Genomic DNA, 72089 nt, shown 5'->3' on the forward strand with positions numbered 1-72089 from the left:
CGATGCTTCTTGAATCTCCCAACACCCCCGGAGTAATCTCGACGAAGGCCTCTTTCGATTCTTGATGGCGGCGGCTTCTTGAAACTCTTTCCTTGCACCGGAGTGATCTCGATGGTGCGCTTTAACACGTCTCCCTCAGAGTGATCTTGACGGGAGAGACGTGGGCTCTACCCACGGAGTGATCTCGATGTGGGGTGGGGCTAGCCAAACCCCCTACACTACTCTCTACGATAGGGGGGAGACGAATTGTGAATAAACTTTTCAACAATGACTGCAAGGTGTTCCTTGGGCATGCCATCCCCTTATATAGTGAGGATGGGTGCCAAGTGAACGTGGGAGAGGACGAACCGTTGCGAGACGCGGTTCGACCTCTCCTTAAAAATTCAAAATACAAACATAAAAAGTAAAAATGACGAGGACGGGGCCCAACAACATTGGCCAGTCCACGAATCCAAAAATACAAACACACATGAAAATGAGCATAAGTAAAAAGATAAAAATTCTTACGCGGGGTACTTAAACCCCTGGTGGCGAGCGTCGGCGCGAGCTGCTCGACGTGGCTGACGACGTCCCGTCGCATCATCCTCGAGATGGTTCTTCATCATCGTGGCGTCATCCTCGAGATGGTCCTCCATCATCCTCCCGGGGTGGGAGGAGCTCGACTCCGGCGAGCAAAGCTCAGCAAGGTCTTCAAGTGGAGGCCGCAGGTCCGGTCGGAGTGGGCGAAGGTCATCCTCGGAGGTCCACGTGTCGTCAGATGATGGTCGCCCCTGCCAATAAACTAAGAAAGAACGGCCAACTCGCTCCCCCTCAGCGTGAATTACCTCCTGTAGTACCGTTTCTATCGCGTCGTGCCGTACAAGGAGGGGAAACGGAGATGGAGTGGGTTTGCTCTCACTTTCATTACTACTAAGGCTCAATTGGCTGTGAGGCTCGATGACGGGTGGCGAAGGCTGGTATCGGGATAAGTCACTGATGTGAAACGTCAAACTAATCCTCCAATGTGGTGGGATGCTCACGACATAGGCATTGTCGTTGATCCGTTGGGCAATCGGGAAAGGCCCGGCGCTACGAGCATGGAGCTTCGTAGTGACCCCAGGAGAGAACCTCTCGGGCCTCAATCTGACCAGGACCAGTTCTCCCTCACAGAACGACATGGACCTATGACCCTTACCCGCTGACGCCTTATACTGCTCATTCATGGATGCGATGTAAAAAAAAACAAATGGATGCAATGATGCATGTTCTACTACTTAATGCATGTACGAAGAACGAAATCCAATCTGTTAGTATGATTACCTACATGAATGATATCTAGTGTCCATGAAGTAATTGACCATAATCTAGTTTCAAACAATGCCAAACTAGTACGGTTCACCATTGGGCAAACAGTGAACCCGATCCATGAGAGGTAAACATCCTAGTATGTGGGGGTATAGACCCACGGTGGACTGTAGTACGTTCCTTGGAACGTAATATAAATCCAGTGCAATTTTAAAAATACTAGAAATCGTGTTGAGGGGTGAGTTGTTTGGACTCGTGTGAAGAAGAGCCCCAGCTTGGTCGAGGGAGCATTGCCGCGACCGTCAAGAACCCGACACCAGCCAGGTTCTTGATCCCCCCCCCCTGCCCATCTTCCACCACATCCACCCCCCCCTTTCTCCTTCATCCAGCCCATCTCGCCCACATTTCCTTGGACGCCACCCCTTCACCCTCGCTTCTTGATCTTCTAACCCCATTTCTTGATCTTTCCCGCCGATTCTTAAACGCCACCCATTCTCATCCTCCATTTTTCATAAAATTCTTGATCGCCCAACCGCTTCCCGTACCCTTTCTTGATCGCCCTTTCCCCTTCCCCTGCCCTTCTTGATCGCCCTTTCCCCTTCCCTACCCTTCTTGATCGCCCAACCACCCCTTCTTGCCTTTCTTGATCGCCCTTCCCCTACCCATGCCTTTCTTGATAGCCCACCCTCCTTTCCCCTTCGTTTCTTGAATCCCAACCGCCTCCTCTTGCCTTTCTTGATCACCCACCCTCCTTTCCCCATCGTTTCTTGATTCCCACCGCCTCCTCTTGCCTTTCTTGATCATCACCCTTCCTTTCCTCTTGATTTCTTGAATTCTTGATTTCTTGATTTCATGATTTCTTGATCTCACCATATCTCCTTGATTCCCCTTCGTTCTCCCCTTCGCCCTCATCTTTCTTGATTTTTTGACTCCCACCCTCTACGCCATAACCGATTTCTTGGTTTTCTGCCCCACCCACATGACTATTCCCTAGATACTTGGTTTGCTGTCTTGCCTGCCCACACGGCTGCGTCGTACGCCAGCCAAGCGCGCGCCTTGTGTGTCCTCTGCTCCGACTCTTGCTACACGCCACCCGTGGACTCAGCTCTCTGCTGATAGTTACGACCGCACCGTCCACACTCAGTTTCATCCTCGTCAACGACACTCGCCCGCACAATCCGACACTAAGCATCCGCTCAACGACTTGGACGCCTTGGACTAAGCGATACAAAGTTCAGTCTCGTCTCCCCTCCATAAACTCCAGTATTATTATCTTCGACAGTCTCATCTTCCCCTATCGCGTCCGCTACAACGATATTCTCGAACATCATCGGATAGGACTAGCCACCCTGTCGAGCATAGGGATTCTTGTGGTAGACGGACTGTCATCCGACTTGGACGCCGAACGCTCTAGGGCTGTTAGATGCCCTCACTTAGTAGACGTCTAGTAGGTCCAGCGGGTCATTGGGAGTTTGATCTTAAGATCACTCCTCTCTCGTTGATCGGTATGGCCGACGTCGCTATCCGCCAAGTTCTTATCTGCTCATTCGTATTTTCTCATCATTCGGCTTACATCCCATACATTCGCATCATAATCCTGTGACGTGAAACGCGCAAATCGATCCCGGCCGTCGTCGTTTCACATCAGGCATGTAGTGAGAGATTGAATTGCAAATCAAAAGAAGTTAGATAATTTTTTTTGGTTATTTATATTTTTATGGATTTTTGTGCTAGTTTATAAAGAGAAATCAACAAAATGAAGGAAAACCAAACACTATTTGAAACAAATAAAATAAAATTTTATGTTTTTTCCAAAACTTAATAATGATCATTTTACAAAAAAAATTGTATTTGTTAGAAAAATAGCTAAATTTTATGGACAAATAGAACCTCGGGCTACCATTCTTTGTGTGAAATTTGGGGGTGGTGGGGCCATAGTGGGTGGCCAAATTGGGCAGAAATGGGTAGTGGAAAAAAAAGCTGTAAGTTTTACTCTAAGATGATTTATTTCAGATATTTAGTTCATTGAAATTATTATATTCTAAGATATTTAGTCAAATGATTGTTTAAATAAATGTAAAGATTTTAAATTAAAGATTTAGGAGATCATATAAACCTTGTTGTCACATCCCCCAAGGGCTAAGCGGTGCACTTTCTTCAAAGCATCGTGCTCACCCTTGAACCCTATCTCTCACACTCTCGTAGAACAAGAATGTATATCAGAGGTCTGCTTTAGTAGGCTTCCAACATGAGATACATGGAGAGGGGAGAAACGATTAAATAGAGACACCCAAATTCTCCAGCCAGTACATTAAATTCTAATGATTTGGAGGGCTAGGATTACATGATTTCTATCCCAGATTAATGTTCCCTCTTTTCCAGATTTTAAAATAGGTCCCAAGTTTTTAAAAATAAAATTGTGCATTAGTTCCCAAGTTTTTGCCTTTAGCTCACCCCATTCTTAACGAGGTTTCAATGGGCTTTTGGATTGGATTTCTTGTGTATCAGGCCTCTTCCTATTATTTAGGAGATGGCTTGGTTTTCCTCATTCCTGAATTTAAAATAAATTCCCTAAAATTTGTGAAACAATCCACTTGGCTCTAAGGAGTCTGTGAGTGAATATACCCCCCCGGAGGGGTACTCTTGTAATTCATTCTCTCTTTCTCTCTCTCTCTCTAGGGTTTCCTCTCCTCTATATAAGGGAGGCAACCCTCTCTTGAACTCATACCATTATATTATATTCTTCCACATGGTATCAGAGCAAGGTTTGTCCTTGACCTAGGTGGTGATCCACCACCATTCGCAATTCTCCGGTGGCCGCCGCCCTCTATTTGCGAGAGGCACCGTGACGAGCATCCTTCATCCTCTTCGATCGGCGACGAGATCGCCGCTATCTTCTCCTCGACACCCTATTCTGGACGCCGAGATCGATTCCTCCTCCACGACGCCGCCTTCTCCTCGACCGACGCCGCCAGCGACGCCCGACCGGCGCCGCCTTCTCCTCGACCGGCGCCGCCTGCGACCGGCGCTATCCGATGCCGATCGATCTTATCAACCGGCGCCACCAGCGACGCCCGACCGGCGCCGCCTTCTCCTCGACCGGCGCTATCCGACGCCGATCGGTCTCCTCGACCGGCGCCGCCAGCGCCGCCTTCTCCTCGACCGGCGCTATCCGACGCCGATCGGTCTCCTCGACGGCTTTACGGGTCAGCGCCCCAGTGTCCGCACTTCCCGTTCCCGCTCCTTTGTCGACTGAATCCACTGCCCTCTCCTCTGAGACCCGACCTCGCAGTCGTGAATCGGATGGCGGTGGTCCTAGTCTAGACAAGGTACGCAGTCAGTATCCCCCCTGCACGCATTGCCAGAAGTATGGCCATCCCTCGGAAAAATGCTGGAAGAAGTTTGGTAAACCCCGCTAGGTTGCCAACTCCGCCATGACGGACTCCTCGGCTTCGAGCGTCCTCACTATATCCAGGGAGGAATATGCCCGCCTCATTGCCCCTCGGGCTCCGACGGATTTGTCCAGTTCCGCGGGATCTCATGCTTCCCACATTGCTTCGACTTCGACCTCAGGTACTGCTCTTCTTTCCTCCTCTCCGGGTTCCTGGATCATCGACTCGGGAGCCTCTGCACACATGTCAGGTACCTCCTCTCTCCTCTCCCGCATATTTAGCCTCCCTCATCCTGAGACTGTCACCATTGCGGACGGTCGTTGATGGAGGACCATCTCGAGGACGACGCCACGATGACGAAGAACCATCTCGAGGATGACGCGACGGGATGTCGTCACCCACGCCGAGCAGCTCGCGCCGACGCTCGCGACCCGGGGTTTAAGTACCCCGCGTAAGAACTTTTATCTTTTTACTTATGCTCATTTTCATGTGTTTGTATTTTTGGATTCGTGGACTGGGCCAATGTTGTTGGGCCCCGTCCTCGTCATTTTTACTTTTTATGTTTGTATTTTGAATTTGTAAGGGAGGCCAAACCACGTCTCGCGACGGTTCATCCTCTCCCACGTTCACTTGGCACCCATCCTCACTATATAAGGGGATGGCATGCCCAAGGAACACCTTGGAGTCATTGTTGAAAAGTTTATTCACAATGCCTCCCTATCGTGAGAGTAGTGTAGGGGTTTGGCTAGCCCCACCCCACGCTGAGATCACTCCGTAGAGCCCACGCCTCCCCGTCGAGATCACTCCGAGGAGATGTGTTAAAGCGCGCTGTCGAGATCACTCCGGTGCGAGGAAAGAGTTTCAAGAAGCCGCCATCAAGAATTGAAAGAGGCCTTCGAGATTACTCCGGGGTCTTGGGAGATTCAAGAAGCGCCGCGACACGCCATCAACCGGGAAATCTGCTCCGAGGAGCACACCAGATCCGTCAAGAACTCCTCTTTCTTGGAGGGTTCTTGGTTGTTACAGTTCAAGAAAGCCATTTCTTGGTACCTTTTTCCACCCTTCCACCATTTCTTGATCGCCACCCCTTTCCCCATCGTTTCTTGATTCCCAACCGCCTGCCTTGCCTTTCTTGATCGCCCACCTCCTTTCCCCATCGTTTCTTGATTCCCAACCGCCTCTTGCCTTTCTTGATCGCCCTTTCCCCATCGCTTGATTCCCAACCGCCTCGTCTTGCCTTTCTTGATCGCCCACCCTCCTTTCCCCATCGCTTGATTCCCAACCGCCTCGTCTTGCCTTTCTTGATCGCCCACCCCTTTCCCCATCGTTTCTTGATTCCCAACCGCCTGCCTTGCCTTTCTTGATCGCCTACCCTCCTTTCTCCCATCGTTTCTTGATTCCCAACCGCCTGCCTTGCCTTTCTTGATCTCCCACCCTCCTTTCCCCATCGTTTCTTGATCCCCAACCGCATCCTCTTGTCTTTCTTGATCGCCCACTTTCTTTCCCTTGATTTCTTGATTTCTTGATTGCTTGAATTCTTGATTTCATGATTTCTTGATTTCTTGATCTCACAATATCTCCTTGATTCCCTTCTCGTTTCTCCTTCGCCTCATCTTTCTTGATTTCTTGATTCCCACCCTCTACGCCATAACGATTACTTGGTTTTCTGCCCGACCCCACGACTATTCCTACGATACTTGGTTCGTTGTCTTGCCCGCACGACTCACGCCGTGCGCGCCAGCCAGCGCGCGCCTTGTGCGCCTCTGCTCCGACTCTTGCTACACGCCACCCGTGGACTCAGCTCTACTGGTAGTTACGACCGCACCGTCCGCACCCGATTTTGTCTCGCCAACGACACTCGCCCGCACGACCCGACACTAAGCATCCGCTCGACGACTTGGACGCCTTGGACTAAGCGATACAAAGGTCAGTCGTCTCCTCTATAAACTCCAGTATTATTATCTTCGACAGTCGTTTTCCCTATCGCGTCGCTACCGTGATATTCTCGAACATCATCGGATAGACTAGCCACCTTGTCGAGCATAGGATTCTTGTGGTAGACGGACTGTCATCCGACTTGGACGCCGAACGCCCAGGGCTGTTAGATGCCCTCTTAGTAGACGCCTAGTAGGTCCAGCGGGTCATTGGGAGTTTGATCTTAGGTTCACTCGTCTCTCATTGATCGGCACGGCCGACGCCGCTATCCGTCAAGTCCTTATCTGCTCATTCGTATTTTCTCATCATTCGGCACATCCCATACATTCGCATCATAACCTATGACGTGAACGCCGCCGATCGATCCCGGCCGTCATCGTATCACATCATATTGGTATCAGAGCCGGTCGTGTTAGCTTTCGTTTAACACGGTCAGTAGCATATCACTAAAGAAATTTTATTGGATTGTGCACGTCATTATTTTGAAAATCATTTACATCATATTGTTCACATCCTATTGGTTCATCGGCATTTTACACGTCATAACATTTCATCCATCACGCGCATACCCTAGGCATTTTTAGGCCATGAATGGTTGACCATAGGATGGTTCATACACGATCACCTCAAGCATCCGAATACGGAGATCTTCTACCGCCATCCCTACTTGTAGGGCACCGTAGACGAGGCCTATGACGAGCCCTTGGCTCGAGATGTTTCCGACGACCGGAAAAGCTCCATGCAGGAGCATTCTGCCTCGGAGTACCGACCTCGAGGCCCCGAGGTCCCACCTCCGATACCAACGAGCTGACGAATGGGAGTATGACCGTGATGACCGCCGACGATCCCCTCCCCGGGGGGATCACCGCGACGACCGACGAGGATCCCCGCCACGGGAGTACGACCGCAAAGACAGGCGGAGATCGCCACCACGGGAGGATAGGCCTGCACCCCGCTACTATGACGACCGTTCCTATCGTCCGGATAGGAACTACTATCCACCCGAGACTAGAGGTTCTTGGCGTCACGACTACCTAGAGGACGGGGTGCTCAACCCCAACCGCATACCGGTGCGAGATGCATCGCACTATTCTTCCCGCCCGGGTAGCCCACGGTCACCACCTGTCGCACGTCGATCGGACGTCACCACTTATGGCGACAGTTCCGTTTACCGGCCACACTATCGGGCTGCACCCACTCATGCCCGGGACCCATACGACGAGGCCCCGGCACCACTTCGAGTGGCGCCGAGATACACAGTGGATTATGAGCGCCCCACCAGTTGGGATTATACCCCCGACAATTTGTCTCGACCAAGGAGGCCCACGGCATATTCCCCTCACCGGGTGCGTGCTTATCCAGCACACTCCCCGTTGCCACCGAGACGACCTCATCCCAACGGATATGATGGCGCATCGCCATCGATCGTCATTGAGCCAGCAGCAGAGGAGCAGCAGGACGTCACCGACCCAGCACACGAGGAGCCGTCACTACCCAGCTCGCCACCGAGACGGATCCAGCCACCACGACGAGCCGCCGCAGCAACACGGGATCCCGGATTCCGTTATACGGCATGACGCCACACCACCACCGGGCACACCGACACCTTCGGTTACTTTATTCTATAGCTTTCGCCTTATCGTGTTGTCGTGTAGCTGGGAAGGGCCCATATGAGGAACTCTTCCCCCCCCCCTTTTTTACTATGTTGGGCCTGACAAGACTGCTTTCCTTATTTCCTTTCCTTTTTGTTTTTGTTTTGTTGTTTTTGGACTTAAGGAAGGGCCCATCTTCACCCATATATAAGGGGAAGAGGTGGGCGCTTCCCCTTACGCTAAACCTAATTTGAAGAATCGTACGTTGAAAGAAAAGCGTCAGGTCGTGGGGAGAAGAGGAGAAGAAAGAAGAAGAAGAAGAAGAAGAAGAGGAGAAGAAAGAAGAAGAAGAAGAAGAAGAAGAGGAAGAGGAAGAAGGAGAAGAAGAGGGGAAGAGAGAACGCCGCCGCGCCGCCCTCCTGTCGCCGGGCCTCGCCGTACCGCCGTCGCCTTAGATCAGGACCTCCGCGGCGCCGTCCCCCAACGCCAGGACCAACTGCCGCCGCTGCCGCTGCCGCCGACCTCGCCATCGCCCGCCGCAGACACCCTATGCCCAGGCCGCGGCAGCCGCCTCTCGCCCGGATCGTTGCTTGCCGCCTCAACGCCGAGGCCGCCAGACCGCCGCTCCGCACCTGGATCATCGCGCCGCTGCTTCCCAGCCAGAGCCGCCGCCGCTTCGAGCGCCACACTCCGCCGCCCGCTGGCTTAGCCACGGCCGCCCGAGAGCCCTGCAAGTGGTGCCCGCCACGCCTTGCGGGATCGACCAGGCCTCGCCGTGGCTGCTACGCTACACCCGCGCCACGCGCGCGCCAGACGGTCCCTAGCAGCGCCACTAGCTGCGCCGCTGGTGTGCCGTGCGCGACACCGCAGCGGCGCAACAGCGCGCCCGGTGCATCGTGGCGCCATCTGCTGCGCCGCTGCCGCGTGCTCACCGTGTCTTATGCGCCGCGTGCCACCGTCCTCGCGACGCGTTCGCCGCTCTGTGATCCGCGCGACGTTGGGCTCCGTTCTGCTCACACCGACACCGCCGCCTCCGCACCAGTCACCCTCCGCGCGCCCGACAACTCCCTCCTCCGGAACCAGTTGATGCGAAGATCCGTCGCCGCCAGCGGCGAAGGTACTCTGCTTCCTCGCTTCTTACGCCCTTATTTCCTTCAGTATTCTTTCGTATTGCCTCCACCGCTCGGGTTAGATAGGTGAGTGGGACAGGTTGAGCGAACGATTTAAAACCAAACGAAGGCGTCTTACCCGTCCGCGAGTCGGGACACCCGGCGACGTGTGAGCAACCCAGTGGGGACTATCCCACATTCGACGGCGTACGCGCCATCGACCCCCTCTCAGACGACTTGGAAGACCGGTTCGGCCCCACTTGGCGACTCCGTCCCTGCCCCGGGTTGGCATACCATCGCTTGTCGGCGCATTGCACATACCAGATTAGGGCCATCATTATCGGTATCGTCATACATACATTCCTGTTTCCCGCATACCCCTCGGTTGACGTCGCGGACGTGAACCGACTAGTTAGTATCCGACACTGAGTTCCTACCCTCGGTGACGGTCGGACGCCGTTCAGACGACGTCCGTTATCAGGATACCCAGAGGAGCGGCCACCCTATCAACCGGCACCTCACCGAGATGTTTACTACGAGGATCGATCGGACCAATACAGCCAACCTGAAAGCTATAGATGTCAATCCCGAGATAGTCTTCCGTACTATCACGATGCGAGTTATCCACTCCGAGAGGAGGTACTCTCTCGTGTAGGTTATCATGGGGATGTACATCCTCATTACTACCATGGACGACCCCGGGATCCTGAGGCGCCTCCACCTTGCTACCACCTACGAGAAGACTGGGAGCACTACTACGGAGAACGGCGAAAAACTCCCACCCCTCGAAATGAGTATCCTGCACACTATTACTACGACGACCGTTCCTATCCACCGGATAGGAACTACTGCCCGCATGAGAACCAGAGTTCTCGGCATCATGATGACCGGGGGCATCCTCACGAGATGGCCAACAACCCTAATCAGATACCGGTACCGAACTCTCCACAGTATCACCGCACTACTCGTCGCCCGGAGGCAGCCACATATGGTGGTAGTTCTGCCCACCCGCAGTATTACGGGTCGACGCACGTACCCGCACTTGGCCAATACCAGGAGCCTCTAGCACCATCTCGAGCGCCACCAAGGAGGCCGAACCCCTAACCACCTCATATACCACAGTCATCCTACTTACCGTTTGCGCCCTCATTGAGTTGTGCGGCACACGAGCCCCTTGCACACCATTCAAGACAACCGACCAAGCTGGCATCATGTGATTCATACATGTCACCTGCTCACTATGGACAGCCCCCTCCACTAGTGTCAAGTGCAAAAGAATCTGGGGAACCACTTAGCTCACAACATGTTAGGCAAACCAAGTGTGCCCATCATCAGCATGATGACATTGATAGGAGATGTCGAGACAATGCACCCACTAGAAAGATACATCTAGTGACTCCATTCATTACCTTAGCCCAACACATGATGCACCTTCACGGTTATCCCGTCGATATGTCATCCGACCGTCGAACATCACAATATAATGAAAGGAGACTCATTCTAGAGGTACTATCGGGAGCCCACCGACCCGCCCCGTTGCCAGATCCACCACCGCCTTCACCATTCCTTCGTCCTTTCGCTATCCCGCAGCCTCTGGGGCTCTTCTTCACATGCGTCCAAACAACTCACCCCTCAACGCGATTTCTAGTATTTTTAAATTTGCACTGGATTTATATTACATTCCAAGGAATGTACTGCAGTCCACCGTGGGTCTATACCCCCCACATACTAGGATGTTTACCTCGCATGGATCGAGTTCACTGTTTGCCCAATGGTGAACCGTACTAGTTTGGCATTGTTTGAAACTAAACTATGGTCAATTACTTCATGGACACTAGATATCATTCATGTAGGTAATCATACTAACTGTTTGGATTCCGTTCTTCGTACGTACATTAAGTAGTAGAACATGCATCATTGCATCCATTTGTTTTTTTTACATTGCATCCATGAATGAGCAGTATAAGGCATCAGCGGGTAAGGGTCGTAGGTCCATGTTGTTCTCTGAGGGAGAACTGGTCCTGGTCAGATTGAGGCCCGAGAGGTTCTCTCCTGGGGTCGCTAAGAAGCTCCATGCTCGTAGCGCCGGGCCTTTCCCGATTGCCCAACAAATCAACGACAACGCCTATGTCGTGAGCATCCCGCCAAATTGGGGGATTAGTTCGACGTTTAACGTCAGTGACTTATCCCGATACCAGCCTTCGCCACCCATCATCGAGCCTCACAGCCAATTGAGCCTTAATAGTAGTGAAAGTGAGAGCAAACCCACTCCTTCTCCGTATCCCCTCCTTGTACGGCAAGATGCGATAGAAACGATACTACAGGAGGTAATTCACGCTGAGGGGGAGCGAGTTGGCCGTTCTTTCCTAGTCCATTGGTAGGGGCGACCATCATCCGATGACACGTGGATCTCCTAGGACGACCTTCGCCGACTTCGACCGTACCTGCTGCCTCCACTTGAGGACCTTGCTGAGCTTTGCTCGCCGGAGTCGAGCTCCTCCCACCTCGGGAGGATGATGGAGGACCATCTCGAGGACGACGCCACGATGACGAAGAACCATCTCGAGGATGACACGACGGGATGTCGTCAGCCACACCGAGCAGCTCGCGCCGACGCTCGCGACCCGGGGTTTAAGTACCCCACGTAAGAACTTTTATCTTTTTACATATGCTCATTTTCATGTGTGTTTGTATTTTTGGATTCGTGGACTGGGCCAATGTTGTTGGGCCCCGTCCTCGTCATTTTTACTTTTTATGTTTGTATTTTGAATTTGTAAGGGAGGCCGAACCACGTCTCGCGACGGTTCATCCTCTCCCACGTTCACTTGGCACCCATCCTCACTATATAAGGGGATGGCATGCCCAAGGAACACCTTGGAGTCATTTTTGAAAAGTTTATTCACACCGCCTCCCCTATCGAGAGAGTAGTGTAGGGGTTTGGCTAGCCCCACCCCACGTTGAGATCTCTCCGTGGGTAGAGCCCACGTCTCCCCGTCGAGATCACTCCGAGGGAGATGTGTTAAAGCGCGCTGTCGAGATCACTCTGGTGCGAGGAAAGAGTTTCAAGAAGCCGCCGCCATCAAGAATCGAAAGAGGCCTTCACGAGATTACTCCGGGTCTTGGGAGATTCAAGAAGCGTCGCCGACACGCCATCAACCGGGAAATCTGCTCGTCGAGGAGCACACCAGATCCGTCAAGAACTCCTCTTTCTTGGAGGGTTCTTGGTTGTTACAGTTCAAGAAAGCCATTTCTTGGTACCTTTTTCCACCCTTCCACCATTTCTTGATCGCCCACCCCCTTTCCCCATCGCTTGATTCCCAACCACCTCGTCTTGCCTTTCTTGATCGCCCAGCCTCCTTTCCCCATCGTTTCTTGATTCCCAACCGCCTCGCCTTGCCTTTCTTGATCGCCCTTTCCCCATCGTTTCTTGATTCCCAACCGCCTGCCTTGCCTTTCTTGATCGCCCACCCCCCTTTCCCCATCGTTTCTTGATTCCCAACCGCATCGTCTTGCCTTTCTTGATCGCCCACCCTCTTTCCCCATCGTTTCTTGATTCCCAACCGCCTGCCTTGCCTTTCTTGATTGCCTACCCTCCTTTCTCCCATCGCTTGATTCCCAACCGCCTCGTCTTGCCTTTCTTGATCGCCCACCCTCCTTTCCCCATCGTTTCTTGATCCCCAACCGCATCCTCTTGTCTTTCTTGATCGCCCACTTTCTTTCCCCTTGATTTCTTGATTTCTTGATTTCTTGAATTCTTGATTTCATGATTTCTTGATTTGTTGATCTCACCATATCTCCTTGATTCCCCTTCGTTCTCCCCTTCGCCCTCATCTTTCTTGATTTCTTGATTCCTACCCTCTACGCCATAACCGATTACTTGGTTTTCTGCCCCACCCCCACGACTATTCCCACGATACTTGGTTCGTTGTCTTGCCCGCCCACACGACTACGCCGTGCGCCAGCCAAGCGCGCGCCTTGTGCGCCCTCTGCTCCGACTCTTGCTACACGCCACCCGTGGACTCAGCTCTCTGCTGGTAGTTACGACCGCACCGTCCGCACCCGGTTTTGTCCTCGCCAACGACACTCGTCCGCACGACCCGACACTAAGCATCCGCTCGACGACTTGGATGCCTTGGACTAAGCGATACAAAGGTCAGTCTCGTCTCCCCTCTATAAACTCCAGTACTATTATCTTCGACAGTCTCGTCTTCCCCTATCGCGTCCGCTACCGTGATATTCTCGAACATCATCGGATAGGACTAGCCACCTTGTCGAGCATAGGGATTCTTGTGGTAGACGGACTGTCATCCGACTTGGACGCCGAACGCTCCAGGGCTGTTAGATGCCCCTCACTTAGTAGACGTCTAGTAGGTCCAGCGGGTCATTGGGAGTTTGATCTTAGGTTCACTCGTCTCTCATTGATCGGTACGGCCGACGTCGCTATCCGTCAAGTCCTTATCTGCTCATTCGTATTTTCTCATCATTCGGCTTACATCCCATACATTCGCATCATAACCCTGTGACGTGAAACGCGCCGATCGATCCCGGCCGTCGTCGTATCACATCAGTCGTTCTTGTCCCGTTCAGGGCAAAGGACTTTCTCTCCCGACCCCCTCACTTCCCTTATCCGATGTCCTTTATGTCCCTAATTTTCCTGTTAATCTCCTCTCCATCAGTGCCATCACCAAATCTCTCTTCTGCTCGTTGTCTTTCTTTCCTTATCACTGTACTTTTCAGGACCTGCAGACGGGAAAGAGGATTGGTTTGGGACGTGAGACCAGCCGGGGTATCTACGAGCTCGTTCCCGATATTCCTTCTCCTGGCTTTCGCTGTCTTCTTTCTCAGTCAGACTCTTCTCTCCAATGGCATCGTCGTTTGGGCCATCCTGGTATTACCAAACTTTGACAGGCCCTTCCCTGGCTCAGTCTATCTTCCTTTGAGTGTGAGTCTTGTCAGTTAGGCAAGCATTTCCGTTCCACTTACTCTCGTCTTGATTCTATTCCTAGTACAAAGGCTTATGATCTCGTACATTGTGATGTTTGGGGACCGTCTCGTGTCTCCTCTATTTCTAACTTCCGCTATTACATCGTATTTGTCGATGACTTCTATCGTCTTTCGTGGGTTTACCTACTCTGTGACCGCACTGACGTTCTATCCTCGGTTCGTCAGTTCCTCCAAGAGATCTCTACTCAATATTCTTCCACCCCTAAAATTCTTCGCACGGACAATGCCTTGGAGTTTGTTCAGTCCGCTCTCCAAGATATTTGCTCCTCGCTTGGTATTATCCACCAGACCACGTGCCCCTACACCTCTCAGCAGAACGGTGTCGCCGAGCGGAAACACCGTCATCTTCTGGATATGACCCGTACTCTACTCATTGAGATGGGCGTTCCACACTACCTCTGGTCGGATGCCCTCCTTACCTCCGCTTACCTTCTTAACCGCTTACCCTCCTCCCCTCTAGGTGGTGATGTTCCTCTTCATCGTCTTCACCCCGATCGCGAGCTATTTATATTGCCTCCTCGGACGTTTGGGTGTGTGGCGTTTGTCCATGACCATACACCCAACTTGTCCAAATTGGCTCCTCGATCTATTAAAGGAGTCTTCGTCGGCTACTCACGCACTCAGAAAGGCTATCGTGTATACCTTCCTGATCAGTGCCGATATCTTGTCTCAGCCGACGTCACCTTTTTTGAGTCCACTCGCTATTTCACCACCCCTGCCCCTCCGACCACTTCTCCACCTACCGTGTCTACTCTAACACCACAGTCTACCGCTCCTCCCTCTGCTCCTCCTCCAGTTGAGCCTACTCCTACACATCTCTTGGAGTTCCCACGTGAGACACCCTCCTCCTCCTCCACTACACCTCCTCGCTTGGGATCTCCAGCTCAGTCGGTACTTACCCCGGAGCCGGACTCCGTCGAGCCACCAGGCGGGTCCTCGCCCATGTCCGCAGGTTCCGCGCCTCTTGCATCGGCCACGGATGATCTCCATTTACCCGTCGCCCTACGGAAAGGTACTCGCTCCTGTACCCTTCATCCTATTTCTCACTATGTCCATTATGACCATCTTCACCCCACCTATCGTGCCTTCTCCCTATCCCTCACCTCCGAGTCGATACCACGATCCCATGTCGAGGCCCTGCGCATTCCCCACTGGAAGGCAGCTATGGACCAGGAGTATGCCGCCCTCACCGAGCGTCGCACATGGATTCTTGTTCCTCGTCTGCGAGATACGAATATCGTCACATGTAGATGGATATTCACGGTGAAGTATAAGCTAGATGGCCTAGTCGATCGGTACAAGGCTCGTCTGGTGGCACGCGGCTTCACCCAGACATACGACATCGACTACAAGGAGACCTTCTCTCTTGTGGTACGTCTGAACTTTATTCGAGTTCTTCTCTCCATTGCGGTGAATCATGGGTGGCCGCTACATTAGTTGGATGTTTCCAACGCCTTTCTTTATGGGGAGCTCACCGAGCAGGTTTTCATGGAGCAACCGCTCGGATATTCCACTCCCGGCTCGACTGGCAAGGTATGTCATCTTTAGCGAGCTCTATACAGCCTCAAACAAAGTCCACGCGCCTAGATCGCCAAGTTCAGCGAACTTGTACGTGTCGTGGGCCTCACCCCATGCACGGTGGACCCTACGGTATTTCGTCGACATGGATCCACTGGCACGGTTATACTTGCGGTATATGTGGATGACATCCTACTTACGGGCAGTGATCAGCCGGGCATTGTTCAGGTAAAAGGTTATCTCCACCAGCATCTTACCATTCGGGACTTGGGTACGCCCAAATATTTTCTCGGCATTGAGTTCGCTCATCAGCCGGGTAAGTTGATCTTGAATCAACAAAAGTATGTCCTGGATATGCTAGAGGAAGCCGGGTTATTGGGGTGCAAACCTCGCAGCTCACCTATTGATAGTAAACCTTGCTTCTGGGATTCTACTTCTCCACTCCTTACTGACGTTGAGCCTTATCGATGCTTGGTGGGGAAACTTATCTACCTGACGGTCACACGTCCTGACATTGCCTACCTAGTGGCACTCCTCAGTCAGTTCATTCATGCTCCTCAGGACATACATTGGCACGCCGCATTACGCGTACTTGCCTATTTGAAGCATGCCCCTGGCCGGGGGCTACTCTACCAGCGCCATGGACATCTCCGCGTGGAGGCGTACTCGGATGCTGGTTATGCTGGGGATCGCAGTGATCGGAAGTCCACTTCCGGGTTCTGCACCTTTGTTGGTGGTAACCTCGTTACGTGGCGGAGTCAGAAACAGCGGGTGGTCTCCCTCTCGAGTGCGCAATCTGAGTACCGTGCCATGACGCAAGCCTCTTCGGAGCTACTGTGGATCCGCTTTCTCCTTCGCGAGCTTGATTTTCCTGTGCAGGAGGCTATGCCAATGTACTGTGACAATCAAGCCGCTATCTTCATCGCCAACAATCCCACCTTTCATGAGCGGACGAAGCACATTGAGATTGACTGTCATGCGATTCGTGATCGCGTGCTCGCCGGTCTCATCACTACTCCACACGTGGGCTCGTCGGAGCAGTTGGCGGACATTTTCACTAAAGGACCGAGTACCACGGCATATGACGTCATCTCTCGCAAGCTGGGCACGTTTGATATCTACGCTCCAGCTTGAGGGGGAGTGTGAGTGAATATACCCCCCCGGAGGGGTACTCTTGTAATTCACTCTCTCTCTCTAGGGTTTCCTCTCCTCTATATAAGGGAGGCAACCCCTCTCTTGAACTCATACCATTATATTATATTCTTCCACAGAGTCAAGTGAGGCTAGTCTCAAAAATGAATAAATACATTACATTAGGACTTATGAAAGTAAATCATAAATTTATGTTTATAAATAAATCGTAAATAATGAAAATGTAAGTTTGAGAATAAATGGTTAGAAGTGTACATCCATATTTTATTGATATTATTTGAAGTTATCATTAGATAAAATTGTTTTGAATTTACCAAATGTCTTCCTCCATGGTCTGCACCTGTTTCACTGTAGGTTGATGGCTCTTCAACGATCATCAGACAATTGTCATCTGTTTTTGTTGTTGCTCATTGAGAATCTCAATTTGTAGGTTTTGTTTTTTGTGAGTAATTGGGATTAGTGACTCAGAATTATATTTTCACCATACTAACTTATGATATTTAGCTAGTGATGAGTACGGATCATCTTCACACATAATGATGATTAATGATTTAGTTTTCTTACTATGTTGATAAACGATACGAGAATATAGCAAGGTAGATATTGAAATCTGGTAAAAGGTTGTAATCATTATGATTCAAACTTGTAATCAGCAAAGAGGAAGTAACAATATTATTTAGGGATGTGTTACAAGAATAAGGTAGAGCAAGTGACAAATACGATATTGATTGAGTGCGCAAACAAGGTTGGAGTGAAACGTTAATGATAATATAATAATTATCCCTGATTAAGAATGAGAATGTCAAAAAAGAGCAATGTTAGGTGAAGAAGCATACCTTAGATCCTTATGTTCTGCTAGGATCACAACGATTTACAAGTGCCACTAAGCTCTGCCTCTTCTTAATACTTCTTCCAACACACCCATGACACCTAGAACGCACTTAATGGATCACAAAACTTACTATTTTTCAATCAGCCCACTTAAGTAAGAACAAAATTCAAGATGAATTTCACACTGATCCAGGCTTCTATTTACACATTAGATGGTATGGATGGAAAGAGGAGCGGAGATAAAGGAGTGCTGAAAAGTTCAGCTCAATTGGAACTATATTGTCAGATATTGCTGGTAGAAGTTGGAGCAATCATAGCCCTTATTTTTCTCTCTCTTCATCATCGTCTATGATGCTTTCTCTTTCTTCAGTTTTAGGTGAACTGTCAAATCCGTCAAACTCCTTGTCCTCTTGTCTTATATGCTTGCGGTTTTCAAAGCTGCCACATATACCTATAGGAGGAAAAGGATAAAAGAGGATCATAATAAGAATAATATTTAAATAGTTTTGCTTAATCAGTCTTGTAACTGACTTGGCGGTGGGTCATTATGTGCCACATGAGCATGGTCCCCCATTTTAATGAATAGGAGCGGAACAGCTGATAGCCATGTGTGCCAAGTGTACACGTGGCACCATCTATCGCGTGACACATAAGCGTAGCCGCTTATGTTGACCATTCCACAGAAAGAGAGAGGGAGATAGAGAAACAAGACAAAATAGTATTTTGTCCTTTTCCTTTCTTTGTCCACAAAAATAGTGAGAAAGAAAACAAAATACTATTTTATCTTTCTGCAATCTATAAAATAGATAGAAACAAAAGAAGACAATATTATTTTATCTTTTTGTGGCTCAGTCCATGAAAGAGAAGGAAACCAAAGAGACAAAAATAATTTTATCATTTTTCACCTCGATCCACGTAACATTTATTGCAAAAAAGTCAAAAAAATTTCTGACTGGTCTATGTCGCCCCTGTGCTAGAGAATTAAAAATATTAATGTCTTAATCACTAAAATTCATTCATGGCGTAGCTGATCGCATCTACAACTGTTGGAATGGTGGTGACTGCCACTTATATGTCAAAGCTGACCTTGGGGTGGTCTTCTAGCCCCATTATTTCTCTTCTTCAAATATTTACCTCACGCCATATCTGAATTGCCTACATTTGTGGAATGAAATAAAGATATGCTTTTGTCTCAGTCTCACAGCCAACGAATACTATTGTTTGACTTTTTCTTTCAACTTATTTAGATGTGCACTGACTTTCTTATCATAAACCAGTGATCCTAAGATCCTTATATGATTTATCCTCAACTCTTTACCAGACCACACTTCTTATAGCATCTTCCAAACAATACTGTTTGTGGATGAACTGTTCAGCGCATGGATGAAAGTGTTCATGATAACACCCTAATTTCGGTCTTTATTTCATGTTATTAGCATGATTTATGCATTTAAAAGGCTTAAAATTGGGTTGTTATCATATATTTACACGAAAATAATGCTTCCAAGTAATTTCTGATTTTTCCCTAATTTTCTGTTAATTATATGACTTTGTAAGGATTTAGTGAAGCTCGAAATAATTATTTTTGGATGAAAATGGCACATTAAAAAGTTTATTTCGACATTTATCAACATGGGAATTAATCAGGGAATTTTCTAGAATTTTCTAGAATTTTTAACGAATTTTTAGGAATTTTCTGGGATTTATTTCAAGAAGAAATGCATTTATTCTAGTAAAAAAGGGCATATTTATAAGAGAAAAAAATGTATTTATGCAATTTCTAGACTTTTCGGGGTCTTTTTGCAACGTTTCGTTGCAAAAAGACCCTGAAAACAGCTCTCAGTCGCCACGGCAGGCGTAAAGATCCAATTTAAAATCATTCAGGGTTTATTTGCAATTGCATTACTAATTTTGGAGAAAATCGGTGGAGAGAGAGTGCCGAAAGGGCATATACACGAATATTTTTGGGCGCCGTTCGTTTACAATTGCTTGTTTTATTAAGGGCTTTCTTGAAAAAAAACGCAAAGAGCCTCCCGCCTTGTCGACGTGGCGCAACTTTAGCCGTTGGATAAAAATCCAACGGCAATCGCACATGTGTATGTGGCAGGAGGTAAGTTCACCGCCCGTGCGGCGCATACAATGCGCGTGCACAGGCGGTGACGTGGCGACACACAAGTAGGCAAAGGAACGAAAAAACGCATGTGTGCGTGCGTATCAAAACGTACGCAAAGTGCGCACTAACGAAAATTTAATTGTTTTTTACTCTCTCGTCAGGGGTACGTGGCACGATGAGAGAGTGCCCGCCAAAGGAGTTGAAACGCCACAGCCAATGGGATGTCGACACGTCATTGCTTGTATTAATAAATAAATCAATTTTAAATCCAATGGACTAAATTGGTTTAAAATTGATTTATTAATAACTTTTGATCCTGATGTCCGATTGAGATGATTTTTTTATGGATTTGCTCGTCTTGATCCCCTCTTTCTATCTGTATGGTTGGATCATTCAGATATATCCTACATTGATAGATAAAAATTAATTACTAAATGGGGATAAAATGGTGATTTTCACCATGTGACCTAGGTATAAAAGCTGAATTTCGAGAGGAGGGGCTCATTCTGGAGGGTGCTTCATCACAGCTGCAAGACAGAGATGAGTCCCAGCCTGGATCAACAGTTTTGGTATTTTTTTCTTTCATTGTATTCAAACTTTTGTGCATTTTGAATGAAATAGGTTAAGTTGTTTGTTTCTTCATCTCCATTCTAGTCTGAACTTCTAAATCGCTTGGCTTGAGCGGCATGTACATACCCTGATTAGGATTGAGAGGAGAAATTGAGAAATTTTACCTGGGCATTCAATTGCATTACAAAAAAAAATTATAAAAAAATTTAGTTTTAATTCTTAGAATTCTCAATTTCCCCATTTTAGTTCTGAATTATCAATCTGCAAAAATCAACCCAACTCATTTTAAGAACCCTCTTTCAACCTCTCTAAATGACTTCTTGGATCCTTTAATTAGGATCAAAGAAGGAAATTTAGAGTCCTTAATTCTTCTAGTCTTCTCATCTCTTCTATCCCCCTCTCTAAATTCTCACTTAATTAGGGTGACTTGATCCTCATTGAAGATCAAATTCACTCTAATTAGGATCTAAAACACAAAAAAATAAAATCAAATTGAAATTCCTACTTGCCTCCCTTGGACGACACTCATACTTATCACTATACGTCTTAAGTGGAGTTCTTATAAATTTCATTACATAAGCCAAAATCCACAATGACAAGGGCTAAAAATTGCATAGTTTTTACCCCTATTTTCGGCTTATCAGTTCACTACATCTATAATTCTGTTAGTAGATGTTTCTTTGAAAGCCTCAACCTTACCAATGACCTCTCAGCACTCTATTGTGCTAACGAGTGTAGGGGGTCATTAGTTGCCACTTAACTACATAGTAATCACATAAATTGTTGAAATCCTCTCACTAGAATTCACTGCCTCTATCCCTCCACATACATTTTATCTTCATATTGATCTATATTCTACCAGCGTGTTGATTATCTTAAAGACTGCAAAACATCATACTTCTGTTACAGCTTGGAAACTGTCGTCAGTCCTGAATGATCATCCACGATCAAGTGAGAGTAGTGGCTGCCTCTAAACAACACCGTTGAGATGAGTCTATAGCTGTCATCATATGCCAAGTAAAGTGGCTTCTTCGACATATGATCATTTTTGTTTTGTAAATGGTCCCTTAATCAGCTTGTCGGTGATGCAGGATTTCCATCGAGATTCAAGCACTTCAATTCTAAGCAATTCTTTGACTGTTCCATCTCTCGCTACATGATGTTGTGTGAGTAGCCTTTGGGGGCAAAGTTGACGATGTTGCAACATAGAATTTCTGTAATTTTCTTTTGAGAGGTGGCACAACTCCATGACACCCAATTCTAGCTTGTACAGTCTGCCTGACTTCTCAACTTTTGGCAACGATTTCTCACAAGTGTCGTGCATAAACAAAGTACCTTACATGAGATTCATTTGGTACCCTAAGTCATCAAAGACACCAAAGCTGATGATCTTAACCTTATGTGTAAGTGTGTACGGCACCCTCTCAATCGTGAATACACTACCATCTGGGTTTCAGTTGTTAATTTTACTCTTTCTGACATCGTTGATTACTAATCCATCACTAAATCTGACTATGCCTATCTATGAAAAATCAAGGCAACTAAAGTAATTTTGAATACCTGTCATGTGTGAAGTCGAACTATTGTTGAGAAGCAAAATGTTTAATGCTCGAAGATCCATGAAGGGGCTTTGTCGGAGCATATCCTAGGACTCTTTTAGAACCCTCAGATATGATGATGTTTGCCTTTTGTTCTCTGTTAATATGTGATCTGCCCTTAAATTTGAAATGACATAATTTTTGGCACTTGAAGCATTGAATTGTTGACTTGTCAAAGTTCCACTTTTCATGATGGTCTGAGGTTTATCTAGATTTACTTCTGCAATCTTTCTCTCTGCCTTTATTCTTCATTTGCCAACGGAACTCTAACCCACTTCATTATTGAACTTGGATTGACCTCGCATGGGCAAAACTTCCTCCCCTTCTATCTACTAGCATTCATTGAGTCGCACCTTGTAAATCCTCAAAGAACCCACAAATTCTTCCATCATCATCACAGTGAGGTCACCAAATTTTGTGAGCAATAGTGTCGCTGCACTGTACTTTGACACTGTAGACCTAAGAAGTTTGCCAACAACTTCTCATTTCAGGAACGTCTCACCGAGGCTCCTCAGTTTACTATTGATTCACGTGATTTGCTATATAAATTACCCCATGGCTTCATCCATCATCAAGAGCCCACACTCATGCTGTAGTCACTAGATCCTTGAGAATATGACACAATAATGACTCATATTGTCTGTTGGTTGTTCTTCTGGTTCATACCCTTATGAGAAATCACCATTGATGTCGGTTGTTGTCTGATAGGTACTGAGATGGTGCTCTGATCCCAAGAGGATGTCAGACGTTGTTGGGGACATTGTCTGATGGGTATCGGGGCGATACTCATATACCAAGATGATGTTGGACGTCATCAGACAGGGTACAAAGACGATGCTCTAATACCCAAGATGATGTCAGACATCTTCAATATTCTTGTCTAATGGATGAAATTCCCTACAGGAATGTATGTACCTACTTGATGATGTGTCCAAGGTGGATGTACGTGCATGCCCAGCTCCTGGGTTTTCTTCAAAAGCCGAGATCTGGGCGGGCAACGGGTGACGGTGATGGTGACCTTTTGCCCCTCGTTGCGGTGATGACAGTGACTATGGTGTTAAGGGGAATAATTCTGTTAGCACTCGCACATAACGGATGGGCTTGACCTGTACTCTGAAATTCACTCAATTTGTAGTTCTCGATAATTAAACTCACACCTAAAATAACCCAAGCATAGTGGAGTGCAGCCAAAAATAGACTCTAAGAGGTAATATAAATGATGATAAATGGGAATCACGTACCTTATCATTGGTGTCGCTCATTGGCAATGTCATTATCCCCATGAGCTGGTACAGCTAGGTGCAGTGGAGAAGTGTAAAGGGTGAGCACAGTGTAGCTCAATAGGTGATGGAGGACCATCTTGGAGATGCCACGATGGGACGACGTCAACCTCACCGAGCTGCATGCGTTGATGCTCGCCACCCGGGGTTCAAGTACCCCGTGTAAGCATCTTTATCTCACTCGCCTTTATTTCTGTTTGTTTGTATTTTTGGATTTCATGGACTGGGCCGGTGTTGGGCCTCGTCCTTGTCTTTTCCTTTTATTTTTCAGTTGTATTTTCAAATTGTAAGGAGAGGCCGAACCACATCTCGCGACGGTTCGTCCTCTCCCCACGTTCACTTGGCACCTATCCTCACTATATAAGGGGATAGCATGCCCAAGGAACACTTGAGTCATTTGTTGAAAGAAATTTACAACTCTTTTCTCCACCTATCGTAGTGAGTAGAGCGTAGAGGGAACTTGGCTATTCCTGCCCTCGTCGAGATCACTCCATGGTTAGAGGCCTCGTCGTCACGTCGAGATCACTCCGTGACGACGTGTCCAAGCGTTCCGTCGAGATTACTCCAGGACGAGAAAATAATTCAAGAAGTCGTCGCCACCTGGAGCTGAAGAAGCTTTCATTGAGATCACTCCGAAGGTGCCCGAGGCCGCTGGTCCGACGCCGACGCTCGCCTTCCACAAGATCCTCAAGATCCTACCCAAGGTCCCCAAGAATCATCCAAGGAACCATCATCTTGAAGGTTTCATGGGGGCAGTTACAGCTCAAGAAGCCCTTTCTTGGGCTCGAGATTTGACCCACCGCCGTCGCCGCCTCCGCCACCATTGCCCTCCATCGCCGCCAACCTCCGCTCTCGCCAGTACCTGCGCGCCGCGCCGCTCGCGCAAGCTACGCGCCGCCGCGCGCCGCTCGCGCCGGCATGCGCGCCAGCGCCGCGCGCATGCGCCGGCGCCACGTGTCGCCCGCTCCCGCGCGCCGCCCGCTCCCGCGCGCAGCCCGTGCCCGCGCATCACTCACGCCTGTGCCCGCATCCCGCGTCCCGGTTGCTCCCGCTCACGCTGTCTGCACCCGGCCGCACCCACGCGCCATGTGCCCGCCAGCAATCGCGAGCCTGCCCACACCTGTGCATCCACCCGTGTCCGCACGCAAAGTGGCTGCCCGTCCCGCCACCCGTCGCCTGTCCAAGCTTCGTCATTGATTTGGGAGCGGCTTGTGCCGTGGACTATCGACACCAGGTACCTACTCGTCTCCTCTCCCTTAATTCCAGTATTATTACCTGTTCCAATCTCGTCTGCTGCTATCACATCCTCTGCCGAGTTTACAACTCTTGATAGGATAGCCACCTCGTCGAGTGTCAGGATTTTACTTGAGGTTGAAAGGGTAATTGTTGACTTAAATGCCGAACACCCTAGGGCCGTCAAATGCCCCTCACCGCTTTGTCGTCGAGTTGGTCCAGCGGGTCATTGGGAGTTTGATCTAGGATCAATATCTTCCCATTGATTGACGTGGTCTTCTTCCCATATTTGTGAACGGTCGATTAATTGCTCATTCGACAACATCATTTATCAGCATACATTCATAAAAATCACGAACCTACTCATCGATTCCTGTGGCGTAATACGAGCCGGCCGATCCCGGCAGGTCGTATTACATCATTAGGCCGCAATAGCGTCACCCTTGAGCGTGATGTTGGAAAGTAGAAGTGAGGAGGAGAGTGTTCGTGATGAAGCGACATGTTCAACGTTTGAAACACGATGGGCATGACTACATCCTGGGTCGGCACTGGCGGTGCAGGTCTGATGACATTGTCAATGTGGATATGATCATCACATAAAGCGTAGCCACGGGCAGCAGAACTGGCGGTAGAAAAGGCACGAGATGACGTAGGGCAGCACTCGGCAAGAGCGCACATGTTCTTCATGAGCAGCACATGGGCGTCGCTAGCGGCGAGCAGCGAGTGGCGCTGGATGGTGCACGACGAGTGCGGGTGTGCGGAGCAGTTGCGCCAATGGAGGGCACATCGATGGCTCAGATCGCGTGTGAGCAGCGGCTTGAAAACGTCACAATGGCACTGGCTGCACTGCTAGGGTATGGTTTTACAGATGATCAAGCAGGTGTGATACGCGACCAAGGGCGCGGTGTCATTGCGGTGATGCCCATGACGGTGGGTCAGTAACACAACACTTAGAGGTGTTTCTTCGAGAGGTGCAAATCACGTGCATCAACACTATTTCTTCGACAACGCAAGCCGTAGGCGATGCTGTAATGCCCTGGCTTTGCGGATTGACCACATAGGGTGATATGCCACTTGATGTGGTGTTGCTGTCTGATGTTGCTGATGGGGTGCTGTGAACCTAGCGGCTCAAGCAGCAGGCTCTGCTGGTGACTTAGTTTGCGGGTGGGGCTACCTCGAAGTCAACTCGAGTGTGCAGACACAACCCAACAAAGGCAGGTGTGGTGCATTCACATGCCGCATATCCTGTTAACATTATAGGCATTGCACGACGGCCAGGTGTGATTGGTAGGCAAACCACCTCTTAGAGGTAGTGCGAAAAAAATGGTTCAGCTTTTGGGCAACCAATCGACGGCAGATCTGCGGATGTAGGTGGTGTAGGACGGCACACTTCGCCTCTTCCTGCGACCCTTCTCCTTCCACTCTCCCCTCCTCATCTTCTTCCTCTTTATTCACCTTCACGTGACACCAAGTTCTTGACCTACAAAATAATTCGATAGAACAAAAATGGTCTAAAAACTTAGGGCATCGTCGTGCCCCTTCGCGCCCCATTGTCTGGGGGCACGGTGGCCCTTAGTAAGGACACATGAGCCCTTGGTAAGGGCTCAATTGCCCTTACCAGGGGGGGGGGTAGTTTCTTCTACTTAGGGACCCGCCTTCAAACACAAAACAAACATGTTGGACACATGTTAAGCGATGCAAAATGACACAACACACAATGATACAGACATGATACAACAAACACCAACACAATGAGGACGTACACACGAACATGGTAAAACGATAGAAGGAACAAACATGTGTCGACGAAAATCAAAACATTTGAATGTGCGGACATGATTTCACCCTGGATATTTACATTCGGGTGCTTTCACCTTCACCTTTGCGTGCCGGTCTGGTTTGACCTGACCCGGTGGTGCTGTCGATGGCGAGGATGTCATCTCTGAAGGAGTGGCCCGGTGCGCTCCATCAATCTCCCATAGTCCATTAGCTTTCAGGTGCACTTCCATTCGCATTGACACCTACTGATAATTTGTATTTGACAACAAAAGTGCCATAAAGTGATTGGACCACAACCTTTATTTCACTTCTCTAGTGTTGTTCGTGTTGGAGGATGATGAAGCATCTTCCTTCTTTGAGTCCCATTCAAGGAAATAACAATAATAAAAAAACGTGATGCTTGACCCGCGTGGACCAATTAACACCCGCATAACTAGAGTAATCATCTGAAGTGTATTTGGAAGGAGGGTGAGGGTTATTCCTAGACAGATGAACTCTCTGGTTTGTATGACCATTGAGTATTGGTCTTCTCCAAAGAACCAGCCCATTCTAATCGTCATTTAGGATCACCAACCTCCAAAATTTATTCATAATTAGGTAAGCTTTTGAATAGTGTCTTTCATTCACATGAATGAAATAAGAAGCTTATATTCATCTTTGTTTTGCTGCTGATGTAATACAATGGAGTGTCAGGATTGAGTGGCTCATATTACGTCACAGGATGACGATGAATAGATTCGTAGTTAATGATTTGAAATGAATATTGTTGATAACACCCTAATTTCGGTCTTTATTTCATGTTATTAGCATGATTTATGCATTTAAAAGGCTTAAATTTGGGTTGTTATCATATATTTACACAAAAATAATGCTTCCAAGTAATTTCTGATTTTTCCCTAATTTTCACATAATTATATGAATTTTTAAGGATTTATTGAAGCTCGAAATAATTATTTTTGGATGAAAATGGCACATTAAAAAGTTTATTTCGACATTTATCAACATGGGAATTAATCAGGGAATTTTCTAGAATTTCTAGAATTTTTTACGAATTTTTAGGAATTTTCTGGGATTTATTTCAAGAAGAAATGCATTTATTCTATGAAAAAAGGGCATATTTATAAGAGAAAAAAATGTATTTATGCAATTTCTAGACTTTTCGGGGCCTTTTTGCAACGTTTCGTTGCAAAAAGACCCTGAAAACAGCTCTCGGTCGCCACGGCAGGCGTAAAGATCCTATTTAAAATCATTCAGGGTTTTATTGCAATTTTTAATATATATTTTTAATATTTTAGGAGAAATCGGAGGAGAGAGAGTGCGCTAGGGGCATATACGCAATTACTTTTAAGCAAGGCCCAAAAGCAATTCCAGGCTTTTTAAGGACTTTTCTGCAAAAAGGAGGATTCAAAATGCGCCAGCCAATGAGAGAGCGACACGTCATTGCGTGTTTAAAAACGAAACTAATAAATAAATCAATTTTAAATCCAATGGATTAAATTGGTTTAAAATTGATTTATTAATAACTTTTGATCCTGAAGTCCGATTGAGATGATTTTTTATGGATTTTTTCGTCTTGATCCCCTCTTTCTATCTGTACGGTTAGCTCATTCAGATCTAGCCTACATTGATAGATAAATATTAAGTACTAAACGGGGGTTAAATGGTGATTTTTACCCTATAACCTAAGTATAAAAGCTAAATTTCGAGAGGGGGAGCTCATTCTGGATGGTGCTCTATCACAGCTGCAAGGCAGGGAGGAGCTCTAGCTTGGATCAAGTTATCTGGTACTTTTTTTCCTTTATTGTATTTGAACTTTTATGCATTTTGAATGAATTAGGTTAAGTTGTTTGTTTCTTCATCTCTATTCTGATCTGAACTTCTAAATCGCTTGGCTTGAGCGGCATGTACAAGCCCTGATTAGGATTGAGAGGAGAAATTGAGGGATTTACCTTGGCATTCAATTGCATTCCAAAAGAAAACTCTAAAAAATTTAGTTTTAATTCTTAGGAGATTAAGATTTCCCTTTTTATTTCTGAGTTAGCAAATTCTCAAAACCAACCAAAACTTAAATCAAAAATTTCTTCCAACCTCTCTAATTGAATTCTTTGATCCATCCAATTGGATCAATTAATTCAATCTAGAGCCCACATTTCTTCTTTTCATCTCATCTCTTCTACCCCCCTCTCTAAATTCTCACCTAATTAGGGTGACTTGATCCTCATTGAAGATCAAATTCACTCTAATTAGGATCTAAAACACCATAAATAAAATCAAATTGAAATTCCTACTTGCCTCCCTTGGACAACACTCATACTTATCACTATACATATTAAGTAGAGTTTTATAAATTTTATTGCATAAGCCAAAAATTCACAACGACAAGGGCTAAAAATTTTGCGTAATTTTCACCCCTATTTTTGGCTTATCAGCTGTCAAAATTAATCCTTAAATGAGCAGTAAAGGACGACCACGGAAGAGGAAGGATGATCAACGTTGTCCGCTGGGAAAGATATTGATCTTGACGAGACTCCTGATGACCCTTGAATCAACTATGATGTCGACGGGTGAGGGGCGTTTGACCGCCTGGCAGAGTTCGACGCCTAAGTCGATGACTAAACCTTCTACCACAAAGAAGAAGCCTATCTCTCAATAAGGTGGCTAACCTATGGATGATATTGTGAAAACCCATTTGAGGACGAGATAGGGGAAGACGGCATTGTAGACAGACAATAATACTGGAATTTAAGGGAGAGGAGACGAGTGGGTACCTGTTTTGACGAGAGTCCACCGGGCGTCAACAAGGGCAATCGACGGCGGAGATTGGCGCAGGTGGACACCGGAGGCGTGCGGGCGTGCGGAAGCGGGATGCGCACACGGCAGGCGCACGCGGGTCCTCGCGTAAGGTGGGGCGCGGAGTGCACGCGGGGGCGTGCGCGTGGCACGCGCAGGCTGGCGCACGCAAGGCCAGCACAGGCGCGTGCGGGGTGTGGCGTGCACTGGCGCCGGAGGACGTCCACAGGCACGGGCGTACACAGGGTGTGCGGGGCGCGAGCGCGCGCCGGTAGCGCGCATGCGCGCGTAGCGGTGTGCACGTAGCGGTGCGCGCGCCTGCGCACAGAGAGCGAGGGCACCGGTGGGCGCCTGGTTAGACGCAGGCGTAAGTCGACGGCGGCGCGCCTACCGAACGCTTGGCGGAGTGGCAGCACGTGGGCGGGGCTTGCGTTGGCGAGATCCGACGGCGTCATTGGCGATAAGGGACAATGATGGCATAGTGGGGTGGTGGTGGCCTCCAAGAAGGTGTTTCTTGGAGGCGGTTGGAGGAATCTTGAGGAGGAGCGAAGGCAGTGCGTACCCGGAGTGATCTCCATGTTGACGGCTGACGACACTTCTCCCTTGACGACGCTTTCTTGAATCCTTGAGAACCCTTCAGAGTGATCTCAATGGAGGGTTTCTTGGGTTCAAGAAGGGGACGACTTCTTGAATCTTTAAGCAACCCAGAGTGATCTCGATGGGTCGTTGAAAAATGACATCACGGAGTGATCTCAACATGACGACGTGGGCTCTAATCACGGAGTGATCTCAACGTGGGAGAGGATAGCCAATTCCTCTCTACACTCTACTCACTAAGATAGGTGGAGACACAAGTTGGAAATTTCTTCAACAAATGACTCAATCTTCACTTGGGCATGCTATCACCTTATATAATGAGGATAGGTTCCAAGTGGGATTGTGGAGAGGATGAACCATCGCGAGACGTGGTTCGGCCTCTCGTTAATGGTTACATTTGAAAATGATAAAAAACATAAGGTGGACGGGCCCGAGACATCGGCCCAATCCGTAAAAATCCATGAACGAAAACGAAACAAAGACAAAATAAATAAAAGCAAGATAAGTGCTTACGCGGAGTATTTAAACCCTGGATAGCAAGCATCGGCACGAGCAGCTCGGCGTGGCTGGAGGCGTCCGATTCTGGGGGCAGCTGGATGGTCCCCCATCAGCTGCCTTACGCTTTTAGCTTTGGGTTAGCATTTTCACAAAACAAATATAATAAAAAAGCAACAAGCATATGCTTTCATTTATCCAAATCTTCTAACCTATCATCCACATCTTCAAGTTTCATTGTACGACTAAAAGTTTTTGGGACGACTCTAGAATTTACTCCCTTTCATCTTTTACTCACGGTTACACCTTGGAAGATTTGTTAGCACATCCCTTATTCCAAACATGACACACATTTAAAGAAAGCAATATTAATCAAGACAGTTTTCGTTGTGACCTTGAGGTAGATGGGTCTCACCTATTTTTATATCTTCATTAGGATGCTTTCACTTCTGGAGTTATCTTCCTTAGACAAAAAGGAACTTTATTTAATTGCTGGAACTAGAACAATGGTTCTTTGGTTTTTCTTTCTCCTTCTTGCATTTTTTCCCCCATCAGCGTTCTCTTCTTTAGTTGCAAAAGAAGTAGCAGTAGAGATTCTGTCCTAATAGCGACTACCCCTTAAAGTGATGGGGCGTCTGCTTCCAGGAAGACTCTATGGTTCAACAGCTTCAAAACCCAGCTTTACCTTAAATGTCATGAAAAAAAATATATATTCACAGTATTTGAGGCTCAACAGGACTGTGAAATAACATGCATACTATAATATTGTTTACATTGTAAAATATTTTTAGGCGCATTTATCATAGATAAAATGACATTAAAAAGCCTTTCATGTAGTTTTATAATTGTACTGTTTTTTACCTTTTTTTACTTTTTGTAATACTTTTTTTTACTTTTTGTAATTTTTTGTACTTTTATATATTTTTTAGATATTAAGTCCAGTAAGAAATTACTTTTTAATATCCTACTAAATACTTATTGTGAATTACGTAAGGCAAGAGGAATTTTTTTAGCATTTTCCTCATTTTTTAGGTACTTGATCACTAAGAAAATGAATTTTAAACTAACAAACGGTTTATATAGTTAGTCACATTTAATAGACGGCTTTTGTTTGTCATATTTATGCTTTTCGGTCTAGCGGTTATGTGTTGGTCATGACAGGCATTTAGCAAACTCAATGATTAGATCATTTAATTGTTCAATGCCATGACATTTTGGTCTCGTGATCTTCAGAATCAAAGTGACTTATCATGAACCTATCATGTGACCCTTTTAAGTTTGCATACACGCACACCGGAGAAAGGTCAAATGAATTGTTGAGCATTTAAGTTTAAAAAACATTGGGGTTTGGATAGTCCAATATGAAACATGGTGCATTGTGTTGCAGTAAATGGATGTCAAAGTAGAGGAGATTTCTGAGTGTGGTGGTGAGACATTGTTGAATTATTTACTTCAGGCGAATACGACATGTGGACTGTGGGAGATTTATGGCGTTGTCTTGCAAATTTTATACCTTTTCCCAGAAACCATGATGTGGCTGTCTTGGCAAACAATCTAATGTATAAGTTAATGTGCTGGTAAAAGCTATAGAAGATAAAAATTAATAAAACTTGGACGAGCAATAATTAATGACTTTCAAATCTAACCGTGAACCAAACTTTTCAGGCACTTTCTTCTTTTTCCCTCTTTCCGCCCATATGGATTGATCGTTAAATAACACTACTGATAAGCTCAAAAATGCGTGTATATATGTCGTTATTTAGGGGTTTTTCAAACTTAATCACTAAAATTTATCTGTCCCTTAATGCGCAAGTAAGGGGTCCAACCCTGGGGAGGCGGGGGTGTTATTCAAATTTCTGTCTAATTATGGTTTTAGAATTTGACACCTAAATGAAATGATGTTTAACTATTTATTTAAATGCAAATACTTTTAATTAGCAACTAAAATTATACCTTTTTTGAAATTAAATTAATTTTGATAATTCTCTGTTATTAATTAACAGAGATTCAAAAGTCACTTAACCTTATCTTTTTATTGATTTAAAGTCTTTGATTCTTTTGGTTATATAATTTTCTTTGTTCTTTTTAATGAATTTCAGATCTATTTCTAAAATAGGTTTAACTCTAATTTAGTGTATTTCTTTTATTCGTTTTGTTTATCAGGTGCTTTACTATTTTTAAAGAATAAAAAGAACTAATACTTATGCTATTATTAAGAGCATTTTTATATATTTTTATTTTATCCCATTTGATTCTAAATTGTAGATATGTCCTAAAACAGCAAATCGTGAATACGATTCACGATTTGTCTCTTATTCAAGAAGAACGGAATCGTGAATCTAATTCACGATTTATGCGATTCAAGCAACAGGTAGGGTTCGAATCAGAAATTTTATACGCGATTAATACTAAATGATTTTAAACCGAACTAAAATTCAGGAGTTGAATGACTAAAATCGGAACAGAAAAAAAACGACGGCGAGCATAAACTGAGTGCAAATTTCAGAAAACTAAGTATGAAGTAAGGTGCAAAAATCAAACACGGATAAACCTAGAGGTACCGGAAAGAGAAGAGAATCGATCGAGGCGAGCTTCGAGCAACGAACGCCGAATATTTTCCTCCGATTTTGGCTTGAAATTCCGGAAATTTGAGGCGACGGATCTGCGAACTTCATCCACGAATCGAGCTTCAAACTCTTCTTGGGTGATCCTTGCGACTTCAAGGAGGCTAGGGGATCCTTCCTTGAGCTTTAAAAATCAAGAACCCCGAAAACAATCGTCGTCTTCTCCCTTTTATCGCCGCTGAATCGGAAGAACAAGCTCTTCCGATTCCGTTATTTTTATTTTCTTTTTCGCGTTGTACACAGAGCGTACAACGTGACGCGATTAGCTGTTTGTGCCATCGTGTGTGTCCATTCCGTGCGCGACACGCACGGAATTGTGTGCGTGCGTGTCGCGCACCGAAGACGCTAACAGCTCTTCTGATACGCCTGCGCGCCGCTGCATGCAGTGCGCTTCATTCGTATCTCCTGCGCCATTTAACACAGGTGAGCGCCAAAACTGGCCCAATATGGGCCAGTTTAAATAATAAAAAAAACATTTGATTGAAAAACGAATTGAATAAATCGTAAAAACTGTTTATTAATGCGAAAAAAGGTTTTATTAATTCCATTTTTTTATTGTTTAATTTATGTTTATTTATAGAAATGGTCAACTAAACATTTAATTTCTTTTAAAACTTCATTTTAAAAATGTTTCAAATGTATATATTGACCTAATTATTCATCAAATGTATTCTTTCACTTGACATTTAAGGAAATTCTTCTTTTAACCTAAAATCATGATAACATGCATTAAAAATTAATTTTTTCAACCTATAAACATTAACTTTAGCCTTGTCGATGTTTTTAGCCTTGTATAATTGAAAATTTGGCGCCGTTGCACTTGTCCCTATTTTTGAGCTTATCATTTGGCGTCATTGCCGGGGAGGCAACAAGGCTAAATTCATATAACTCCTTTCTATCCTCAATGAAATCTTTTTCAAGAAATTGTTCATCTTCTTCCTCAATTTCATTTCCAAAATCTTCAAATATCATATGCATATCGATAAGAATTTCATCCAACTCCATCGTATGACCATTATCCTCCATAATAAAATCTATTTGTCTTCTAGGAGCTCTTGAATAAAGTGCTTGGGGAAAGGGAACGGTGGACAATAACCCTCAAAATCTAAAAATTTTCCAATCACTAAGTCATTATCAATCTTACTCTCATCTTCATTAATCAAATCTTTGAAATCATTGACAAAATCAGAACATGAGTCTTCCTCTACCTCGTTTGCATCACTATAATGCGTCATATCCTTATATCTGATTTTATGTTCATGAACTTTATTAACAAAATTAAATGGTGTCTCACTAGGTTCAAGTTCATGCATATAATCATTTTCATGGTATGGAGATGATGAATTACAAATTTGAAAACTTGTAAAAGATTTGAGTGAAGATTGGTCTTCCCTTTCATCCAATAATCGTGCAGATTGGAGTTGGGCTGAATCTTCTGAAGACTCATAGCTCATACTGCTTTGTCTTGATTTCAGCATGTCGACCTGCATCGTAATGAGCTTCTTCTCCTCATCCCAAGCCATTTCCTTTTCCTGCAATCTTATATACTCCTTCCGTAGTTTGTTTTCAAATGATAAGCTCAAAAATGCGTGTATATATGTCGTTATTTAGGGGTTTTTCAAACTTAATCACTAAAATTTATATGTCCCTTAATGCGCAAGTAAGGGGTCCAACCCTGGGGAGGCGGGGGTGTTATTCAAATTTCTGTCTAATTATGGTTTTAGAATTTGACACCTAAATGAAATGATGTTTAACTATTTATTTAAATGCAAATACTTTTAATTAGCAACTAAAATTATACCTTTTTTGAAATTAAATTAATTTGGATAATTCTATGTCATTAATTAACAGAGATTGAAAAGACACTTAACCTTATCTTTTTATTTGATTTAAAGTCTTTGATTCTTTTGGTTATATAATTTTTTTTTTTATTGTTTTGGTTATATAATTACGGTTTAGCCTTTACGAGTTTTATAATTATGGTAAACTTATAATTGAAAACTCGTAAAGGCTAAACCGTAAAAGGTGACATGCCCTATCTACTTATGCAAAATTCTTGCACTTGGGCACGAGATAAATGGAGTCCACTTTAAATTTATAGGTTAAATTTAGGTTAAAAACATAAATTTTTGGTTAAAAACATTAATTTTAGCCTTGTTGCCTCCCCGGCAACGGCGCCAAATGATAAGCTAAAAAATACACGTTTATATGTCGTTATTCAGGGGTTTTTTGAACTTAATCACTAAAATTTATATGTCCCTATCTGGCGCGCCATTCTTTCTTTTTTTGTTCTTTTCTCCTTTTTTCTTCCTTTTCTCTTTTTCATTTTTTTCACTTTGCTCTATCTTTTATCTTATTATCTTCTTCCTCATATTATTTTTTGCTTCTTTTCTTTCATCTTTGATATTGTATTTATGAACTTTGTTAATGAAATTAAAAGATGCCTTACTAGGTTCAAGTTATTTTTATTTTTATTTTCTTTTTCGCGTTGTACACAGAGCGTACAACGCGACGGGATTGGCTCCTCGGGCCTTTATGTGGCTATACTCCGTGCGCCACACGCGCGAAATGTCGTGTGTGCGTGTCGCACACCGAAGGCGCGAACGGCCCTTCTGATTCACTTATGCTTCGCTGTGTGCGGTGCATCCTTTCTTACGCGCTGCGCTTTTTAAAGAAATTTATTAGCGCTCAAACTGGCCCACTAACGGCCGGTTTTAATAAAAAAAGTTTTTATTAAATGAAACTCTTAAAATAAATTGAAAAAATTATTTCTAAATGCAAAAAAACTAATTTATTCATTTCAAAATGACCTTTAATTTTTTAGCTTATTTTTATTTATAGAAATAGGTCAATTAAATTCATTTAAATTGTCCTAATCATCATTTTAAAACCATTAAAATGTGTAAATTGACCTAATTATTTATTATATGTATTATTAAACTTGAAATCTAAGGAAATTCTTCTTTTAACATAAAATCATGATAACATGCGCTAAAAATAAATGTTTTATGCATTAAATGCCCAAAAAATATGATGAAATTACCATTTTCTCAACTCTTATTAGCATGTTATCAACTACCAAAGAGGAGAATAACAATTTACACTTGCCCTAACCCAATTATGATTGAAAAGGGAAGGGTAGGATTAGGAAAGAAGACATAGCAAACTCCTTTGAAGTAGAACTTTGTAGCATATACTGGATTTAATTGGTAAGTTAGTTATTGTATAGTTGATCTTATTCCTGTCTATTACAGAAATGCCAAACATCAGGAAAATGTTCATGGTCTAGGGTAAGTTCTTGAGACAGCACATTACATTGATTCAATATAGCATGCTAAATTTCAAAGTAAAACTATATGTAGGATTTTTATCTAATTTCTAGAATAGTATCTACCAATGTAACTAGCCATTTCTCTTTGGTACAAGATGTTTGTTTGATTTTCCTTCAAAATTCTGCCATCTTCAATGGGATATCAAAATCTAGAATGTTTGAGCACCATAGTCCTTCTAACTCATCCTTAAGGACTTGATTTTTCAGGAGGGATCTCGATGTAACACGATGAGGGCCGGGATCAAATGACTTGTGTTACAGCACATGTGTGGCCGTAAATGTACAAAATGTTCTTGGATGTGCAATTTGTGGAAATCTCAATGCCAAATAAATGCCAAATAACTCACTAGAGAGATGAGCAATTAAGTTTCTTGGAGCAGACCATCACGGCCAAACTCCCAATGACCTGGTGAGATCACTAGACACGACGTTCGGGACGCGATGGCCCAGTGGCTAAGTCAAGTGAGCTAGGTCACAACAGCGATAAAATCCTACCTCTTGACGAAGGTGGTTAATCCTAGAAATCATGTGTAAAATAGGCAAAGGAGTGAATAGCGGAAGAAGGCACTGTAAAAGGTGATAATACTCATAAGAGAGGGAAACGGGAGAATCTAGAGGGGTCAAAAAGCAGAAGTCCGTGGCGGGAATGGTTTGCTGCCCAGGCGATGCAAGGCCAGATGGCCGAGGGGTCGTGTGCACGCGCGCAGGTGCACATGGACAGGGGAAAGCGAGGATGCATGATGTGTTTATGACGGTGGCACACGCACAGAGGCACAGACACGCGTGAGGGCGCAGGCATTCTTGTGGAAGCGTAGAGGGCGCGAATGCGTGCATGAGTGCAGGGCCGCGTGCGATGTGATACGTGAGTGTTGTGGCGAGCATGTGTAGGCGCACTCACGCGCTTGTCGCGCGGACATTTGTGGGTTCCGACGACGGCGTGCAGGCAGCCACTGGACCTGAACGCTGTAGGCCAGGCAGAAGCACGGACATGTGCATGGGCGGGCTATTGAGCATGGGGGCCAGAGATACTGAAGCATGCTCAGTGCATGGGGGCGAGATGGCAGGAAAAATTGGGCAGCACCGATGCAATAGCTGGGTGCGGTTAGGGCAGAGTGCTTGGGAATTCTAGGCAAGAATCCAAATATAACCCAAGAAGTGGCAGTTCTTGGAAAGTCATCCCCAAAAATGGGGATCTTGGAGACATGAATTGGATGGCTTCGTTTGGGGTAATGGCGAGCAAAGATGAACGCTACGCCAGGCAAAGAATAAGGTCGGGGCGTGCTTTTGAGATCGAGCGGTTCTTGGAGAGGTGACTTCTGAAGACGCTCCAAGATGTTGAGGTGGCAATCTGAAGGGTCATGGACATGCGGTTCTTCCATACAATGATCCCTACGTGGTGAATCTGGTGACACGCGATCAATGGCTTCCATGATCTATTCTAGAAAACTGTAAAATAATCTCCCAAAGGAAGGAGGCGGCAGCCCAATTGAAGGACGTTCAAATTTCTAATTAAACTTCAAGAGCTCCTTAGACATGCCCTCCCTTTATATAGGGGAGGGAGGATGTCTAAGTGGGTCGAAGATAGGGGAAAACAATCTCCTGACAAGGTTTTCCCCTTAAATGCACATCAAACAACATGAAAGAACATAACAGTGGATGAGCCCAAACACGGCAGCGCAACTCAAATTTTTGGGAAAATTCAAAAGACAATAAAATAAATGCATAGCACACCCGCTGACTATGTCGAGTACTTAAAGCTGGAGTTACGGACGTCAGCTCAAGCTTCCTGGTGATGTTGTTGTCATCTCGTGTCTTGGCTGGTGTGATGGTCCTCCATCATCCTCCCGAGCTGGAAAGAACTCCACGATAACGAGTTGAGCAGATGAGGGGCTAGACTAGCTCCAGGCAAAGTCAATGAATATCTGCCTTGGTGATCTAGGCGTCTTTTGACGAGGGCCATCCCTGCTAGTGAACTAAAAAAGTGTGGTTCAATCGCTCCCTTGTAGCATGAATTACTTCTTGTAGTACCGTTTCTATTTGCTCTTGTCGTGCAATTGTCATAACTGGAAGTGATGGAGTGTGTTGCTCACTCTCTTCACTTCTCAGGCTCAAGAGGGTATGAGGTTCATTTATAGGTGGCATAGGCTGGTAGCAAACTAAGTCACTAACATTAAAAGTTGGACAGATCCACCATTTTGGTGGGATACCAACCAGATAGGTGTTGTCGTTAATCTTACAAGCAATTGGGAAAGGCCCGGCGCTACGAGCATGGAACTTCATAGCCACCCCTGGAGATTGTCTCTCAGACCTCAGCTTGACCATAACGGGTTCACCCTTCGAAAAAATAATGGACCAAAGTCCTATATCAGCAAATGCCTTGTATTTCTTATTATGTGATGCAATGCGAGAATGGAAGCTATGATGTGTGTTTCTAGTATGCTCAACAAATTCATGTCCATCATGGGAAATCCTAGTGCTTGGATATAATAGTATGAAACCTAAGTTTTACGTGGTAATTAACCACACATGATTTTGAACAGTGTTTGTTCTATGGTACGGTTCACCGAAGAATTGAAGACGAACTCTATGCGGGGTAGCAATTGATCCCATGTAGTGACATTTTCTCCTATAACTGATCTTAATAAGTTTCCAAGGCTACGATTGTCAACTTCAGCTTGACCATCCATTTGTTGATGATAGGCAGTGTAGAAGTTTGATTGATTTCCCATAAGGATCTAGAGGGTCTTTCGAAAGTAACTCGTGAGTTGCATGTCATGATTCGAGACTATGGTCCTAGGTAATCCATGTAATTTGAAGACATTTTAAAGAAATACTGTGCCATCAGCAATTTTAGAACAGGCACAAAATGTGCCATCTTCGAGAACCTATCGATGACGACTATGATATAGTCATGTCAGCATGAAGTCCTAGGGAGGCCAAGGACAAAATAGATACTAATATCATGCCATGGCCTAGCTGGCACCGGGAGATGTGTGTATAGACTAGCATTTTTTTGGTCAATTTTGCTCGCAAGCATGTGAGACATCATGAAACAATTTTCCCTAGATCTCTCTTTAGCGAGGGCCAAAAGAATTGATACTTGAGTGCGCGTATGGTATTGGTGACTCCGAAGTGTCCACTGAGGCCATCGGCATGTGTCTCCCAAATTAGGAAGTTGTGTGGTGATGTGCGGCGGATTCACAGCCTATTCCCATTGAAGGGATATATATATGACATATAAGACTCACAAAGCTAGGAGCTTGGTCTACAAGGCCTTGGACGATTTTCCCAAACTCGGGCCACTCCTTAAAGTCATCTTTCAAATTTTCCAATCCAAGGACTTGGGTCCTCATCATATTTGGAACTGATGGTCTCCTACTCATGGCATCGGCCCCGAGATATCTTTGCCCATCTTGTGATGAATAATGAAAGTCAAATCCTGTAGATACGAGATCAATCAAGCATGACAATCGATGACCTTGTTTTGGGCATGTAAGTGCCAAAGGACAGACTCCATTGGTAGAAGATAATGGTGCCAATGTGATAAGGATTGTACCAAGGCCTAGAACTCTCAATCATAACTATCGTACCCTTCTTAGGTGTCGTTAACTTTTTGCCGAAAAATGCGATTGGATGCCCCTCTTTGCTAAGAACACCTCCAATTCTTACGCTAGAAGCATCAAATGTACTTTAAAGGCCCCATAGAAATCTGGTAATCTAAGGACTAGGGCCTCAGTCATGTGTCACTTCACAAGTTCAAAAGCTTTATTGGCCACTAGGGTCCACACAAACTTATCTTTTCCTATCATATTGATGAAGGACGCAGTAACGCCACTGAATCCTGGGACGAATCATTGATAGAAGGTTGCTAGCCCATAACGATGCCGCCGTCGTGAACGCCCCTTGATTTAGGCCAAGACATAATGGCGTTTGTCTTGACTGGGCCTGCGGCTACTCCTTTGGCGGACAAATTGAAGCTGAGGAAGGAGACCTGGATGGTAAAACAACTGCATTTATTTCGTTAAGCATAGAGCTTCTCCCATTGTAATGCTCAGCACAAGTCCCGTAGGTGTTGGCAACGAGTATAATTGTAGGTCAATAGTAAGCCTAAAAATGCACGTAAAATTGTCGTTGATTTTGAAGAATGAATTAGACTTATACAATAACATTTATAATTTCCCTTAATCACTGACTACGAATATAGAGCAAGTAAGGGGTAGAACCACAGGGAGGCAAAAAATGAGAATTTTTATCCAATTTTAATAAATTAATTCAAGAATGAATTAATTTTGCAATTAATAAAACTTAATTATCCTTGATAATATTCTTTAATTAATCAAAATTAAGTAAGACTTAATTTTGATTTTTAATATTTCGGTCAAAAAACTCAAGATAGGAATATTTTTATTTAAAGCTCAGATTAATTTGGATTATTAATTTCCCAATTATTATAAATTTTAAAACAATTTTATGAATTAAAATTGGGAATTAAATAATCGAGAAAGGGATTTTTAAATTGGACTTCAAGATAGATGAATTTTCGATTCAAATTTTATTTTTAGGTTTTTTTATATATTAAAATAAATTCCTAAACAATAAAAATCAAAATCTAGAGAGAGAAACTAAACAAATTCACCTAGAGAGAGAAAGTGAAGAAATTGGGAAAAGATGAAATCCGACCCTAAATAAAAAATCTAATGAATCAGAAATGTTTTAAATTGATGTAGAATTAAGAATAAAAAATCAGATCTTAAATCAGAATCAAAACGAAGTGCTAATTTCATTTAAAACAAACTTCTAGGGCATGTACATTTCGCCCATGCCTTGGCGTTTTAGAATCATTCAAGAAGATGATTGAAATATTGAGGTTCAGAAGCAAGATCTGTCGACTTCAAGAATCTCTCTTGTGTCCTTCCTGCCAATTTCTTGGGGGAGAGCATCCAAAAGTGTTTTCCGTCCTTTTCCACACCTCCATTTAAAGATCCAACCGTCTGGATTGTAGAGGGAGAAAAGACAAACCTACCCTCAAAATTTCAGCCCAATCGGACTTCTAGATCTCAATATATCAATGTTTTATTGAGGATTAATCTAAGCCGTTAGATTAAATTTATCTCTCCTCCAATAAGTTAGGAAATGGCACTTTTCTATTGGTCAGAATGCCTTTTTCTTGTTGTCCCCGTCCTCGGATCACGTCCTGACAGATGATTGTCCGCATCATCAGCGCCCACAATGATTAGAGAATATTCTCCATTTAAAAAATAAAGATATATATATGTTTAGATCGTACAGTCGCAATGTTTGACTATTCTTCTCTCTCTTTTTAAATATATTTAAATCGTATAGCAGCAATGTTTGACTATTATTTTCTCTCTTTTAAAATATATTTAAATCTTATAGCCTCAATATTTGACTATTCTTCTCTCTCTCTTCTATTCTTATTTAAATAAATATATCCATTTATTCGCACGAATTTTGGGTGAATGACGTGGATACCCCTTAGTAAATATTTAAATATATTATAAATGCCAAATAAATTAAATATGTGTTATTTAAATATGTAAAAATCATTTCTTGGCTATATAATGGTTAAAAAAATATATAAAAATATGAAAAAATTCCAGAAAAATCATGAAAACACTTACCCACCTTTAGCCAAGTATTTTAAGCCCTGTAAAAAAACATTTCTTCACTGAAATGAGGTTAAATTCCAAGTAAAAAATGATAAAAAATCAGTAATAATAATAAAATGAAAGGGAAATGATTTATCTTTATTTTAATATGATAAAATGCAAATATAGTCATTAAAACACATAAATATAATGTAAAATTCATTAATTAATCATGTTAATTTGCAAGTTATCAGTCAACATGTCATCAAAGTAGACAATGATGAATCATCATAGGAATGGGTGTAATACCTCATTCATTAACCTTTGGAACATGCTCGGGGCATCTGATAGCCTGAACGACATATCGTTCCATATGAAGATGTTGTCCTTAACTTAAAGGTCATTTCTCATTCCGAGCTGGGTTGAGGATGGATCTAATGATAGACACTTCGTAAATCTATCCTGGAAAAGATAATGGCTCTGGCCATTTGGTAAAACAATTCTTGGACCTGGGGGATTGGGAAACGGTACTTTGTTGTGATCTTATTGATGGCCCTCAAATCACAGCACATGTGCAAAGTTCTATATTGCTTAGGCGCAAGGAGTGCTGGTACAGCAAAAAGGCTGAGGCTCTCCTTTAACAATCCTTTTGACAGGAGTTCCTCAACCTGTTGGTGTAACTCTTTATACTTAACCAGATCCATCCGAAAGTGAGGTAAGTACAAGGAGTGATGCTCCCGATACTAAATCGATAACATGTTGTATGTCACACATTGTGGGGAGCTTGTTGGGCACCTCCTTAGGCAAAACTTCACTAAAATCCATCATGAGCTCTACTAGTTAAAGTGCATCTTATGCTTGAGGGGAGTCTATAGTAGGGTCTGCTAGAGTTAGTACAAAACATACAGGTATGCTATTGGGTTATTCTCAAGTTATTGTCTGAAGATGCAGCTGTTAGACACTAACAGATCATGTGGTTGTCGGACATGAGTCAGAGCAGCTAAGAATGGTTGTGTCAGCGCATCCTCGCGACGCCAGGCCCGCGGGACTAGAGGATTGCGTGGAATGCTGGAGCTAGAGGCAGGGACAGCGCTCGCCTCGACTAAAGCGTCACCACGAACTCCCTTGATCCCACCTAACGACAGAGAGGACACCTCCTGCACTACATTATCATCGCGGAGCGGCACAGGCAGGACGACGGCGAGCACACTTCCCCCAGCGCTTGCGAGGTTTCATTCATGTATTTTTTCTTTTCCTCAAATATGGGCGTGGACGAGTGGGATCCGAGTGTAATTGGGATATATACACTCGCTCCACGCCTAAAAACATTGAAAAACACTCCACTTTATAAATAAAAACCCCCTGAGTGGCGTCCAGGGCACGGATGGATCGGTCTACGGGCACAACACTAGGGTTGGACGTACCCGGCACCGTGTTTTTTGCCAAAAAAATAAAAAAAATAAAAAAGAATGGTTGTGTCGGTGGTTCTCCCGATCGATACCAGATCAATCGTCGGCCACCATAATTGAATGAGGAGGTGTTGGCTCGTCCAGATAACTAGACATCACGGTCTAGTAACCATGGTTGACCTAAGATAGTACTACCAATTTTCCTAAGAAGAGCATCTCATATCACCTTATTTTTAGTGGTACATGGCATTGAGACTTTACTGGTGAAGTTGAACCATCAATCCATCATACATTATAGGGTGTAGGATGCGACACTAAGGTTAGTTCGAGTTTTGTATCATCGATTTAGGGGATTAAGAGGTTGATTTAGGCGAATACATATAGTACCTTAGAGGTGTTCAAGCAATTTCCTAAGAGGTAGTCAAAATAAGAGAGTCATATAGTTTATTTAGTTATTATATGATTTTCTGGGTATTTTATATCAGATATATAGGCAAAATTTGGGGTGGAAGAGGCAGTTCTGTCAAACGCCCCTCGTGTGTCGACAGAATGCCCAATAGAAGTAGGGTAAGTGATATATATTTATATATATATTTTTTTTTAAGGTTGATAAGGGAAAAACTTATATAAAATCCTGATATTTTCATCAAACACATGAGGTGTTCAATGCAATGCTACAGAGAAATCACGCTGACAATTTTCGATAACAACTTAAGCAATATCCAGATTAAACTAGATGTATTCCAGGCCATCCGATGGAGGGGGAGGGCCTTGGAGGTCCTCCCAGGCCATGGGATGGCCTGGTGTCCCCCCTGCTCGACCGTTAGCATCGAAGGCAAGGGGCGCCATTCGATAAATGTTCCCTTGCCCGTTTGATTGCCCTCCTTTGGGTCCAAAGGATGTGATTCAAACACAGCTGTGGACCCAGGTTAAAATGGTGTACCCACTAAGTCCACGTCATCCGGGCTTGTTTGTCCAATCAGCATGCACTATTAGCACATTCCTCTCTTCTAATTGGCCTGTAGTAGGGCCCAATTCCACATCCTCCGCTACCTACACTTTAATACATGGAATATAGAAATAATAATATATTAAACATGGCTGGATAGTTCTCATCGGTCTTCTAAAAGGAGATCGGACGGATAAAATCATACCCACCTATTTAAAATGAGACCAACCACACTTGTCACTTCACGACCCACAACAGCATTGGCGACTCCAGAGACACAAGGAACAACATCGGTGTGTTCCAGTCTGGCCCCTCAACTCACTTACGCATCTACGTCGACGCCAACTCCTGTTGTCATATTATCACCCCCATCAAATCAGACAGCCGCCTCCGCTGTTGTTACTAACAACGGACTTCTATCTTTTATTCGTACGTCAAAATCGGAGGTGGTACAAGCAAGTTGATAATAGATAGCGGAAGCTGCATCAATAGTAACTATATAATATATAATTAAACATACATGAGATTCCGTAAAAAAATATTCTATCCATCCCTCTATACCTATCTGCTCACTTAATTACCCTCAATTAGCTATCTTATTCCTATCTATCTAGCTTTCGTTTATTTGTCTTCTCCCTACTTTTATAATAGTAATTACTATTATTTAATAGCCCTTTACTTCTTCCCTCTTATTTGACTATTTACTCATTGTAAGTACTCCATAGTTCTTCACTAATTATATTACCATCGTCTTCAACAATAATAGCTAATATCTTACTTCCTAATTATAATTAATATCTATAAAATTTATATACATATAATATCTGATATTCTGCCTTCTCTAGTTATCTTACTATACTAATATTCCCTCTATTCTTACTAATTAGTTATGTATTCTTATATTGATTATCTTTAGTATTATTACTGTAACTTATTAACTAACAACTCAATTATTAAACCTATATCTAAAGGACAGTCCCTGTGAAGACGACCTTACTCCAACTATACAGTTGAGTGAGTTAGACTTTTATCAAATTGATTTAATTGTAGGGAAATTAAATTTACAAGGAAAATTAAAAATAATTACACAACTTGCCTCCATCAATCATTCATTATACTGATGACTCTAAAATATGTCATCAAATAATCAAGTTCTTAAGTTTAAATTCATTACAATTATCTTGTGAATTCATGCTAAGTTCATGCATATGTATTGTTTTATGAAATCACTAACCCCACTTGATTCTTTGAATCAAGTGGAATATATTTAACATTTTATGGCTAGTGAACATTCAGAAACAGGTTAAGAAGATCAAGGAAGAGAGGAGGATCAAGAGAAGTGTGCAAAAATTCGAAGTGGCAAAAATTACGAAAATGCCCCTGGGCATGACTTAAGAGAAAACCTATAAATACTCTCTTGAGAGAGGAGTTTGGGTTGTTCAGAATTTTCTCTAAGGAAACTAGGGCTTGGAGAAGAGGATTTCTGCACCCTCCAGGAGCTGATGAGCTTTTGGAGTTGGAGAGGAAGAACAGACTGAAGATAGCTTGGATTGAAGAACCACGCCTCGCCGCAAGGACGTGACACCTGACGTGGGGAAATCTCAAGCTTCAGCCCTGTAATCCCTCTCTTCTCAGACAATTTTGGTTGGGTTGGAAGAGTCACAAGATCTTCCAATGTTTTCCAACTGAGGATTGTTTCATTTTAGATTTGATTTCAGTTGAACTTTGTTTCTTTCTTGTTCTGATCATCCTCCCCAAACTTCCCCAAAAAATCCCTTTGACGCAGCAGCACCGCCGCGCGCAGCAACGCTGCTGCACGCAGCAGCGTCGCGCGCAGCCACGCCGCGCGCGACAGCGCCGCTGCACGCAACCACCTTACACGCAGGTACCCTGCACGCAAGGTGTTTGATCCTTTGCCCCCAAGGGCAAAGGTACTGTCTACAGAGAACTCCTCTGTAGACAGCCTCTATTAAGTTAAATCTTTAACTTAATCAGAGCAATAGCAGTTAAATCTTTCGACTAAACTGGGAATTAAAGAGGAATTCTGTGATTTTCCTGAGGATCATTTAACAGAGTTTAATATTTATTTTAAATTGATAAGTGACATATCTATTGAATAAAGAAGGAAATTTCTGCTGTTTTCTCCTGCTCCCTGTGGATCGACCCTCACTCGCCTTACGCCGTGAGGTTTATAAATTTGTTGCATAAGCTCTGAACCTCACACGTCTGAACTGCTAAATAACCAGTAAAAAACACATAAAATCTGAGCTTATCATATACCATTGCCCTAGATTTTGTCCTCTTCACACCTACCTTACCCCAGTACATATAGCCTAATTTTTCCCAATAATGAGTAGTCACCATATTAAATTAGTTGACACTAATAGGCATTTCACCATTCCTTAAGAATACTGAAATGACACAATTCCACTCCTAATGGTAAATTGGCTGTGGAAAATTCGCCGGAGTCATGATCAGTGCAACATTTTTTCAAAGCCAACTTGGAGAGTTAGGGACAATGATTAGACATAGATAAATGCGAGGAACTTTATGGTGTTGTTAAGGATTGACGCATGGTTGTAAAATGAAACCTCTCGTGATTACGGGAGCTATCAAACAGGAATTGCCTCATGCGGTTAAAAGGCTATACATGGTCTTTAATTACACAACCCATCGGTCAAGCAAAATAAAGGGGCGAGAAGAAACATCATATCATAGGGCATGTCATGAAACACACGAATACCATTTCTAATGACTACCAATGATCTAATTATGGGGCATATGATAACATTAATTTACATAATTACTTTCATAAAATTACATTTTTATTTTGCACCAAAATGATTACAGTTTCTTGTTGTCATAGTAAAATGAGGTAAATTGGTGTTTAGTATATTCCCCTGAATTTTCTTATTTTTACTAATTTTCATAAATTTTCGCTAAAAATTAAGTGAAGAAAGTGAGGAAAAGGGTTCTAAAACTACTATTCTTAGTTTTTGCAGGCATAAATTCCAAATTTCGTTCATGGTATTATGTATTTTAACTTGTTTTGGAAGCATATATGGCTTTTGTAATTTTTTAGGTCAAACAGTAGAGATTTTGAAAGTGATTGATAAGCAGATAGGCATATATGTAAAATTTTTTGGAGACTGGAGTCAAAAGAAAATTGTGCAAAAGTGGAAATATTTTTTACAATTTTTTTGGAGAGAGAGAAGACTAAAAGGATCAAACGTTGCTCTAGAATCAAACCTTGATATCTGGATCTCAAACTGTCGGATTTAGCTCAAATTTGAGAGCTATTTCTTTATTGTATCCTCTTCCCATTTATATTCATGGATTGATTAGAATAGTTTTAAAACCAAATAAAATTTAGGAAACCCGAGGGAAAAAGTAGAAGTGTCTTACCACTTTAACCTTAGTATAAATAATTATATGAATTATCTAGTCCTGACTTTCCCTTGATTCCCCACATTCTTTACAAACCATTGTTCTTCAAAAACCCTATATTAAAACCCTTCTTATCCCATTACACTTCGTATTATCAGTCTTGTTTTGAGGATTTGGTTCAATGATGTGAGGACCTATTTTATATTCATGTTCTCTCACCACTCTTATCTCCTCCTCCTCAATTGTTTTCCCTTCTGATCTCGAAGGGTCTATCCCCTATTTAGAAGTTAAATAAATTGTGATCATCCCATTTAATCTTGGAGACAGGATCTTCACTAAAGGTCATATCTAATAAGATTAAATATGCTAAAACTGCGTTCTAAATGGCTTGAATTGAATCCTTGAACTCTAGCTCCCTAAGGACAACCCTATACTCATCATGCGCATCTTAAGATACACCATTCATTGTAAATAATAATGTATGAGTTGATTACCAAGGTTGGTAATAATTAACCTAGGCACTTTCCATTAAATATCGCATATCACCCTCCCAATGAATAAGATTTTTTTATCCATTCCCCTCTCGATGGACATCTAATATACTCTCCCCATGCTCACACTAATTGGGGTTTTATAATGGGGAAATTGTGACAACAAAAACATATTCATATGATGACATAAAAAGGATGTGAATCTTGTGCATGATATTGGCTTTTGTATGGAACCAGATTTGATGTAAATAATGCGGAACATATTCCCCATTTTGTGGGTATAATAATGAGATAGGAAATTTTCCCCTTCGGTGGAAGAATCAAGAAAGAACCTGAACTACAAACTTGTTTTTTTCTGGTATTCCATACAATACCCTCATTCACATTTCCCTGGCGATAACTAGTGACCTTCCACGGGAGCTCGTGGCATGCTTATAGAGCTCATTGATATGCATGATGCTTTAGTAAAAAATCTGATACAGACTTCTAGTATGTTGTGTAAACGATTTAACATGATCGGAGACTCTAGAATGCTTCCACTTGGAAAGTAAACTGGTGTGTTTGTGAGAGGAAAAACCAGAGATCACCTCAACTGAATTCATGTATATAGTGTGCTTTACTGAAATTTTGTAGGAAAATTCAGCTTGGAGAATTATTGGATCCCATGACATGAGGGATCACCCAAACAAAAAAACATAAGGAGATAATCCAGGCCAGGGAAAATCAAACTCTACCAAACACTCGGGAATGGATAGCCCACTGAAGTAAAGTGTGACAAACTTAGATGTGCATAAGGGTTTCAAATAATGGATGAAATGGTACATTTTGGAAAATGTATGAACAATGGCCATATTAGATTACATATTAGATTATTTGTATTTCAATGCCTTTCAGTAGACTGATAATAAAATCAATGCACAGATGTTTGTAAAGAGAGTAGAGAATTGTGAGGGGCCTGTAGACATCAGTATTTTGCTTCACCTACTCAACTAACGAACATCCTCGCATTGGAATAGGGATAAGACCCAAATGTGTCATGTAATCATACACATTTTGGGGGTTATTTTGGTATGATTTCATGTTTAGTGTCTCCAATTCTGTAAGAATTATGCATTTCATGTGAAAAATGAGCAAGTGAGAAAATTTGCATTTTAATGTCACTTTTATGCATGTTCTAGATACTCAAGATTTTCTTAGTGGAAATATGTTTGAGACATTTTTATTATTCTCATGTTCTATTTACTATGTTATTAATTTTTTTGCAAGGGCTAAATTGAAGGAAGAAATAAAATAAATAATTGGTACATGATAAAGAAATACAGGAAAAAGAATATCAGAAAAGAAAACAAATTGGACATATCTATCCAGCTAGGGCCGAGCAGGCGCTTCAGCACCCAAACCAGCCATATGCACGTGATTGCAAGGCCCTCAAGTCCGCCTGCAGCCAGCATAGAGCGCCAGCTAGGGACATCCAACTGACCACATAGGAAACATGCAGGGGCACAGTCAGGCCAATGAAATAACTATGCTCGTGGCACAAAGGGGAGGTATGGCATTTTCATTCAACAAAGAATAGTCATCAAAATATATAGTATCTTATTTTTCAAATAATTTTGATATGGGATTTGAATCCCAAAATCTATGTTAGCTTCTGAGCGAGCCAGGCCACCTAGTAATTAAGTGATCGTTGTCCAAAGGGTACAATTGAAAGAAAAGAGAAGTAAATTGAGACCACGCTTTATGTCATCCTGACCCGCAGCCCATGTCTTTTTGGGCTCAGTTTAAGTAGCAAGATATGATCTCAGCTGTTCAATCTTCTTAAATAAGACCCAACAATGCGATCTAGCTCATCCCATTTAAACAGTTTGAATTTGTTTTTTAGGCTTCCTATTCACTGGCAACGATGATGAGGACAACTGGGGCCAGCAAAGAGCAAATCAGGACCAAGGACAGCGCGGCCAGGGCAGGTGATTAGTCATTGTTGTAGCGACGATCGAGGTACACCCTAAAAAGGGTCCACGGCTGCGATATAAGCGCAACCGTTGGATGATTATATCGAGGATAAACTAAGGGCAGTTCCATCCATTCCCGCCCTTGGCTGTCGACGCCGCCGGTTGGAGGACATTTTTGGCCCGTGAGGGGTAACTGTTGGCAATCCAACAGCCCGAGAGGACCCCTTGGGCTGTCCCCCTCCATCAGACGGCCTGGGTGGTCCCTCCAAAGCCATTAAATGGGGTCTGAAGGTTCCGTTTTTATCCATCTTTCTACCATAAGCCTCAGGGCGGCGCGGATCCTATCCGGTGGTGGTGAGAGCAGGAATGTTATGAACACCTCTTGCAGGCCCAAGAACCTCCAAGTAGTGCTAGGAGAAGTCAGAGCGTTGCTGGATTTCCACCGGCATAGAGGAGAAGAACGAGGGAACTCCTAAACTGAAGCTCGGTGGCAGCAATCAGCGGTGCCTCTCTCATCTTTGAGTCAAGGCAGTTCAGGTCCATTCATGAAACTCTATGGCTGAATTGTAGTCTCTATGGTAGAATTCGATTTAAATATAGTTAGAAATCAAGTTTTGGTTGAAACTTGATACCATAATTTCTGAGTGACATTTCATCGAACACCTCATGCGTTGGATGACTATTTTCATGATTTGCCTAAGTTCATTTTTATCAATATTATGAAAATATAAAAAATATAAACATGTCCCCCAGGCATTCTATCCAACACCTCAGAGGTGGTTGACACAAATACCCCTTCTCTTTGATATCCTACTATTAAAAACTATATGAACTATATAAAAAAGCATTTAAACAAAAATAAATTATAAATATCTTTTACTTAGACATCCTTTCGAGCATTTGGTTGTACACCTCTTAAGTGTTCAACTAAATCAGGCCTCTCAACTTCAGATACCGAAAATAAACATGTAATAATTATATAAAAAATATAAAATCATGAAGAAACTCATATTAAATTTGTAATAAATATTTCACCTATATAAGTAGTATTCTATCAGTATAGGTGATCTTAAATTAATATAAGCACCTCTTAATTACTACCACTACCTCTTCATTCTCTCGTAATATTTTTCCATACCAATATTAGAACTTAGTTTATATTATTAGATACCTAATTACTCTCAGTAAATACTTATCTATCTTGCCACAAATTAAATATGGTATCTAATATCTTACATCTTTATTAATATTAGTGTCTATAAAACACATAAACACATAATATCAGATATTCTCTCTTCTCTAGTTATCTTATTAAACTAATATCCATGTATTTACTAATTAATTCATTATTCTTAAACACATTCTTTTAAGTATTATTACTATATCTGGTGGAGATTGAACAATGAATGACCCCACATTTGTGGCTGTTGGAGTAGCAACTACCGCTAGCCTCTCCCCCCCCACCCCACGCTTCCCACTTTCTTCTTCCCCTCTATGGGTGTATAACATCCCAAATCCTTCATTGTTTTTGACGACAAATTTGATTTGAAGAAAAATTTCCTTCAAAAAATATCACCCATCAGTTTCTCCTCAGCCATTGCCGCTGCCACCGTTGAGAGGATGCCCCCCTGCTACCGAGAGGGTGAATCAAAAAGAGCAGGACAGAAATGAATAAAATGCGTCCAACTGAGAGTGACAGAGAGATCTCGATAGCAACGGACCTAGAAGAAGAGAGAGAAAAGAGAGGGAGAAGGTGATAGGGGAAGCGCGAACAATAAAGAGAGAAGGTTGAAAGAGGGGATGTCGTTAAAAGAGAGAGCAGAGTTTCAACTATCATCCAAAATCTCCATTGACGGACGCGTGCACCCGTCAACACTAGATTGTCGACCCGCGTCTGCAAGGCTGTCCTGCAACAATATCTTATTAACTAACAACTCAAATGTTTAATGTCTTTCTAAAGGCCAGTCCTTGTGGATACGAACTTACTCACACTATACATTTGACTAAGTTTAAATATTTTATCAAAATGTATTCGATTGTAATCAAGTTAAAAATACAAGGACCAGAAAAAATTTATTACGTAATTGGCCTTCGTCAGATAAAACTCAACCATTACATTGTGCTTGATGGTTTGGCAGAAAAACTAGTGTTCTACTGCTAAGATCATCTTATCTCACCCTAAGCGATAACAGATTGTGTAGCTCACACACTAAAAAAGCGCAAATAGGTGTACAAAGCACTCAAAGCTTAAGACCAAGGAATATGTATCCATTGTACAGATGTATCTTTTGCAGCTCATACAAAGGACCTCATCAGAGTTTCCATCATATAGAAAAAATCAGGGCAGTGAGAGTAAATCTCTTTCCTTTGCATGAAACAAGTCACCTTCACCATCATGGCGGTCAAAAAACATATTTCTACCACTCAAAGAATTTCCTACCTTGTTCCACGAATCCTTGTCGACACTAATGTGTAGGCTTGGATGTCCTTAACTTAAAAATCATATCTAGGATATAATTTAAGGTCAAAATGAATGTACTTTAGCACTTCGTAATGCATATAGGGTACAAAGTTTTAAGATAATAACTTTTGTCACCACTGATGCAAGCACTTGACGATAACATAAAGTTGATGCGGAGCAATAGGACGGGACTGAACATCTGTTCCAGCCCCGATTGGGTGGGTGAAATGCAAAAGGAGTCGATTGTAATGCAAGAGTTTAACACATCAAGAGGAATAGAATCATCATCCCCAAACAACGATAATAGATAATTCATGGTAAGAGTGTCCAGAGTATGCCACAAGGCTCCAATGACGAGGATGTTGGAGTCAAAGCTGAAGCTGCAAGCATGGCTACTGCCGCTAGTGCGTGCACACTCGATCTGTTCAATCAATAACACACCAACTGAAATACTACCCCTCATATCAAGAATCATGTATACCTCTAACCTAACCCTAACAGTGGAGAGGCACTCAAAACTAATAAAGAAATAATGGAACACGTAGATCAGGAGAAGTGCAAGCGTACCTGACTGATGCGACCTGATCGTTCGTGACATTGACAACGGGGGTGTGGTGCATGAGGTGTATAAGTAGATGTGCTTGACAGCGAGGACTGCACAGCTGGCCTGGGCGGCAATCTAGCAAATGTGGTGATCACGGCACAGAGCTGCTGGGGTGGTGGTGGCAATGGCGCATTGGGCACGGCGGTTGTGTGAGACAGCACATGCATGCGGGCAAGGCGACAATGGTATGCAGAGCAAAACAGTATGGGTGGGTACGCGCAACAGCGATGCCAGCAAGGTGCACATAACGGTGCGGCTAGGAATGATGAAGTCAGTCTCGGTGCCAGTCTTGCAAAAACCTATCTATACCTAAACTTTGGTACGGTCTCGTTTCGGTAGAAGATCGCTTCAGTTTGGTAAACTTATAGTTCAGTCATGAATACCAACCAAAAATTATGATCAAATTTAATAACTTCAAATCAAAATTTGGGTAAAATGATTAATTAAAACACTTTCACTATTGATTCAACACATAAGCAAATAATATTCATGTAAGTGTTTTATTTGCTTGCTCTAAGAGATGCCACAACATGTGGCTCCTTATCTTTCCTTGCTTCTAGTTTTTCTTCCTTTGACTCCAATGTGCCCTTACATTGCATGGAACCATGCATTATGGTCTAGCTTCTCAATGTGTAAAGTCATACAAAAGTGACATATTATGTGAGTAAGATGACACAAATTAAAATAATATTTTTTAAAAAGCTAAGAATTCCACCTGAAACAAATACAAATATGACTCGTCTGAGTTCCTCTACATTATCGTCTGCTTCAGATTCTATTACCTCCTCATCCCCATGGTCATCACAAGCCCAACATTTCATAGTCATAAGAATTGATATTGTTTCTGCTGATCACCTTCGTCTTTTAAATGTCAAATTTTTCAAAGAAAGACGCTCTATTGGATGTCTTGATGTACATATTGATAAGAATTGTTTTGCAAGGATAGCAAGATATGGATCTTTTAAAATCTAATGAGATGCCAACATTCAAGTGAATCATCATTAGCACCAGTGAGAGGTTCACTTAGATAACCATCCACTTCATCTCTACTATATATTGGTACCATTGTAGTTTTTGTTTTCTCTGGCTCTATCAATGCAATAATTACCATTGATCCTTTGGCACTTGGAACAAGCCTATCTTCAATAGCTGAATGTGGATTTGAAGTTAACAAAGTAGTTTCAGTTCAACTTTGTAGGGACATCTTAAATGAGTAAATTAAAGTTTGCATCCCGATTTCTAACATACATTTTGGTAGCGGTGAAGTCAGTTTGGTGAAGCTCGAACTGTAGGACTAGTCTTCGTAGTCTATAGAGAATATTTTTAAATGATCTTGGAATTTTTCCTTCAATTGTACTTTCATGTTGCTCAATATCCTCTTCAAAAAATATCAATAAAAAAATGACTGTTGTATATTTTAAAACAATTACTTGAAAATTTTTACTGAAATAAGAGTTTTATTATATTTAAATACCTACTTCCTTGAAGCCTCAATGTACATATAAGTTCAATACATGGGCCATGCATGGTGCATGTGGTTGCTTGTTGACCTTGGAGCCAGTATCCTTCAATACCCCTTCAAAGGTTACAACACATTGCAGTATTATTATTAGCATTATCTGTTGTGATGGCAGATACCCATAAAAGGAGGAAAATATTGTTAATTATTTAGTGATTAAGAGGAAAAAGCTAATAAAACATTACTTACCTCGTAATATCCAATTGTAAACTTACAAAAGTAAGTGCAACATCTCCGCCATGTATGAACCCTCGTATGTTCCAGTTAATTGTTTAACACTGAGAACTCATTCACAGAGCTTCCATTCCACATAAATCTAATGAACTGTCGTCCCAAAAATAGCGACGCGGTTGGTGGTAGTCCAAGTGCCTAGTGTAATTGAGGCTTTTTCAACTTGGCTAAGCTCCTCTTTCAATTGTGATTTATCTTCTTCAAATCTTTCATCGGATGTACGTCGTATTGTCTTGGTAGTTGGAAGCTTCAAATTACATTGTGCAAAGTACTCGCACAGTTTTTGGAATTCTGAATGTTCAATTATCTAGAATTGCATATCAGCACTGATGATGAGATCTAATAGTTCTGCTTTTGTTAGCTCCGGTGTTCTGCATGTAAATTCTAGGGTCGTGTGAAAATATTCAGATAAAATATTCTAACTAGATGAAGGCTCTAGTTGCCTACGAGCTGCACTGTGATGCTTTTTCAATTGTGCCCATAACTGTATTGTGCTACATGTGTTATCTTTTTTCACAGACAACTCCTTCTACTTACAAAGCATGCATTGGTAATCTTCATTACTTTTTTTTATAGAGTATTTCAAAACAGGTGAGACTCTCTTACGGTGAGAATTCTCACCTTCAGTCATTGGCAAATTACTTTTCCATTTGTGCATGATTTGATGGCACCTATGTCATGAAAAATAATACCAACATTAAATATGACTAAGATTAAATAAATAATAAATATGTAATATACCTTGTCCCCACTCAAATCCATGGAGAAAAGTTGGTGATACATTAAAGAATGGACAACAAGAGGCTGTAACAAAAGATTTAACGATGACGATGTTCATAGTGGCATAGCTGTGATCGGCAACAACTAGTGGTGGCCACACAAAACATTGGTGGCGATGATGATAAACCTAACTTTGGTGTTGTTAAGTGCAGGTTTAGAAGTGTCTTTATGATTTAAGCTTATGGAATAAATTTATAGAATTTGCTTTTTCAAAATATAGAAAGTTTAGGATGAGAAAGGGTTTAAACCATAGGGAGGCAATTTGCGAGAGTTTTTATCTTAATTCTAATGAATTGTTTCAATAATGAATTAATTTTTGCAGTTAATGTGCTTTGTTTGTGTTCAATTTTAATTTGTAATTAATAAAAAATAAGCGAAAGATTAATAGTAATATTATTATTTATTTGGTCAAGACACTCTAGATTGGATAATTTTGATTCTAGTGTCAGATTCAGTCAGATTATAAAGATTTAAATCAATCTGATTTACCAACACAGTTTTTTATGTATTAAATTTGGATTTTATGAGCAATAAAGGGATTTTGAAACTGGGTTTGGAAATGGACAAATATTTCAATGAAACTTTAAGTTTAGGTGTATGAAATGTTGACTTGAATATTTTCAATAGTCAACTTACATATCTAGGGAGAGAAACTGGAAAACTTAACCTAGAAATAGAAATTAGAAAAAAATTGGGGGAAAATGAATTAAAGATGGAACTTGACTATACTCTAGGGATCTAAGGTGCAGATTGAGATGCAAATCAATGTATAGCTAAGAATTGAGGATCAGATCCTGGATAATTATCCAATTGTATGCTAATCACCATCCAAATCAACTCTGAGTACATGTACATTTCACCCATGCCTTGGCACTTTGAAATCATTCTACAAGAAGTTCAAATAGTGAAGTAGAAAATTTTTTACTTTGATTCTTGAACCATGATCTGTCGACCTCAGAAGCAAACCATGTGTCCTCCTGGCCAAATACTTGGGGTAGAGATTACTTGGTCCTTTTCCCCTTCTTCCCGATCTCCTTTTAAAGATCCAACCATGTGAATTGTAGAGGGTGAAAAAGCATACTTGCCCCCAAATTTGGGCGCAATCGGACAGCTAGATCTCAAGATATCGCCATTTTACTAGTGATTAATCCTAGCTGTTAGATTTATTTTCTCTCTTCCACGTAGGTAGAAATAGCAGTTTCGGATTCATCGCCTTGTTTTCTCTACCCTCGGATTTCACAGCCACATTTTTCCACACTTCCAAAGGGCACAAACATTGGTTGATCGCAATCCCTCTAGAGTGAGTGGTTAGGATGGGGCCACGTCGGTGAATCCCGCATTCCTATAAAAAAGTTAAAGGAAAAAAACTCATTTTTTCTTTGTTCGTTTGCTAGCAATAAATCCACACCGAATCGATTGTCGCTTGCAACCAATGCACATGACTAATTGATTCTGTATGTATTTGTTAGGCAGAATACTCAAAAATTACACAAGAAATTTTTTTACCTTTTCTCCTCGCGGACTACACGCGCCAGGTTATTGAGATGATGATTTGCTCATTATGGCATCGCACATTGCAATGATATAATGAGCCAATAAAGTGCTTGTTGGACACATCTAATCATTCGCCCAAAATTTCGAGGGAATGACATAGAGGCTTCGTAATTTGAAGTACAAAAATTAAGAGTCAAAAAATTTCTAAAATATATTCTTTTAGTTATTGATAACACGCAAATAGGATCTAATAAAGAGCTAATTTTGTCATATTTTTAGGATTTTAATGCATAAAAAAATTAAATTTTAATGCATGTTATCATGATTTTAGCTTAAAACAAGAATTTCCTTAAATTTCAAAGTAAATTATGTATTTGACAAATTATTAGGTCAATTTGGACATTTTTAATGGTTTTTAAATCATCATTCTAAGGATTTAAATGCTTTTACATTGACCTATTTCTATAAATAAAATAAAAAAACAATAAAACTTATTTTAGACGTTATTAGGACATCTTTTCGCATTATTAACCTTTTTCTTTCATTTTATTTCAAAGTTTTTCTTTTACAAATGTTTTTTTTATATAGACTGGCCCTTATTGGGCCAGTTTTGGGCTCTAACTATGCTTATGAGCACAGGGCTCACGAATGAGGCGATCCGCACGCAGCGCCGCGCGAGCTAATCAGAAGGAAGAGCCACAGCTTTCCGTGTGTGACGCGCCCGTGCCCGATCCCGTGCGTGTCGCGCACAGAAAGAATACACACGAAGGCTCATTAAGCGAATCGTCTCGCGTTGTACGCTCGGCGTACAACGCAAAACGGAGGAGCATTCTAACAGAATCCGAAGAAGCTGTGCTTCCGATTCCGCGGCGATAAAAAGGAAAAAATGTGAAGATTAAAGCCGTTCTTGATTTGTTAAGCTCAAAGAAGGAAGCCCTAGCCCCCTTGAAGACTCAAGATCCGTCCTGGAGCAATTTGGAGCTCAAATCCTTGAAGAATTCTGCAGATCCGGCGCCGCCAGTTCCAGCTGATGCAAGCCACATTCATTGAATTTCTTGGGCGTTCGTTGCGCGGAATCAAGCTCTATCAATACTCCGAGTGCTTCTGGTATCTCTAGGCACAATTTTATCGCATTTTTGCACCTCATTTTGCATTTGCTGCTCGCTAATTTTTCAATCGCGTTCATGTTCGCCGTTCTTTTATATGCGAAACTAATCGTCGTAATTCATAGATTTCAGTTCATTTTAAAATCTTTGGGTACTAGTTTAGTATTAAACTCTTCTTTTGAATCTTATCTGAAACTAGAATCGAATAAATCGTGAACTAGATTCACGATTCCGTTCATCTTGAATAAGCAAATCGTGAATCGAATTCACGATTTACCATTTTAGGACATATCTACAATTTGGAAATAAATAGGATAAAATAAAAATGTTATAAAGATGCTCTACAAATCCCATAAAAATTAGTTTCTTTTACTCTTAAAAAAGTAGTAAACGTCTTCTGACAAAAATAGTGAAATAAATCAAATTAAATACGAAACACTTAATCAAATTAGATCTCAAATTCACTAAACAAAATTACAAATATAATTCAAAACAACTAAAGATTTTAGATCAAATATAAGTATAGAATTAAGTGATTTTATATTGCTGTTATTCAATAACAGAGAAACAGTAAAATCACTTAAGTTCAAAAGGATAGAATGTTCGGTAAAACTTACGGCTATTAGCATCTAAATAAGAAAACAAAACATCTATTCACTTAGGTTTAAAATTGAAAACCCTAACCAGAAAGAAAACTGAATATTTTCCATCGCCTCCCAAGGGTTCGACCCCTTACTCAAGTATTAAGGGATATATAAATTTTAGTGATTAAGCTCAAAAAATCCCTAAATAACGACATATATAAACGTAATTTTTGAGCTTATCAGTTATCAAAATTATGTCTTGGCTATATAATGTAAAAAAAATATAAAAAAATATGGAAAATTCCAAAATTAAAAATACTAAAAAATTAATAGGAATCATATAACATAGTGTAAGACATTTATGCCATTTTAATTATGGTAACATACAATTATGTAGTAAATCACATATTTTTAATGTAATGTTCATCAACTTAACATTATGATTTGAAAGTTATCGTGCCCCCACTTGAATCATTACTAGTTCCTTAGCTATGTACCATTGCTACTTTAGAATACTGCTTCATCCATAAATCCATATTCCTTTGCATGAAGCGTTAGAGATATCAATGACATGCTCAAAAGGAACTCCCCTTGACAATCTGATTCCACCTTGTCAAGAATGTGGGTAGAGCTAATGAGATAGAAAGATGTACTTCTCTGCATATTTGCCACTATGATCTAAAGGTTCGTCACTACACTCTTTATGGGGTGGATCTCTCACTTTTCATATCAAGGTCACTGTCTTCCAGTTAGCGGCTACCTTGTATTAAAAGTCTCCCACTAACTTCCCTTTTACTTTAATGATAAAAACTATACATTCTCTGCCTCTCTCCTAGCACAGACTGTCAAAATGTTTTACTAGGGATGTATTTATGATGAGGTTTACTTCAGAAAGGATGGCATGGGTAAGAGAATAAGAAAGAAATAGGAATGCTCACAGGAAAAGGAGATGAATTTGGATTGAATGGTTTCATAATGGTTATATCATTTCAGGATGGCTTCTCCCAAGACTTAGATGAATGAGATGGATATGGAATGAAATAAATGATGGTGTGTGATGCCCTTACTAGATTCAATGAGCAATAACTTCTATACGGATTGATGCACTGAAATGCCCACCACAAGACAATCCCCTTTTTAACATGTTTTTCTTACTCGGGTTTTGCTTGAAGTTGAGGACCCTTTTTCTTCCTTTTTTTCAGGGGTAAAGAACATACTAAAGAGTTATATATGAAAAGAGGGTCATAATAAAATCAAGTGAGAGAATTATGAAAATCATGGAAGAAAATAGGAGATACTTATAAGTTGAAGAGTGAAATTAGACAATAGTGGTGATAGAGGTGGGATATAAATGATCTCGTTGAAAGAGATATAGAATTGCTTGGGAGATGGCTAACATCCACGAAAGGCTGCGGGTTAGAGAAAGGTTTATGAAATGGGACGATAGGTGTATGGCACATGGAATGGCAAATGGATGACAAGTGGATGGAGAATCAAGGGGAAAGGGAAATGCTGTGCTTTAGGATGGAGGATAGAGAATTATATGTGTATGGCATACGGAATACCTCCATTATTAATGTTTTCCTCATAGTATACCTTCTTCTATAAGAAATACTTAAACTAAGAGGCACAATCTTATCTTCTTTTCTAAGGATTACCTCTCCTTCCCCAATATCAATCATAGGTCTTGCTAGTTCTTAAGAAATATCGACCAAAAACTAAGGGAGTTTTCTTTCATTTTCCCTCAAGGATCACAAAATCAGATCTGAATGGACACCCCTATATCTCAATGCGAATATTGGAGATTTGTCCTCTAGAAGCTATCTGGACACCATCATCAAAACGAACAACATCAGATAAGCGCATTATCTTTATTATAGGGTGTCCCTCAAACATAGAAGAAGGCATGATATTTAGATTAGAGCCAAGATTGATAACAACATTCTTAATTTTGGTTCCTCCAATTTCACATGTAATTTTAAAATCTCTTTGTTCCACTATTTTCTGATATGAGTTCCTCACCCTGGGAGGTTTCCTTGCATGTTTTTCTAATGTGGTTTGAGGGTTTTAGAGTGTTGGCTCTCCTACCTTGTCCCCTAATTTGACTAATCCTCCACTATTTTCTTTGCTTACCATGTCCCCTATAGGTCCTTCACATCTATCATTCTCTATTTCTGTAATTCTTTAATTGAACTTCATCATATGATCCTTCAGTTCAGATGATAGGGATATCATAGTTTGGACGACCAGAAATATTGAGAATGATCAGGGGTAGAAACACTCATAGGTGTTTTATAAGCTCGAAAATGCTTGTATGTATGCTGTATTTAGGGGCTTTTTTCAGACTTAATCACTTAATTTATATATCCCTTAAGGGGTCGAACCCTAGTGAAATTCAATTTTCCTTTTAGGGATTAGCACTCTGGATTCTGACACGTTTATGCTAAGTTGATAATTATTTATAAGAAGTACTAACTAATTTACCAACTAAGCTATTAGTGTGCAAATTTGATCAAAGACTTTTTGGGATGTGAGTGTGATCCGAATCTAATTTAGTAGTTTCTCATTAATCTTCCTCTGCTTGCTTATTTAACACAAAAACCTAGTTCAGCCTGGATAATTTTTTTACTTTTTAGTGAATCAGAAATGACTTCAAGAAGAAAATTAATCTTAATTGTTAATACCAAACTTATTGTAGAGGTTGATCGAAATTACTTCTAACTAGAAACTACTAACTCAAAAACCCTCAGGTCATACTTTCTAATATATTTAATTTTCTTTCTATTTATATATATATATTTATTCTTCCTCATGGATTTAAAATGATAAGAGTATTTTTATTATATTTCTATTTTATCCTAATTAGTTCAAAATTGTAAAAATGTCCTGTGATAGAAAATTGTGAATGTGATTCAGGATTTGCTGGTTTTCAGAAGCACGAGACTGAGTTTTTATGACTTTAAGGAACAAATGTGATTCAAAATAGGAGATTGATAATCGATCTAAGCTAATTGATTTGAAAACAAACTAAAATTTACGAGTTAATATGATTAAAATTGAAATATGGAAAAATCATGAACGTGAACGGAATTGCTAATTTGAGAACAATAGAATGTAAAATGAATTGTAAAATGCGTTTAAAATGAACCTAGAAGTACCAGGGATGCTAGAGGATCAATCTGGGGTGACTTTCGAGCACCAAACACTGAAAAATTCTCAACCAACCTGACTTAAAAGAGCTGAAAAACGTGGCGACGTATCTGCAAATTTCTTCCCCAACTTGAGCTCCAAATCCTTCCGCATTGTCCTTTAGTCTTCGAGAAGACTAGGCAATCACTCCTCGACTTTAAAAATCAAGAACACCCTTTAATCTTTTGATTTCTTCCTTTTATCAACGCAAATTTGGAAGAACATGTCCTTTTGATTCCGTTACTAGTTTTGTCTTGTTTGCTTTTCACGCTGGTCGCGCAGAGCACGCCAATTGGTCCACGTCACATGGTGGGCGTCGTGCACGCAGTGGTGTGTGCGTTTGAAACGCACGGAGGACGATTTCCCTATCATTTTCGGTCTGCATTTCTATTGGTCCACGTTGCGCGGCACCGATACAAACTAAGTCGGCTCTGATTCGTCCACGTCATGGTGCGTGTGTTGCACGTCGTGCTACATGTAATGCGCGATGCACATGGCATACATGCGTGCGTGTCACGCACCGAGGGCGCAATGGCACATTCTGATTGGCTGGCTCCATTCCTCTGTGCTCTGCGCAACTCACCAAGGCTATTACCGCTTAAACTGGCCCAATAAGGGCCATTTTTTTAAGAATAAGGATTTTTTTATTAAAACAAAAATGTAATAAATCCTAAAAACCATTTATTAGTATGTAAAAAATATTATTTTGATTGAAGAATAAGTTTAATATTTTAATTTATTTTTGTTAATAGAAATAGGTTAATAAAAATATTTAACCCCTTTTAAAAATCATTTTAAAAATGTTTAAAATGTATAAATTGATCAAGTTATTCATAAAAAGTCTTATTCAACTTGAAATTTAGGGCAATTCTTCTTTTAACCTAAAATCATAATACCATGCATTAACAATTAATGTTTTTAAGCATTAAAAGCACAAAAGTATGATGAAATAAGCAATTTATCAGCTCTTCTTTTCATGTTATCGGTGTTTCCTTGGTTATCGGAGAACTTGATCTAGTAGGGATATTAGTATTAGGGGTATTAAGTTGGGGGTTACTACTAGTAGGGACAAGAGCACTCATATCTATGCTTTTTGTACAAGAACTTATATCTTGATTTATGGCTTTAGCAGATGGTGACTTCTGATATCTACGATAATCAAGAGGATACTCAAACTCAAAATAAGGGTTTTCAAAAGATGAAGTTTTTATCGCTTCAAAACCCTTCAAGTATTCCCTATGATCATCTCTATAATTCCCTTCTCCATTATTCCTGTAAGAGTTTTCATTAAGTGCAAGATATTCTTCAAAACTTGGTGGCTCATTTAATTCTCTAAGTTTCCTTCGAGTGGTCTCTCGATTGGAATTTAATGGATATGTTGGATGATTTAAACATTTATTCAATTCCATCATTACCCTAATCGCTTTCCGATGTGTACTTTGTCCGAGGACTGTATTGCTTGTCAGACTTCTATTATGTTCCATTTTCTCTGTTAGAATGGTCTTCCTTTTTTGTGCTGTCAGAATATGGGAATAAAAATTAAATAAAGAATTTACCTCAAGGAATGCCTAGAAGTCCCAAATGTGATGACCCCCTTCTTTTCTAACACAACCACTCGATAGAAATGTCAAATTGTGTTAGTTCAATCAATAAAAAAAAACAAATATTTGATAGTTTGTTTTAAAAATTCAATCTTTGATAGTTTGTTTTGAGAACAAGTCAGAAATTCTCAACAAGAAAATCAAAATTAAAGAAAGAGCCATGACAAGTTTGGAAGTTTCACTATGCATTTTAATTTATGCAAAATTCTGAATACAAAGCAAAAATTTGAATGCAAGTTCATAATGTAGCAAAAACAGTTAAGCTCACTAGGTATGTATATTTTTGATGTGTAATTTTTGATACTCACCTTGCCTCCCTGCAAACAACACCAAGTGATAAGCGTAAATTTGGTGTTAACAAATGAATGTTTAGAAGTGTCATTTTGATTTGAGTTTATGAAATAAGCCTAAATTTCTTTTTCAAAATATGTAAAGTTTAGGATGAGAAAGGGGTTGAGCCACACAGAGGCACTTCACAGTAGTTTTTATCTTAATTCCAATGAATTAATTCACGATGAATTATATTTTGCATTAATGGGCCTTGATTGGGTTTAATTTTGCTTTGTAATTAATCAAAACTAAGCAAAAGCTTAATGGTGATCTTCATATTTTTGGACAAGACACTCTAGATAGTTTACTTTTGATTCTTTTATCAGATTAATTCAGATTATCAAGATTTAAATCAATCTGATTTATCAACACAATTTTTTATGTATTAAAATTGGGAATTTATAAGCAAGAACGGGATTTGAAAACTGGGCTTGAAGGTGGATCAATATTTCAATGAAATTGGGCTTGAAGATACACGGGGCGATGCCTGCAAGCACGGAGCTGTAGTAGCAAAGGTGTGGCAATGCTATGGTTGGTTGTCCGCAGCGCTGATTTCCCTGGTGGCATGATTTTGCATGGCATGGCAGCTAAGTTGTACGATGGCAATCTGCGGTGCATAGGATGTAGGGCGTGGCTGCATGGCCATCGTTTGGGGATGTGGTGCGATAGTCAGGTGGTGTAGTAGCGAGGCGGTCTGATAACACGGGGGGCTTGGTGCTGTAGTGTAACACAAGGTGCGTTGGGACCGAATAGCTTGTGTTACACGACATGGAGAGGGCGTACGGTCTGATATGCAGTAGTGGGGACATGATGCAAGCTAATAATATCAATGAAAATATAGGATACCTCCCACAAATCTAGGGTGTAAGACCTGAACACTAACATGAGGGGTCTAGGATAGTGACATGCTCCCAATGACCCGAGTGCTCATCTCAAAGGCTGACAGTAAGGGAGGCAATCACTCTTTGTGAGCGTCCACGACTGTTGCTAAGAGCACTACAAATCTGACATCAAAAATAAGATTCCCTAACGTGAGCTCGGTGGCTAATCGTGCGGCTTGAAAAGTCCAGCAACGAAGGAGATGGGGACGACACTACATACGGTAATAATATTGAGATATGAAAGGGAAGATATAGTGTGACCTGTGGGCCCAAAGACTGGATACTCAAAGCCGGTAAAACCGACGTTGATAAAACAGCCAACAAGCAACCTGGGGGTCCATATAGGACGGTGTAGTCTAAGGGCAAGAGTCGGCAGTGGTTGACGATGATTATTGTCAAGGTGGTGGTATGCACATTGATTTTAGGGTAGTTACAAGGTCAGGGCAGCGTTCATTTTTGTTAAAAGGTGACCAAATGAGGGCGGATGGGGCCCGTACACCGATCAGAGACACCGCACGAGTCATAGCCAGCATTCATCCTCAACTAGGGCTCACAATTGAGGGCGCTCGTCGGCAGCAGCAACGTGGGGAAGGCAAACAGCAGTAGCTCTCAAGGCTCGATAGGGGTAGGGGGGCAGAGTGATGTAACACGACAGGCCAGGATCAAGCGGCTTGTGTTAGACCACAAGGGACAAACATAGATGCATTATGTAGACGTGGATAGTGGATGCGTCGATTGTAAAATCAATACAAAGAACGTCAAGAGGCCGATTGGCTGAGCATTAAGTTTGATAGTACCACGAAGGGTCTGGATAATGGACAAACTCCGATTGACGCAGATGACCAATGCGAAGGCCGACGGATTGGGGGATGATCTCTGTCCCTAGGCATCCACATTGTCGCCCTGAACGATGCAGATCTGACACCAGTAAAGCAAGTTCCTAACACGTGTACGATGGCTAGTCCTATAAGATGTACAAGTTCTCTTGTGGCAATGGATCAATTGAAATTTTGCACTACCAAATATAATTAATATTGCAAAAGAAGGGAGAAGAGAGTGGAACCTGCGAGTAGGGCACAGATGTTTGAGGCAGGTTCAGAACATCGAGGTGACTTACAAAGGGGGCTAGAGAGAGACCAGCGTATGGAGGGCATGCGCAATCACGAGGGTGGCCCCATGTAGGGTCATAGGTCGTGGCATGGAGGACAAGGACAGCCGGTTGGAATCATAGTTGTGCATCACTCATAAGATGAGGGCATGGAGCGCGAGGTGGTCGTCGATTGCGTGAATGTAGGTTCAATAGCAATGGGGTGGAGGGCTTCTATAGGCAGTATTGCACCAGCAAGCGATGCACTTGAGGACGCACGTCAAAGGGGAAAAATTGCAGAAATTGTAGACAACTGAGGCAATGGCAGCAACGGTCTCGCGAAGAGGGACATGATGGATCAATAACTTTGTCCGAGTGACAACATGAAACTGGTCACACCCAAAGGCGGCTAGGGTATGCTCAGACTGTTTTGGCTGCAGACTGTGGGGCTGACATATGTTGTGGTTTGAGCCGGTGGACAAGAAAGACGCGATCGGCAATATTATTCCTCGTTGGGGAGCTAGGGCTATGGACATTCACAGCCACATATTGGAGTCTCTTAAATTAGGTCGTAGGTGGTTGGCAGACACATCCAAACTTGAATCGCCTGGATGGTCATTACATTCAGATATTCTGATGGCCACGTCACAGTTGGTAGTGGAAAGGATTACAAGGCCTGAGATGCCGCGGTTGCGGCAAGGATGTCATGGACTATTGATTGGGAAGAGAGTGGTGTAATTCACTAGCAAGTTCTGGGTCTTTGATCCCACGACTTGTGGGCACAACTCCATAGAGAAGGATGCCACCGGTACCAGGCTACTCTAGATGCAAGGCTTGATGGTGGCATTAATGATTGGTTTTTACCCTCTGTGGTAACCTGCTAACTATGCAACAACTACTCCTCGTGGAAGGAGCAAAACGAGTAACACATAGGTGCAAGTGTAGGTTTTCTTCTTTTCCAAGATATGAGCTTCCAAAAATGATCACTATTAATGCATTAACTCTTCCCTTCTTTTATAGTAAAAGAGTGGGAGTTATAGGTGCCCTAATGGGTTCCTTTAGGGGAGAAGCCAAACATGGGCTCTTGCCTAAAGGGTGTAAACAAAACGAACAACCAAAAAAAAAGAAATAAGGCGTGTACATGGGGGAGGCACGTGCTTACTCAAGAGGCTGCCTCCCTACAATCAAAGGGAATGACACAAGCGTGAAATAAAACAAAGACGCATCAAATAAGGGTGATAAGAGCTTGTCGTCAAACCTGATATTGGAAATTTAGGTTCTTTACGTCGGCCCAGGCTCGATGATGCGGCTGTTGACGAGTCTGAACTTGGTTTGTTGGATGTTCCTGCATCATGCAGGAGGGCCCAGATCGATCACCTTGGGAAACCTGAGGATTGCTGATCCCGACAGAATAGGATGGCCTATGGGCCGTTGGCAGCCTGGGCACCGACAAGCAGCTTTTGGGAACAGCCGCAGACAATCAACGGTCACCGTCGGTGAACTAGGGCACCGTCAGGCGGCCTGTAGGTGTGGCCAGAGGCAACCAATGATCGTAGGCAGCAATCTAGGGTACCATTAGTGGCCTGTAGGTGCATTTGCGGTTGACCAAGGGGTCACAGATTGCGACCTAGGATGCCATCCCGCTTCCCCCTTGAGAATGACCACTTGGCAACCCAATTCTCGCGGCAACCCAGGGCACCATTTGACAGCTTGTTGGAGTGGCCTCTGTAACCTATGGCGCCATCGGGCTGCCCCTTTGGGAATGGCCACCGGGCAATTCGAAGGTTATGGCACATACTGGTTTGGGTGTCTATGGGCTGTTGAACAAGTGACCAAACATTCGTCGATAGTGGCGGACATGGGGACTGACGGGGACTACGTGACTAGGTGGCCATCGGGCAACCAAGTGGTTTGGGACGTTGGAAGTCGAGGGGATGTCAGGCGGTGGGATGAGCAGTCATGGTCAACCTAGAGGTACTGACTATGGTAGATGATGGCGTCAACAAGGCTACTTAACAAGAGACCAGGCAATGGCAGACCGTGGTAATGGCGTTGGCTGTTCTTGTAGCGGCATCTGCTGCTACGATGAGGGTGAACCTAGTAGCGGCGTGCGCGATGATGCTAAATGCTGCTAGTGACAAACAAGGATACGAGACGGCAGTGATTGACGACAACTGTTCTTTTGGTGCTGCTAATGGCATTGCAGTAGTGACCTGGCGAAGGCAGGTCTTTCGATGTTTTCATCCTCAAGACTACTCTCAAAAGCAATAAGATAAATCTCCATGACAAAGAGGGAGGGAACCCAATGAGACAAAAAAATCAACTTCAATTTTCTCAAATGGAACTCTTATTGTTTCTTCGAATATAAGGTTGGGAGGGTTTCCCTAATGGGCCCATTTAGGGGAATATCCAAAGTGGAGAACTTCCCCTAGTGGGGTGAAAAAATCTGGAAGAAACATGCAAAAGGACATCGAGAGCCCAAAACATGGGGACCCTTGATAAAACCCATAAAGAAAGTAACGTGCAGAACATAAAAAAAATTTGGAGGCCTGTCGTCAAGCTAGATACTTGAAGCTCGGGTTTTTCATGTCAGCCTTGGCTCCATGCCGAAGATGCTGACGAGCTCATGTGTGATCTTCCACATGGTCCTCCATCAGGCTGGCACAACAGAGATTGTGGTTGCACGATAGTTGACGGCCGCATGTGTAGGCAGCAACGATGGCGATAGTTGGTGGCAATAGTGGCAACAACGGTCGAAGGCGGAGGTAGCGGTGTCTCGGCAATAGCATCAAGCAAGTGTGGGCCACCCCTAGTCTACCAAGGCGTTGTTTAAAGACCTGAGTGAAAACTGCATAATTATCACTAAAGACTAGAAGAGGTATCATCACTCGAACAATGTCCGAACATTGCATTCTCTCGTGTTTGGTTATGTCTGATGTCACTCAAACCAATAAATCATACAGTGTTGTTGCTCTTATGGACTGGTCGCAAGATGGCTTATCATCATAGGATGCGCATGATTGTGATATAATAGACCAGAATGTAGACTAAATAAGTAGTTAAAGGGACTGATTTATGCACCAATATTTCTAAAATTTTTGGTAGTAAGAATCAGGTAAGCGTCGAATCCCCAAGGAGTCAGTAATGGGAGAGTTAATTGCATTTTAAATACATTTTGAAATTATTTTTATTTTTTTATTTTTTATAAATATATAAATCAATAAAATAAATGAAAACTATTATAATTATATGACATACATATTTGTTTTGTTTTATATGTCCTAACAATTTAATGTTTTTTTAGGAATTATAAGGGGATGTTTAGGGCAGTAAAAAAGATTTAACAATAAATAGAACCTTTGGCCTCAATTTGTGGGTGACAGGGGTCTGCTAGTTGGAGAATTAGGTGCCAATGGGTAGTAGACTGAAAATGCTGTAATATTTGCTATAAGATGAATTTCTTGGTGTCGTTTGATGTGTGATAAAATGTTTCTTAGATAAAAAGGTGAGAAAATTTTAATCAAACATTCAAGAGATCTCATCAACCTTGTTGGCACTTCTTTAAAGGGCCAAGTGTTGGGATTTCGCAAAAATATTAATCACCCTTCAACTCTCTCTCGTACACTCTTGTAGACCAAGAAGGTTTAAACAAATCTTATTCACTAGAACTTTAACAACAACTTGGGTTGCCAACAAGGACCCGGATCTCGTTTCAACACTCGGTTGGCTGACAAGCTTACTGTGCCTACCACTATCAAATGGCATATTCTACGCGACATGTCGATCATGCTGGCCTTTTAGGACGTCACCAAGGGTGACAAAACTTCACCCATCAATGTTCAGAGTCAGTCCTCATCGTAGGGCAACGGATCTCATTCACAACCTGTTGTTTCTTCCAATTCGCAATTGATCGGGAAATGCCTCATTCCCATCGTCGCTGCTATGGACTATGACAAGTGACTACTGCTACGGGTCAAGAGTTAAGGTTGCATCTGCCCACCACCTGGTTGACCCATGAACCTGGTCGATTGGGCCTGTAGCTTCCTCTGCAGGTCACCCACTCCTAATCTCTCTACTGGGTGGGGGTGACCATGGTGCTTGGTGCCCCTTTCCCATGATGCAGGTTTGCCCTTAACGACCCGCCTGTTCACATGTCGATGATGGGAGTGGTCTTAGTGTTCCCATGCGCACGAAACTCACAGGCCACAACCTTGGCTCCCGGGTCTAAGTACATCGTGTTATGCCAATCGCCACACTTTCATGCAATCTTCGCCATGTACCCCACACATGAGCCCTCTCCATCCTCAGGATGTCCTTGACAAACAATGATACCAGCGGTCCACCACGATTGTTTGGGCCCAAGTCCACAGGTCATGTCTTGTCCCTTCCCCTCTTTATAGTACTATTACGTTCTTCAGTACCATCCTTGTCTATTACGGTGCCTTGAGTTTAAGCATCTTCGGAAAAGCCACCGGCAAACAAGTAAGTGAATTTCTTCTTTTGATGTCATATTTGCATCGCTTTTGGTGACGGTGGGGACACTCATAGTCTGTGATTGTCCCCCACCCTATCAGCCCTTTGAGTCAATAATCTAGGTCATTCGGAGCTTGTCTGGGCGACAACCTGTTGTATCATTCACCAAGACTATCATTCGAGATCAATTGGGTTGATGTCATACTTCTCGTTGGGTTTTAAAACTGACAGATCATCTAACCACGTTCCCCTCGCGCACTATTGCCCCTTCCTTTGGTATAACACGAGACGCTCGATCCTGGAACTTTGGGCTGCATCATATTGGTATCAGAGCCAATCGTCTTAACTTTTGTGCTTAAGACCAGTTGTCACATTTTTCTCATTTTCCACATTTGAATTACACACATCACATATTTCAAAGTTCATCACATATTCATACATATACCACATCATTGCATCATCCTGGATAGAAAATCCTTGACGCCTATTTATTTAGCCATAGGATGGTTTGAACACCCGGCCCATTATGGTCCATCCGAGGTGATGAGAATTATGAGGAGGATCACAGGTATGATTCTGAAATTCCTGATCTTTTCCTAGAAGATCTTGTTTGTCTACACCAACACGCCATCTCGCCTAATATTGTGGAGGCTGAGTCATCTAATCGAGCTAGTAGGGACCTTCCTCTAAGGGCCCCAACTCCTCTAGTGGGCCGTCGAGGAACGTGCCCTCATCCCGGTCTAACGATTGAGAACTGATTGCGTTAGCACCATTGCTTTTGTTTCCATTGAATGCCCTCCCACTCCAACACTGATGGATGACATCTCCCACAATCAAGAGAAGGCTCTAGTGAGGGATAGTTATGAATCCCCACCGCATCACAATGCACAAGAGTCACAACAACAACGTTGACTGCTCGAGCAGCTAGTGTGCCCGTTGCAACCATGTCAAATGCCATGGGTACAATAGAGATGCAGGTTGCCACCAGCCGTCCGATAGCATCACACCTATATTACAACCAGGACCGATCGTAGCACTACCAAGAGTCAAGATTTCTGCCACACGAGGAAGCACTGGCCCCATCTGGTTACCACCCTAGAGGACCCCTTCATGACTACCAGGACCAACCATATCAGCTGGCCCGTATATAGTATCAGGCCCATGGCACGTACACTGCGCCTTATGCGCGAGCTTATCCACTTGCACACAAGGAGCCTTGCTACCCTCCAACCCCTTGGCCTAGTGCCAACTCATGTGCCATTGTGATGTAATACGGAGTGGCCGGGATCGACGGCTCGTATTACGTCACAGAAGGCGCGATGCGTGCTGAGTAATGTTAATGAATGCACTTTGAAATTCTCAAGAGCAGGAGGACAGTCCGCCAGAGGGTTGAGGAGTATAGTAAGTCCGAGGAGGGACAAGTAGATCTGATCGACTCCAAGTGACCCGCGGGCTCACGATCGAGCACGACGTGAGGGGTGTGTAACCACCCGGCGTTATTGAAGATTGGACGAAGTTGAACAATCCATCAACGATCTATGATCACAATCTGCTGCTGTATCCCTCTGTCTCGACTGATAAACTATCGACTGCTTGCACGGCCACCGGCCGATAATCTATTTGAAAAAAAAGGCATTTCTCTCTTCGCTCTAGAGAGCTTGACTTGTTCCAGGATCCACGACGCCAATTACATTATAGTTCGCAAGTTCTGTCGTCAAATACCCC

The sequence above is a fragment of the Wolffia australiana genome, chromosome 4, assembly GCF_029677425.1.
Source record: "Wolffia australiana isolate 7733 chromosome 4, ASM2967742v1".
NCBI lineage: Eukaryota > Viridiplantae > Streptophyta > Magnoliopsida > Alismatales > Araceae > Wolffia > Wolffia australiana.